Below are 71,154 nucleotides of genomic sequence, written 5' to 3' on the forward strand. Positions count from 1 at the left end.
CATTGTGGAAATATGGCTAGGTCAAATGGTCATTTCCATGTATTTCCTCGTTATCTCCAATGGTGGTAATGGCTGCAAAAGGCCTTTTGATCCTCGTCAAAACTTTCTTTTAGCTTTTGACCGTTATTTCTAATAAAACAATGTTTTCATTTTCTGTTTTACTTTTACACCAATTAGCCTTGAACAAAAACATACGGCTTTGAAACAGCGGCAAGAGCAAAGAAACAACAACGAAGAAGAAGAACGCGATTAATTGTCAAAATTCTATTTTCGTTTAAAGTCACTTGGTAAGTACCCCATTATAAAAAAATATACAAGAATAAGTACTTTTTTTCCCAATGATTTTGGTAAATTAGGTGATTGATGATTGAGTCAAGATAGTTGCAATTTATATATACACAAATCAGTTGGCCCTCTACCTTGCTCGTTCTTCTTCTTTACCTCAATTACTGTCTTTTTTAAAGAAAGAATTTTAAGTTGTCATTGTGTTCATGTGTTATACTTTTGTTGTATTTGGCATTGAAGGATAGAATAACCCGGTCAATTTACTTGTTGATTATTGGATTTGAATTATTGTGTTTTTAGTGTTCAAGGTGATTAACGCCATACTACTAATATTAGTTTGGTATGATATTTGACATGTACTCTCCCCTTTGATAGTGTTTCTGGTGCACAATTTGATACATCAGAGGTATTATTGGGTTGTGCTTCTTTATTCGAACTATTCTCGAATGCGACATGAATCGAAACTCAGAGTTATTACATTCATTTTGGATCGCATAAAAAATAAAATCTATACGTGTCTAAATAGTAATGCTAATTGAACAAATTAAAACATATAAGGCTATAGATGTTTACAGTATCATGTTACGACTTAGAGACTATATTGCATATATGAGACGTTTAATACATAATTCTAAATATGTAGTGTTAAATAATAAAAATTCTAGTTTGAAATGGAGTTTGGCTTATTGGGGTGCCTAATTATGCTTTATCTTGTTTAACGAAGTTTGCGACCAGAAGAAAATTTGGCTCGAGCTTTTTTGAATCGAGTTGAGTCGAGCCAAGCCAAAGCCTGACCGAGAATCTGTGGCTTGGCTCGAGCTTCATTAAACAAAATTGACTCGACTTGAGTTTTTTTAATTTTAAATTGTTGCAAGTAGTTGCCTATAAAAAGTAGGTAGCACACAGGCCAAAATGGCATTGGCTCGTGCTGGGTGATAGGCCGTCTGAGCAAATGGGCTAATTTAACACTCATATTCGAATCCCATTGTACTATGGACTCAAACTAGATTAGATTAAATCCGATTTGGTCTAGCCCATTTTTTATTTTATGATATTGAAATTTGTTGAAACTATTTTAGGCTATCTAAAACAGTAAACTAGTTGTCCAAATTATTAGATCTATAATCAACCATATGCAATAGGCAAAGAAACACAAGAACTACAGAAAATTCCAATTCTTCTACACAGATCAGGTATTAAAATTTCAAACTCTAACTTTATAGATTACTTGTAATTTATTATTTGGTTCTTTTGATCGTTGTTTAGTATATATTTGGTACGAATAAATGCAATCTGCAATTATTTTCTAATATATTTTTTGAAGCTTTTCATTTTGATTTATTTGCTTTTATCTGTTTATGCATTTGCCTTTTTATATATTCCACAACATTAGTGGAATTGAGATCTCAGAGGGAGAGCTCAGTGGTCAGAACTTGGATTTGTTCCCCAATGGTCATCAGTTCGAGTTCTTTCAGGGCCACTGAGGTGAGTACTGACTATAAATTTCATGGCCTCGTGGGATTAGTCGAGTTGCGAGCCTAGATAGCCATGGTTATCAAAAAACAAAATTAGTGGAATTGAGCAAATTTGTTTACTTGTTAATGATTTTGAAAAGTTCAACTAGATTACAAGTATGGTCATATTAAGTTGAGATCTATGTAGTTATTTATGATATTTTACCTTCATATGTGTGGCTTTGCACGCATATGATGGTAGCTAAATAGTTGAAAAAATAATAGCTTGCTTTTTAATGGTTTAAGGGGATTTGGATTGAAGTAATGGAGGTGGCTACAGAACAAAAGACAAGTGTTCCAGTGTTGCCATGGATGAGAAATTCAATTGATATTAGCCTCTACGAAGATTTTTCGCTTAATTTCCTCCCCTTTTTTGGACCCAAAGTAATATATGTTCAACGATGGTACTATGTGCAATCGGACAATGTATTTATTTTATTTTCCCTATATTTTTTTGTTTGTTGTCCAATTTCTCTTTCTCCCCTATCACCCTCCTTTCTTTTCTTATTTTAATTGTATTCATTTTTGAGTGATACTACTTGTACCTAATTTTGTGCACATAAGGGTGTCCATATACACATGAAATGGCCGGGTAGGGCCATCGAACATTTTATTCAAGTGGGCCTCACCTCATGTGAGGGTGGTGGACACCTTTATGTACACAAAATTATGTACAAGTAAATTTATCCTTCATTTTCAGGTTAGATGCAGCTTTATGTAACATGGGTATTACTTCACTCTTTCTTGTGCAAGTTGCAATCTGGCAGGAGACAATTGGAACTGGTTCTTTTGAATATGATCTTTGTATAAATTCACCTATGGGGAGTGGAAAAACTCTTGCTTATGCTTTACTAATTGTGCAAACGTTGTCAACTCGTACGATAAAATGTCTCCATGCTTTGGTAGTATTGTCCACTCATGACTTGCCTATGCAGGTTATATATTTATCTCTATAAATTCACTGCACATTTATGGCTTTTTATTTCAATCATTGTTCTGGAATATAATCGTTATATTTTCCAGACCATACTTTTGTCTGTACTTTCTTGTAAGTCTAACCTTTTTTATGGCAGACTTTCTCTTTATACTAAATCACATTAGCTTTGATGGTGTTTTTTTTAGGTCAAGAAAGTCTTTGCTTCCCTAGCTCCTGCAGTGGACTTGTCTGTGGGTTTGACTGTTGGTCAGTCTTCAATGATCGATGAAATTTTAGTGCTCATCAAGAAAGCTAAACCATAGGCCGATATCTGTTTTGACTCAAGAAGATTTCTTTTTGGGCTTGAGAAGTTTAGTGGACATACTGGTAGCAACACCAGAAAGGCTAATGGACAATATTTACAATATGACAAATCGAACTTGACAATCTTTGTTATCTTGTAAGCAGGAGATTGACTTTATGACGTGAACCCGTGTAGCATGAACACTATTGAACCCACAACTAGATTGATACGGATCCCAAGAATGCCAAAGAATCATCGATTTTGGATTAAACTCGCAAATAATGAATTAAGTAACTAAATGTATATTAAAATAACGACTTCTTAATTACACGGTATACGAATCTTATCCAAAGATTGTGAACACCATAAGAAATTGATTTCCTTGGTAAGTTCGATTTGTTCAAAGAACAAGAATTTTGGAAACAAACTTCCCTCACAATTAATTTCTTAATAATCAGCGTTTTGGAATACAAAGAATGAAATAAAATCCTATTTATATGAATCTTTAAAACCTAATTTTAAATGGCAACATGTCCAGCATATTGAAAGAAATATGGAAAGATTATAATTCTAAACCAATTAGGAAACTAGCGAAAAATTAAAAACTTGGTGTCCGAATTGGTCTATGCGACTGCTAGGCACAAATGGGTGCGATCGCATAGAAAAAGCTGCCTCCGCCCCTTGCTTCCCTGTAAGGTCCTGTGCAACTGCATGCCAGGAACCACTATGCGGTTTGATTGTGGCTCCAAGTTTGGCCTTGTGAATCAATTGGCTCCCATCCATTTCGGCCTTCGTCCCCAACACCAATCTTGATCTTTGGCATATTACCTTCAACATTGCATACTCTATGGCTCGAACCATTAATTGTGTGGCTTTGGCTTCTTCCAATCAATTATCAAATCTTCGATAATTGGTGGTGCATCCCGGGTTATATCATCCCCTTCCTCTTTGAAAGGATTTGTCCTTGAATATGGAACTTCAAGATCTCCATTGTATGTATTGCCTTTCAACCCTTGTAATGCCATGGAATGGACCATCTCCTCTTAGGTGTAGCTTTGATCTCCTTTGCAACCGGTCACGCCCTTTCATCGATTCTTCCAAGCCCAATCTCTAGGTTTGAATGTTTTATGTCTCTCCCATTTAATATCTTGGAACAAGCTTGGCTTCTTTTCCGGCCTTCCACCTACTAGCACATTATCCAACCCTTGCTTGGAATTTTGAGATGCCACAATGTCATGATAGTGTGTTTCTCCTTCAATGCTCATAAAATTCTCCAATGGCAAAGCATCAATCGAATATTCAAATGGCGATATCCCTTTTAGAAAGTCCTTAAGCAACAAGTTCGCACATTCCTACATCAAAGATATATTTAAACTAGGGAGGGACTTGTTACTCCTAACCAGCTCACTCTCAAGCTCACTTTACACTTTTCTCTCCGCTCAAAAAGCTCTCATTCTTTTCTCTCACGTGGCTCTACTCAATTTTTCTCACACTTAGCCACCTTTCCGTTTTCTCTTGAGCTCTCTTTTTGTCTATCTTTGCCTTTTCTCTCGTTCTCGCCCCTCAATCTTATTTGATCTTGAAGAATGAAACTTCTTTTATTTTTCAATGATTTTTACAAATCTAATACAACCTATTTATGTTACAAAGCATGGAATAAAAAAGAAAGACTACAATTTGTTAAATAAGGAAATAAATCATCTAACCAATAATCCTATAACAATCCTATCAATTACAATATTCTCTGTGTATTTCCATAACTCGTTTTCTACACTCCCCCTCAAGTTGAACCGCAGATGTTAATCATGTTCAACTTGCAACTGAAGGTATCAAAAACTTGTTTTGGTAGTCCTTTAGTGAAGATATCCGCAATTTCCTCTTTCGTAGGGACATATGTCATACAGATAATTCTATCTTCAACTTTCTCTTTGATAAAATGTCTGTCCACTTCTACATGTTTAGTTCTATCATGTGTTACTGGATTGAGATAAATATTGATGGCTGTTTTGTTATCACAATAGAGTTTGATTGGAAGTTCAACTTTGACGATTAGTTCTTCTAAGAGTTTCTTTATCCATAGTCCTTCACTTATTCCTTGTGTAATAGCTCTAAATTCAGCTTCAACATTACTTCTCGCCACTACATTCTGTTTCTTACTTCTCCAAGTTACCAAATTTTCCCAGACTACAGTAGCCAGTAGTAGATCTTCTGTCTTCCGTTGATCCAGCCCAATCTGCGTCTGTGAATATCTCTACTACCTATCTTTTATTTTTTTCGAAGAACAATCCTTTTTGGGGATTGCCTTTTAGATATCTCAATATTTTGTACACAGCCTCCAGGTGAGCTTCTTTGGGAGAGTGCATATGCTGACTTACCATGCTGTCTGCGAAGGTGATGTCAGGTCTAGTATGTGATAGGTAGATTAACTTCCCAACAAGTCTTTGGTATCTGTCTGTTTCCATTGAGTTACCGAAGTCTTTTGTTATTTTTCCAACCTCAATAGGTATGTTGCTTGGTTTGCATCCTAGCATCACAGTTTCAGTTAATAGATCGAGAATATATTTTCTTTGAGAAACACTAATACATTTCTTTGATCGTGCAATCTCCATTCCTAAGAAGTATTGCATCTGTCCTAGGTCCTTCACTTCGAATTCGGTGGCTAAGTATTTCTTTAGTCTTTCCATTTCTGCTGTGTTGCCCCTAGTTAAGATGATATCATCAACAATTAGAATTGTTTTTGCCCCATCTTTACACTGTCGGAAGAACATGGTATGATTTGATTGCCATTGCTGATATCCTTGATTTTTAATACTTTTGCAAATCTATCGAACCATGCTCTTGGTGATTGTTTGAGACCATATAGAGATTTCTTGAGTCTACACATTTGTTTTTCTTCATTTCCTTTGTTGAACCTTGGTGGTATTGTCATGAACACTTCTTCTAGCTCTCTATTCAGGAATGCATTCTTGATGTTCAGCTGTTGAAGTGACCAATCTAAATTAACGGCTAATGACAACAAAACTCTGACTGTATTTAGTTTTGCCGCTGGTGCAAATGTTTCTGTGTAGTCAATCCCATAAGTTTGAGTATATCCTTTGACGACCGACGAGCTTTGTAGCGCTCTATAGTCCCATCAGCTTTGTATTTCACATTAAACACCCATTTGCATCTCACAGTTTTCTTTCCTTTCGATAAGTTTACCATTTCCCGTGTTCCATTCTTATTTAAAGCTCTCATTTCCTCCATTATTGCCTCTCTCCATTTGGGTGATTCCAAGGCCTCTGATTTTTATTTTTTTGGGATTTCTGTTTCATCCAAGTTAGCTGTAAAAGCACGAAACCCTGTAGATAGAGTTTTATAAGACTTGAGTTTTGAAATAGGATGGAGAGTACATGACCGAGTTTGTTTCCTGAGAGCAATAGGTAAATCGTTTGGAGATTCATTGGAGGGGTTCTCATTAGGTCCTATCATCGGTTCTGACTCTCTTGGTGCCTGAGGTGTGAGATTTTCCTTGTACTTCAATTTAGGCTTCCTTGAGTAAACTAGCACCTTCTTATCATTTTGTTTTCCAACATCTCCCCTTAAGTTGCAGTTGCCTTCTGTATATGGCACATTAGAAGGTGAGGTATGTGTTGGTTCAGAAGGAAAAAAGGTTAAAGTTTAAGAATTTCCGATCCAAGAACCGATCTTCACTCTGATTCTCCCCCTTAAGGGAAGGTTTTTGGAAGTAGGGTGTTCTTTTGAAGAAGGTGATATCTAGGCTGACAAACACCTTTTTTGTGGATGGGTCACATCATTTGTAGCCCTTTTGAGTGTGTGAGTAGCTAATGAATACACATTTGATTGCACATGGTTTAAGTTTGTTTCGATGATGGGAGTGAATATGTACGAAGGTAGTGCTTCCAAACACTCTTAGAGGTAGGTTTGAACTGAGGCGAGAAGTAGGATAGTACTTTTGAAATTTTTGTATGGGTGAGTTGAAAGAGAGAGTACGACTAGGCATTCGATTGATGAGATATGAGGATGTTAGAATGGCATCTCCCTAGAATGTTTTTGGCATGTTTGTAGTAAACATTAAAGTATGAGCAACTTCAAGTAGGTGTCTATTTTTTCGTTCAGCAATCTCATTTTGTTGGGGAGTGTTGACACATGAACTTTGGTGGACTATTCCGTGTCTTTTCAAGTAGTCTTGCAAAGTGGTGTTGAAATATTATGTGCTATTGTCAGTACGTAAAATTTGAAGTTGTGTTTGAATCATAGAATGAAAATTTATGAATACTGTGCGAACATCAAAATTTTCTTTTAGTAGATAGACCCAACATGCTCGAGTGTGGTGGTCGATGAATGTGACAAACCATTTTGTGTGGGTAGGATTGGGATCACGAGAAGGTCCCCATAAGTCACTGTGAATTATGGCAAATGACTTAGATGGTTTATATGTGGAATTTGGAAAATTTGTTCGTTGATGCTTTGCAAATTCACAACTTTCACATTGAAGCTTAAATGATGTTTTATTCAAGAAAAGAGAAGGAAGTACATGCTTCAAGTATTATAGACTAGGATGACTCATTCTATAGTGCCATAACAGAATTTCCCTATCTCTAGAAACAGATGTGGAATTACAACTTGAAAATTGACCTAGCTTACTCATATAAGCTTCTTCGAAATAGTAAAGTCCTTCACACTCTTTAGCATTGTCAATCGTCTTCCCCGATGAAAGGCTCTGAGAGACACAATATGATGGAAAAAATTTAGCTGAGCAATAAGAATTTTTTGTAAGTTAACTAACAGATAATAAGTTACTTGACAAATTTAGGGCATGAAGGACTAATTCTAGTGTTAAAGATTCAGAGATTTTAATACTCAATTTTTCTGCAACAGATGGGAGTGAGCCGTCTGCAATTTTACTTTAATGTTTCCAGCACATGTAGAGTATAAAGAGAATAAGTGATATGAGTCTGTCATATGATCGGACGCACTCGAATCAATAACTATGGGGTTTTGTGTCGTGAAGTATTTAAGGCTTTCAAAAAATTACCTTTGTGAGCTAAATAATTAGATGAACCTTTTGAGGAAGATTAGCTGGATGTCTGAGTTAAATGTCCCGCTTGGAGTGGGATTAATGTCTGTCTCGGCTTGGTATCGTCGGCCCCTTGTGTTTTGCTTTGGTTTCCAGTCCACTGGTTTCCCGTGAATATCCCAACAAGTGTCTTCTTTGTGCCCCGATTTGCGACAATGTTTATACCACGGTCGTCCTCGCTGCTGTTTTTGGTTGGGTTGCCCGGCTATCCCCTTAGATGACAAGCCCAATGCTCCTTGTCCATTTTTAATTGCTGGTCCAAAATTTGTTTCACTTTCTGGCCCACTTTTTATTTCATTTCCAAGCCCAAAAAATGCTGGCCCAGTTCCTTTTAACCCTCCTGTTCCTGGGCTAAAATTAGCCGGCCCATTTTCTCTAAAGAATGGTGGCCCAAGATGTGATTTCAAGGCCGATACTTCATTATTCAGTCCAAAAAATTCCTTCAACATGACCTACCACCGTGATTCTTCTCGCCGGACCTCCGTTAACACCTCACAAGTGGAAGGTAGTGGTCGTCGACCTAGAACCCTACCCATGACATCGTCGAGTTCTCGATTTAGCCCAGCCAAGAACTCGAACATTCTTTCATTCTCGACCTTTTTCTTGTACCGTGCATTGTCATTTGAACACTCCCGTTCTTCCTCCAAGCTAAGGTCGAGTTCCTACCATGGGGGTGCCATCTCCATGTAGTATTCAGTAACATCCCTTGATTCTTCCTTAGTTTGCCACAAACGGGTTTTAATTTTGAAGAATTGTGATGTGTCCTCGGCGTCGGAGTATGTTTCCTTCACGGCATGCCACACGTCTTTGGTTGTTGGAAGGAACAGGTAAGTCTTCCCTATAGAATGCTTCATGGATTTACGAGCCAATCTATCACCATTGAATTCTCAGATATCCACTTCTGCAGACTCACAGCATCGATCGGTCTTTTTGTATCACCGGTAAGGTAACCCAATTTCCCTTTCCCGTGGATGACCAGTTTTATAGATTGGGCCCATTCTCGAAAATCTCTCTCGTTTAGTTTTTCTACTGTGAGTTGGAATGAGGAATTTTCGAGATTATTGGATCCAATAGAAGGGTTGGTCTCTGCTTCAGGACGAGAAGTTTCAGAGGTCATTGATTCTTGGCCGTTGACGGGAAATTCAGCAATTGGTGTACTAGGTTAGGATAACCTAGGTTCTGATACCATGAAGAATGAAACTTATTTTATTTTTCAATGATTATTACAAATCTAATACAACCTATTTATATTACGAAGCATGGAATAAAAAAGGAAGACTGCAATTTGTTAAATAAGGAAATAAATCGTCTAACCAATAATCGTATAAATCATCTAATCAATTACAACATTCTCTGTGTCTTTTCATAACCGGTTTTCTACAGATCTTCATACACTTGCTGTGGTGTCAAAGGTACAAGTATAATGGATTTTCCGTCCTTTTTAAAATTGTACCTATTTCTAAACTCATCATGCTTTACCCTTCGATCATATTGCCACGGCCTACCAACAAAATATGTCCCGCGTGCATTGGCACAACATCACACAACACCCCATCCTTATATCGCCTAATCGAAAGATTCACCAATACTCATTTAGTCATCTTAGCCTCTCCATGATCATCCAACCATCGTAGTTTATAAGGCTTAGGGCATTTAATTGTATTCAAGCCCAACTTCTCAATTATTGTGGTACTAGCAATATTAGTACAGCAACCCCCATCAATTATTAACACACATATCTTGTTCTCAAAGTGGCATCTGGTATGGAAGATGTTCTCTCGCTGCTGTTCTTCTTCATCCACCTTGACTTGTATGTTGAGTACACACATCACCACAAGCACTTCACCTTCCATTGCATGCTCTACTATTTCACCACCACTAACATCCTCTAGTTCGGGCATCCCATGTCCATCGCCGTCACTCACGATTTCTCCATTAGCACTCAAGATCAGTGCTCTCTTGTTAGGACACTAAGAAGCATGCTTGATATATATTATTTCATTTTATGCTACTCAATTGTTTTATTAACCAATTTTACTGCATAATCTCATTAAAATCTCTATATTACTATATACGAAATTTTCCTCTTTGGAACCATAAATTGAAAATTTCAAGAGGCAAAGAAAATGGTGATATTAACTCCATATGTTAAATATATGGAGATCCAAATTTAAACAGCAAATGATTATTACATAGCAATTAACATTACAATTGGGACACTCGTAATCATCAATTGTTGAAGAGAGATTGCAGTAAGGTCTTCGTTGTTATGCAATTCGAAATTTGATTCATCGGAATTATATTTTGTACCTCTCTTTTGTAAAGATTACATGTAATTGTATCAATTTCTAACATATTCTAACTAATACGACACAAAATAAGTCACTTTATTTCTGTTTTTGTAAACCAATTTATTGACAGTTTAGTATTGAATGCGGATTTTGTCAAGTTTAACGAGTTTCATTTTGTCCAGAATTCCTTTGCTATAAATTTTAATTATAAAAACTTATATTACCATTTGAAATTAAACTAACACGAGCATATGAATTCTATAATGTCTACAACTTTTTCATTCTGTTGCACCTGGAACTATGAATTGAATTTGTATGACCATCCGACTTATATAAATAAATGAAGCTTAATATATATGTAATATAGTTGACGTTACCCATCTCTGAATAACTTATGGTATTCATCAATTGAAAAATTTAGTATTTCACTACTTATTTACTATGGTGATGTGCTGTATTGGTTTACACATGATTAAAAATGTAGTCATGATTGTTGTTTTTTTCATAATTACCAACTCTTGTAACACCAATCCTTACGAATTCATATATGTGATTGTGTTTGTATTCCATTTATGATATACCTTCTACCCTTTGTCTTGTTGGATCTATATTTCTGTGTTTTATTCTATTTATGATATATCTTCTACCTTCTGTCTCGTTGTAGTAGTGGACTAGTGAATATCTTAATATCGTGCAAACCAAGAACATTTGGACTGCTCATACCAGTTAGACGAACGAAATAAAAATCTAGAACCGTTTAATTGAAGTATGGATGTCGATTTCTTGGCACGATTTCTTATAGAAAATAAGATTTTGATATGAATAAAGCTACAAATTTGATAAATTTCTTTTATCAATTCAAGATGATGGGTGATTTTAGGATTTTTTTTTTAGTAAATAGAAAGATTGATTGGGATTTTCTTTTGGCAAGTTAAAGCAAATAATTGGGGATGTATTTGATGGAGTGATTGAGGTCAATGAGTATACTAATTGATGAGAGGGGTATTTTTTTCGGTTATCATTTTTACTATAAAAATTGCAATATTTTTAATATAAATGTCCATTTATGGTGTACCTACTACCTTTTGTCTTGTTGGATCTTTATACCTATGTTTTATTCTATTTATAATACACCTTCTACGTTCTGTCTTATTGCAGTAATAGACTAGTGAATATCTTCATATCGTGCAAATCATGAACATTTGGATTGCTCAAACCAGTTGGATGCAAGTGTCTTCACCTCTATTATAGAATTCATGAGATACAACACAAAACGCAAGTTACGCAACCCTAATGTCATCCATCTCCCTCTCACTCTCTCTTACTCGTCACCTCTCATATTTTCTGGCCAAATTGCCATCATCGATCATCTGTTTTCAATTGCTGACGCTGGTCAATGATTGTCCACTGTCAAGGTCGCCGGAAAGTCCTCAACCTTCTTGGATATATTTTTAATTTTTTCTTTATGCATTTTCTTTCATGTTTTGATTCTTTATTTATCACCTCTTTCCTTTTTCAATTTTTGTATCTATTATTTTGGGCTTCACTGCTATTAAGGTAATTATCGATCTCAATTCTTCTTCTTCTTCTTCTTTTTTTTTGGCCTTTTCTGGTTGATGAAAACATCCGCTCTAATGACAATAAATAAAAATAAATAAATAAATAAAAATAAAATTGAGTCGAGATTTAATATCAATTTTGGGGTTGACTTGATTGTTCTTTAAGTTGGTGCTCATTTGGTTTCATTTTGTTTAATGTCATTGGGGTGGTTTTTGCTGATGGGGTCCAACAGGTCAAGAAAATTCCTAATCAAACTCTTGATCTATCCAATTTTCCATTTCAACTATGCATGAAATGCAGTATATTATTTTATTTGAATTCATTGGGGTACAATGTAAATGGGGCTTTATGAGGTGAAGTGTATTTCAAAATTAAAAGGGAATCGTGAGTGAGTGGATTTATAGGCCGATATGGTCTTCATTTGTTCACCTGTTGCATAAGCCCAGAAACATTACAACAGTCATTTTTATTCTTTATTCAAAATTAATGTCTTGTGAATAAATCCCCAGTCATTAACAGATGTCAAAAAGCACAAAGAAGTCATTAAGTTGGAACATTGGATTTACTTTTTTATAGAATTTTGGAGTTATATCTTATCTGACTGTGCTGTACTTCTCTTCCACTGCATTCTTTGATGCACTCTTTATTGATCTTGTGATGCTTTTATTTTGCTACATTCGACAGGTTGGGCTATCTGCTTTCGACCCAAATGCATCTCTTGAAGTATTGGACCATATAATTCTAAATCTTATCTATTACATGGTAAATTGCTTTTATCAAGTTTACAAACCTTTTCTTCCCTAGTTTTGTTTTCTCATATAGTTGATGCAAAAACAGCTAGTCGAGATTCTTCCTTCAGCACTAGTGCTGTACATCTTGCGCACGCTGCCTCCCAAAATAGTATCAGCTCAATGACTTGGGATGTATTGGATGGAGTGATTGAGGTCAATGAGTATATTAATCAATGTTTTTAGACTTGGACCAGACCGATCGGTTCAATCGGGAACCTGACCGATATTCAGTCCGATCACAACATAATAACAGGATGTATAAAAATCGGTATGAAACCCAAAAAACTGTCCAGTCCATACGACACAGTTTTTTCGGGTTTAACAAAATATTTAAAAAAAAATTTAATAGTATGAAAAAGATGATGCATTACTGTAATTTCTCGTGTAATATCAACAACACAATAGAAGATATAATGAAGTTCAGTTTATCATAGATGCTTGCATATTGGGTTCCAAAATCGATGAGTCTTTGGACCGTTGCTTAAAATTAGGGTTACATAAAAAAATCGCGAAATCGCAAACCGAACTGAAATCGTTAAGTTAAAACCGTTGGTTTGGGTTCACATGGACCTGTGATTTCTTTTTCCTCGAATCGAACTAAACCGTTTCAAAATGGTTTGGTTTAGATTTTTTATTTTCAAAAATTGCACAAAATTGAATTCAATTGTTTTTAAATTTTTTAATTAAAAATAAATTTTATTAATTTAAAAATTTTACAATTTTCACTTTTCAAAAAAATATCAATTTAGCAATACAAATTATAATTGACCTATTGAAATAATAATAGAAAGTAAATTAGGTTCATTATTATTGACTTATGATTTAATAGGTTCACAACAGGCGTCCTCATTCGATATTTAAACTAAACTAAAATTATTTCAAAATCATATGAAATGAAAAAAAAATCATATATTTTCAACAATCCAAATTATAATTCAAAAAAATTACGTCAACAAATAACGTTCAAAGTTTCAGAAACCTTAACATAAACTTTCATTTCCCTAATATTATACACTTGTCTGTTACTGTTGAGCGAATTGCCAATCGCTTTTGCCTGTTAGTCTACTAATCTCTATTTGAACAGCCTCTTTCTCCCTTCTCTTTCGGTAAGTTGTCGCTTTTACCTGTTAGTCTACTAATCCCTATTTGAACAACCTCTTTCTCCCTTCTCTTTTGGTAAGTTTTAGATTTTTATTTAAGTGATTTTTCCATTGTTCTTTTATTTATTTATTTATTTTGGATTTATTATACACTTCCGAGTTGCGGTTTGGATAGAAAAATAATTGTTTGTGTGCCTATATGATTAATGAAATTGTTTGTGATTTTGAAAGAAGGATAGACAGCGTATTAAATGTATAAAAATGTTAAAACTCCCTAACTAGTATTACTACCTTCTACTTTCATAAATTAGTTAGAGGATAAAATTCGTCAATTCCCAATAAGCCGAAACTCTATCAATCTTTGTATATCTAAACATATTCCGTTTAATCCTTGTTTAACATCTCACTAGCAAAATGAAAGGAATTTTAACCAAACTGTAATAACAAAGGTAACCAACCGCTATATGACAATATGAATGTCAAATAAGAAAAGGTAAATAAAAATGAAAAAAGATGTATTTGTTCTATCAACTTGTTTTAGCAACTAACTTTGAAAATAATTTATTCATAGGTTTCATGATAAATATGAATGTAATTTAACATTTAACATTATTAGTTCTCATTTAAACTTATATTTAACTTAAGTTAAATATATTACTATAATGTCGAAAAGTATTTCACGGATTAAAATCGAATCAAACCGCAAATTATGGTTTGGTTTGGTTTGAAAAAATTTCAAACCGCACAAAATGATTTGAGTTGAAAATATAATACAAATCGCCAAAATCGAACCACGTTCATCCCTACCTAAAATTTCCATCGAAAAAATACATAAACATATATTGAAGGTTAAGGAGATAGGACCGGTGAAGAAGAGTAGATTATAAGAACCACTAGTATACGTAAATATGTATTTTTACTGTAGAGAGAGAAGATGGTAATAAAAAGAGAAGATCGGCACCACAGATTCTGGAAAAGGATTATTATGTTCATCCTTAACCCCGAGATTGGATCCAGGGCCGAGTTGGCCCGACCTTAGCCCTGGATCAAATCCATGTCCCCTTCCCTGTATTTGTAGCAGAACCCTTCTGGAAAATTGTGTTGCACTTTCAATTTTCATTTTAGGGTTTGTTAATGATTAATGTGTGTTTTGGGCCTTTTGGCCCATTAATGTTAAATTACTCAAATATAAATGTTAAATAAATATATTTATTTATTATTTTAACTCTGAGTCGACTCCAACCGTTTTACCTTTTAACTTTTTCGGATCGATGATCGGGTCGATTTTCAAAATATTGATATTAATTGATGAGAGAGGTATTTTTTCAATTATCACTTTTACTATAAAAATTGCATTATTTTTAATATAAATGTGATTGTGTTTGTATTATGTATACCTTTTGTCTTGTTTGATCTATATTTCTATGTTTTATTCTATTTATGCTATTCTTCTATCTTCTGCCTTCTTCCAGTAATGGACTAGTGAATATCTCCATATCATGGAAATCAAGATAGAAAATAAGATTTTCTAGTAATGGACTAGTTGGATGCAAGTGTCTTCACCTCTATTACGAATTACATAATTGAGATAAAAATCTAGACCTCGTTTAATTGAAGTATGGATGTCAATTACTTGGCACAAATTCTTATAGAAAATAAGATTTTGATATGAATAAGGCTACAAATTTGATAGATTCCTTCTATCAATTGAAGATGATGGGTGGTTTTAGGATTCTTTTTAGTAAACAGAAAAACTGATTGGGATGTTTTTTTGGCAAGTTAAGTAGATGATTTGGGATGTATTTGATGGAGTGATTGAGGTCAATGAGTATATTAAATTATTAATTGATGAGAGAAGTAGTTTTCAGTTATCATTTTTACTATAAAAATTGCGATATTTTTAATATAAATAATATTTAATAGTACAATATGGATTTAAATAAAAAATAATGTATGTTGTGAAATTTCCACATCGAACGATCATAAAAAGGACCAAATAAAACACTCATCATGAAGTGGGCTGATAAGTTGAACCAAAAAATAAAAAACAAAAATGTTGAGAGGCCTTATTCTTCTCTATAATCAAAATAATTTAGAAGAGTTGATCCTTTAATCCTGGATGTTATTTTATTAGCAAAATCAAGTGTTTTCACCTCGTCAATCCGTAGTGTTGCAGGAAAAGGGGAAAAGATAAAAATAAAAAATCCATAACCTCTGTTGTCAAATTGGCAGTATTTTTACTGTTAAACCCAAACCCCTAGACACCACCCTCCAATTGCTGAAATTCGAATCCGACACCCCTTCCTCCGCTCCCGGTACCCTCGGTATCACCCGGCGATCCCCCATCTTCCCCACCGCCGCCTTCTACCCCGCCAACTCCTTTCGATCCCTGCCGAAGTAAGTCTCTCTCTTAAAGTTTTATAAGATGTCCAATAGTGTTTTTTTTTTTTTTTTGGGGTCTAAGATTCATGATGTGATTCTTTTCGAAAACTTCTCTTTCTTGATGATTATAGACGTATTTCTGATTTTAATTTATTCTTTCATGTGTTTACTATTTTCTTTTTGTTAATTTTTTAAAGTTTTCCAGGTTGTTAAATCGTAAATTGTACTTATCTGATCAGTTTATATGATGCACGGTTTAGCATATGTTATTTTAACTGAAGGATTTGTGTAGTAGAACATTTTCTGAACACGATTTCCAAATACTTGAAACTGACGAAGAATTAGAATTTTATTTCGTCCTCTTTGTAGTTGAGGGTTTGGTAATCGACCCAAAAATGTATGTAGATTATTCAAAAGCTTATATTGGTGAAAATAATTGATTTTTTCTAAATTCTTTGAGAATGATATGCTGAACACTGATGTAAGTGAAATAAGTGAATTCAATACAGAGAATTCTGTCGGGATCAGAATTGGTATTCAAATTTTTTTGTGTAAATTGATATCCGGATATGGTTCTTTAAATTTTTTACAGTGTGAGTTCTTTGGCCGAGCTTCACGCTTTGAAGTCAGTAGTAGTTTATAATGTAAGGACAATAGAATATGCTTCTTATGGAAATTATGCATGCTAGTATCTCACACGTGAACTTTTTTTTTCCCCTGGTACTTGTATGTGATTGGGGTAGATGGAAGAAACCATTTTTTGTCCAACAAATCAAGGTCAGAGTCTTATTACTCCAAGGATCATATTGGTGGCAACTCCCGTTTTTTCCAAACCAACTTGCCCGGCGCCCACCACCCAACCCTACCTAACATTGCCTCACCGGCGCCGGTTACAGCCCAGATCAGATGCCCAACCCCATCGGCCTTATGCCACAAAATTACGGCCACGCTCTCTCACACCCGGCAGATGCGTCCGAAAACCCTAGTGCCGTCGCTCGGATCCATGGAGGACAATGGCTCACTCGTCGGCAAGGAGTTGAAGGATCTTGGCAACAACATTTACAAAGGTAGAAGGCAAGAACAGAGCGAGTGGAGAAGACAAATTTGTTTCACATGTCCGACCATCTACAGGTCTCACGCACCTGTTTGGATGGCCTTGTAGGTCGTTTCGACATCAGGAGGGCAGGCACGTGGACCCACGCGTTGTCGACAAAAGAGGATGTCCAAGCGGTCACGCTACAATGAGGCCATTTTGACCGTTAGTTCCATCATCAGCTGGCTGGTTTGCACAAAATCATGGGAAACAATCTGATGCAGCGGGTCTTATGGTCTTTAGTTCACGCTTTGGAGTTGAGGCGAAGGCGTTCATAGTGTTTGTTAACGCATCAGGCATATTTAAGCTATTGGAATGGGGATCGAAGATATAGGATGCAACATGGGTGGATTAGGTGCCGTTTGGTGAATAAGTTTAGGAGGGCGAGTAATGACATGATCCGTCACGAATCACCCTATGGATTCGAAATGTGACGTACGTCGATGCTAGATACTTACCAGTTGCCAGATTCACCATCAAGGTTGTCTATGAGTTACTACAAAATATGCACCGAAATCAAACGTTTGTGAAAAATATGATGCAACAACATGCCCAAAATAATTATTTCGTGTTATACCAAAATTAATCTTATAACTCAACATGTAGCGTGACTATAATTCTGAAATCATCAGGCTCTTCTAGCTATCAAAAATCAATTGCTACCTGTAAGAAAAATTGTAGAAAAATATGAGTTGATAACTCAGTAGGTGGAAAATTTTGAAAATAAAAATACTTTCTCATTTATAAAAGTTTATCGAAAATCGAGTTGACATCATCTAATAATAATAATAATAATAGTAATAATAATAATAATAATAATAAAGATGTAAGACTTTCTCATATCACTATAAAATATCATCTCATAATTATCGGTTGATATTCGTACTATAATCTCATCACATCAAATATATTGAAAAATCCACAAAAAAATGTACCCTTTGACTGAAATCTGTAATATGGTCATACGCACATAGATTGCCCCTCGGGCTAAACACTTCCGACACGGGCCTCAAGCCCCTTTAGTGAATGGAAGCGGGTCTCAAAAGACTTCTCATAAGCAATTCTAGAATACGGCCAAGGCCCCTTAGTGAACTATATGTACGCAGTCAAGACCCCTCAGTGTAGTGTAGTATAGAATACGGTCAAGACCTTTCGGTGTATTAGAAGTACATAATTATGGGTACTTTTCTGGTCAATCTCAATATCACATATATCTCACGTACCAAAATCACAAATGTACCAGATACAATCTTTGAAATTCCACATGTATCATAGTAAATTTTTTTCATAATAATCATATAATCGAACACGTAATTAATTTATCACAGATAGAAATTTGATTAAATTGACGAACATTTTCAAGCTTTCACGTCTCTACTTGAAATAACGGTATAATTGCTCAAATTAAAACTTGGCAATTAAATTAATACAAATCCACCACTTAACTCTTCAACTTCTATATTTACTCTTGCATCTCCATTTCCCCAACTTTTCTTCTTTTTAATTATTATCAACTAATCACCATACATCATCAAATCCATTAAATCACTCACACTTCCACTATATAGACTTCAATATCTGTCATATAATTTCATTCAAACCTTTAAAATCTGAAAATCAAAGGTTTGACAAAAACACTGCTAAAATTCTAGAATATTGGAATGTGACACTAGTTTCTGTATATTGAAAACTGTCACTGAAACCATTGATAGAAATAGCACTTTCTGAGAATAATTGTAAAAATAGCACTTGTGTTATAGCTTGTACGAAAATTGAAAAAAATGAGTTCCAAATGCCAAAATCAAACCTAAAAATCCTTAGTTCACTCTAATATCTCTTAAACCAAGTGTTTATATATCTTAAGCACAATAAATTAATACCTCAAATATTTCAAGCTTCTTTTCACTAATCTTCCAATATATATATTATTCTTGTTGTTTAATACCTCAAAACATATATAAATGTATGTATGTATGTATATCTATATATATGTAATACATTATATATAAGATATATATATATGTGTGTGTGTGTGTGTGTATGTATTACATATATATAGATATATATATATGTGTGTGTGTGTGTATTACATATATATAGATATATAAATGCATGTATGTATGATCATTAATTTTTTCTAACCCCAAACTTGAGAAATTTTTCCATAAAACCCTAAAGTAATAATTCACCTCTCTAAATCAAAGGACAAATTAAAGAATTGGAGAACCAAGCTGGAAAATCTACTTCTTCCTTTTTCCCACTTTTTTCTTCCCTTCTCCTTTTCCACCAGTTTTTTCATTGTTTTTAGCATATGTTTTGGTCTCAGCGTGCTCTCTGCATTTTTGGCCTAAAATGAGAAAATTGGATATTTATCTCTTAAGTTAATGGATAACTATGGGATAATTGCAAGTCAAGTCCCCCAATCTTCGTACAATATCACATTGAGTCCCTTCATCTTCAAAAATAGAAACTAAATCCCTAGATTCCTTTATTACATCATTTCTAGCCCTTGAATACTTGTAATTACAATTTAAGTCCCATGAAAATCATTTATTCAACTTAAATCCTTTTGACTCGACCAATTTAATTACTTACTTCAATTTAATTACTTACTTTGACTAAATAATTTCTTGACTTTGACTATAATGAATGAGGTGTAACAAGATGGAGGAATTCGTCGCCAAGTTTAATAAGTCTTCCCGAGCTTTCTTGGCACAACGCTGTGTAAACAGTCATGACAGGTTTTTGATGATAGCACAGTATAGGGAGAGGCGGTGAAAGGGAGCTGTGATGGTTCCGGAAGGTGCGAATGGAGAGTGATAGGTATTGGTTTTATGTGTTCCAGCCATTTATTGACACCATTGTTGCCAGAGTTAAGGTTAAGTGTCGAACAGCTGAAGAAAGGAGCCGACTAGGGATGACTTATGCCAAAGTCATGGCAAATGTATGGGCATCGCAAAATGCTGATCATCAGGCATTGTTGCATAAGGAAAAGGCGAAAAATGAGAGAATTGATCCTAATGCCAAATTAATAGCCTGCATCCAGGTGTTGAAAGGGGAATTGGATAAATTGCTCAAGGTAGCGGAAAGTGGATCCGTAGTGGGTTCCAGGAAGACATTGCCACAAGTGTGGGGTGAGATTGGATGAGTCTCCAACCAATGGAAAACATGTAGCGAATTTGAATTCTAAGGAGCTATCATGGATATGGGTCCAAACTAAAGATAAGTAGGTGGCGGATAAACCTACTGGCGAGTCTCAAACGTGGATTGAAGTGGTGATTTCCTCTAGTGATGGAAATTGGGGTGAGATGGAGGGAACAGATAGGGATGAAATAGACCCAATGATCAAGGCACATCGAGAAATGGAGCCTTGGGCCTAAGTAAGGGAGTCGGGTATTATGAATATGGACTCAGAGATATTGGAAGCAAATGGTCAATTATTTTACAACCGCGGGTGCATTGGAGACGATTTCGCCTATAAAGGGATCAGGGACAAATCCAACACCTGGTGAGCACCCATGGCCGTGCGTGCTGGATCCGTCGGAATGTTCAGTTGCCGTCGTAATCGCCGAGTTGTAGCCTGCAGGCGCAGCTGCGTAGGGTTTGCAGAATGCAGAGCCAGAGACGAAGGGGGAAGAAAGAAGATGACTTCCATTTTTTTTTTCTTTGGGGCTTGGGTTGATGACTGGAATTGGGCGAGCCTCTTTTTGTTAAAAAAAAAAATTAGGCCCAATAGAGGATCCATCATCCATGGTATTAATTTCTCCCAACCTAAATCAACCAACAACCCAACTCCAAATCCCCAACATTTGAAAGTTGAAATCGGCAGGGCAAACTGAGCAAAGACCCAAAGATCGAAACCCTAGGTGCAAACCCTTCCTTCCATTTCCATTCGAAGCAGAAGTAGTCGCAGGGCCTCACGCCTACGATGTGCGAAGTGGGAACTGGGGAAGTGTGACTAACTTGTGTTTCAACACTGGTTGTAAGTATGCAGTTTTTTTGGAAACTCAAGCATCGGTCACGAATGTGAGTCCTTTTATTCTTTTATCTTGTTTTGAATGTTAGTCTTACTTGATGCGAAATATATCATGATTTTTGACATATGTATTCTGTATTGTTTTTATTTTTTGGGGAAAAAAGTCGTAACGACATAGTTACTTTGTAAAGTTGGTTTGCTTTTATAAGTTCACTAGCCGTTCACTTGTTTAAATGTACAATATCACATTTATTTGTTACTTTAATTGAAATATATGAAAGGAATCATTGTCTTTTTGAGCAAAATCCTTGTAAAAAATGCTAAATCAACAAAGAATATTTGAATTAAATGATGAATTAGAGTGGAGATCAAGTAGAGTGCCACAACATAGAGAAAAAAGGGAAATTGTTAGATTACAGGATGTGTCTAACAAGTGATTTTGGCCATTCATTTTGCGGGTAACAATGAGAAATGAAATGTTGTAATGAAAAACCAAAGCACCGGCTAATATGAGCTTAGATTACCAGTTCCTTGAAACTATTTTTCTTGTGATGGAGATCCCCTAGACCTGATTTTTGGTGGAGCATTCAGGGAAAGCTATGGGCTAAAAAGCATCTACCCATCTTTTGGGGCACCTCATCTTGCGTTTTTTCATTCCCATTAGGCTGAAGTGTTTGTTGTTTTCTTCGTATAGAAAAGCAAATTAGGAGTTATTACTGAGGTTTGAGAATTTTGATTTTTTAATCAATTCTAATTGAAAATTAAATGGGAGACAATTGACGGTCAATGGTCAAAGTCAACCTCCTCCCTAGCTAAACGTTGATGCTGGATTCGCCCCTGAAAGGGATTGTTGTCGGGTGGTGAGCAAGAGACCAGAATTGTTTTGGCAAAAAATTCAACTTCGGCAATTGAGGAACGAGGGATGACAAGCTTAGCAACTATGGTAGTGAACACTTACTATAGGAGTTGTTCTAAGTATTCGAAAGAAGGAGATCTAGGGAATGATAATGCTTTGGTGGCGTGGGTGGGTGGCGTCGAGAAGGAGGATACAGATAGTGAAGTGAAGGTGGAGGAAGAGGAGGGACACTATTATGATCCTATTTATGCTGAGGAGATAGCGAAAGTTAGTGCACTTAATGTTAGACGTACACCATCAAATTATGTTCTTCAAAAAATTTCGGATTTCAGTAAAAGATGGTAGGTGTATCCTATGATGGGTATGAAAATAGGCTCTTGCGATTATTCGAGGATCTGGAGGCTAGTAGGTGACATGGGATGGGTACGCCAGGAGATAAGAAGAAAGGGTGATCGTGAGCTTAAGCGGCTTGAATGTTCGTTTAATTATAATGTCAAGGGTGGCGAGTCAAGGAGAGACTTGATGGGGAGGGATGATGGAGCGTTAAGATGACTCCGAAAATAATTAATGGAACATGAGGGCGCTTAATGAAGCTGGAAAAGGGTTAAGTGTTCGTAATCTATTAAAGGGATGGAGGGTGACCTTTTATGTTTACAAGAAACAAAGTTGGAGGTTGTTTCGAGGGATGTGAGCAACCTATGGGGGGACAACATGTGGGGTATTAGTTTGTATGGTCATCGGGGCTTCAGGAGGAGTGCTAGTAGTGTGGGCACTAGAGTTTTTTATATGGAGGAGATTAATGAAAGGCTATCTTCTCTCTCACCTTCGTTTAGAAATATCGGGGATAGTTTCCGTTGGATGTTTATAGAAATCTATGGACCTAATGTAGATGAGTGTAGAGGTGGATTGTGGGATGAATTGGCTGGGATAATGGCTCCTGGAACCTCCCAACGTGTATTGGGGGAGATTTTAATGTGGTTGGTTTCCTACTGAGAGGTCTAGTGGGGGGTGATTAACAAGGGTTATGGAGGACTTTTCAGATTTTGTTAGGGAAAACATGGTGGACCTACTTCTGATTAGGGAGAATTTATTTTGTCATCTAATCGGGATCAACTTGTTTTGATGATCAAACAGCCTGCCAACAGAGCAAATTAGAGAATTGTTTTATTTTACATTATATACTTGATTTAGTGTTGCACTAATAATTTTCTGTTTATATACTATAGTGGAGAGGGAAGTGGCAACTAGGAATTAGATGTGCAAGAGTGGACCGGCCATTATTGACTTTGAAAACAAAGCCAATTGAAAGCAAAACCAACTCATGACAGGAAACAGTATCTTGTAATCTTCTTTCCTCGCACAAGAAATTATTCCTGGGCAGATGTACAGCTAGTTCATCGAATAAGTGAATTTCCGCAGCCCATTGCCTATAAGACGCACAAAGTTGGCGCGATGATGGATAAAAATTTGACTCTTACCCATTGGTTCATCATGCAAAAGCTGACTGTTGGCATGTTCAAATATTCTCGATCAATTAAATCGCAAGGTTTGCTTTTGAAAGTGATCAAACACATGTTTAGATGGGTTAATTTAACATACCTAACTAGATCCCATTGTACTGTGGATTCAAACTGGATTAGGCTAAGTCCGATTTGGTCTAGCCCTTTTTATTTTATTTTATGATATTGAAATTTGTGGGCTAAAACTATTTTAGCCCATCTAAAAATATTGGTTAGCCCATCTAAAACAGTAAACCAGTTTGCCTAAATTATTAGACACAGAATCAACCATATGCAATAGGCAAAGAAACGCAAGGACGACCGGAAATTCCAATTCTTCCACGTAGCTCAGTCACTAAATTCAAACCATAACTTTATAGATTACTTGCAATTTATTATTTGGTTCTTTTGATTGTTGTTTAGTTAATATTTGGTACTGATGAATGTAAATTGCAATTATTTTTTATATATTATTTTGAAGCTTTTCATTTTGATTTATTTGCTTTATCTGTTTATGCATTTGCCTTTTTATACATTCTACAAAATTAGCGGAATTGAGCAAATTTGTTTACTTTTTAATGAATTCGAAAAGTTCAACTAGATTACAAGTGTTGTCACATTAAGTTGAGATCTTTGTAGTTATTTATGATAGTTTACCTTTATATGTTTGGCTTTCCACGCAGATGCTGGTAGCTAAATAGTTGATGAAACAACAACCTGATTTTTAATGGTTTAAAGGGATTTGGATTGAAGTAATGGAGGTGGCTACAGAGCAAAAGAAGACAAGAGTGTCGGTGTTGCCATGGATGAGAAATCCAGTTGATAATAGCCTCTACGAAGAATGTTTGCTTAATTGCCTCCCTTTTCTGGACCCCAGGTAATATATGTTCAACGATGGTACTATGTGCAGCCAAACAATGTATTTATTTTATTTTTCGTATATTTTCTTGTTTGTTGAGTTGAGTGGAAATCTCTGGCAGTTGAGGAAAGGGGTTTGGATTAAATTATGGATTTATTAATACGATCACAACTTATTATACTGTGGTTAGATTAGTTGAATGTTTTGTTACTTAATTCTTCTGTGGTCCAATTTTTGTTTCTCCCACTATCGCCCTTCTTTCTTTCCTTATTTTAGTTGTATTCATTTTCAGGTTAGAGGCTGCTTTATGTAACATGGGTATCACTTCACTCTTTCCTGTGCAAGTTGCAGTCTGGCAAGAGACAATTGGACCTGGTTCTTTTGAACGTGATCTTTGTATAAATTCACCTACGGGGAGTGGGAAAACTCTTGCTTATGCTTTACCCATTGTGCATACGTTGTCAACTCGTGCGATAAAATGTCTTCGTGCTTTGGTGGTGTTGCCCACTCGCGACTTGGCTGTACAGGTTATATATTAATTTCTATAAATTCACTACACACTTGTGGCTTTTTATTTCAATTGTGGTTTTGGAATATAATATAATCATTATTTTCCAGATTATACTTCTGTGTTTTCTTGTAATTCTAATCTTTTTTATTGCAGACTTTCTCGTTAAATATTGAAGAGTACTCACATTAGCTTTGATGTTGTTCTTTTTAGGTCAAAGAAGTCTTTGCTTCCCTAGCTCCTGCAGTGGGTTTGTCTGTGGGTTTGGCCGTTGGTCAGTCTTCAATTGCAGATGAAATTGCAGATCTCGTCAAGAAACCTACACCAGAGGCCGGTATCTGTTTTGACTCAGAAGATTTCTTATTGGGCTTAAGTTCAGTGGACATACTGGTAGCAACACCAGGAAGGCTGATGGACCATATTTACAATACGAAGGGTTTTACGCTTGATCATCTTTGTTATCTTGTAAGCAAGAGATTGACTTTACTAGTGGAACTATATTCTTCATTTGCGCTTAAATTTTTGTTTCCATTTATCTATAAACTCAAATATTATTGAAGCCATGGACCCCTTTTTTAATCAAAAATTCTTTTAAATCTCTTTTGCATTAACAATTTGAATTTGTGATCAGTCATTTCTGTTGCCTGTATATAGTATTGACTTCTAACATTCTGTTTCCAAGTATTTGGCCATGCATTTCTAGATCTTTTAGCCTACTTGCAATGTTGTCATTGGAAGTATCTTCTGCTTGTCAATTATTTCTCTCTATTGGAGTTGTTTTAGTGGATAGAATGACTCTTCTTTTGCTTGGAAACTATTTACAAGCGTAATGTGGCCAGTAGTTTGTAATGAAAACTGAAAAAATCTATATTTGTTGAGGCTCCTGAACATTTACAACATGCAGGTGTTCACTCTCTGTTTGTGTATGCCCTCATTTGGGCAAAATGTTGGTTAGTAACCCATATGACTGACAATATAAATTTTCAGGTGGTTGACGAAACAGATCGGTTACTTAGGGAGGCTTATCAATCATGGCTTCCTACTGTCCTTCAATTGGCACAGGCTCATAATCATAGTCTGTATCCAGATGCAAGCAGCATTTTGTCTCCTACTTTTGGGCCTTTGAAGACAATCAGGAGATTGTGAGTTCTACTCTTGATTCTCACTTTGTTAAAAACATGCTGGTTTAATTTCATGAAAAGTTTGAAGACTTGATATGTTTGGTATAATATAGTTCAATACTCGAGATTGATCATTGGATGGTATCCTTATTGTTTTTCTTCTGGTGGTGTATTTTACACTTTAATTGTATATAATAACTCACTACAATCTAGTCTTACATCTTCATAAATGTATGACAAATGGTAGAAGAAAATAGAGGTGTGCACTAATTTGTAGGCATTAGAAGTCTTGATAAATATTTGTAACTTATTTGATTTCTGTCTGATGCATTCTCTTGCTTTTTGTTATTGCACTTGGTGTGACTTTTGGGGTGTCAATATGTTTCAATTCTCCTTTTCTTTTCTTTTTTTTACCCTTAGGATTTTGAAGCATTTTCTAGTTGGCACTAACATTATTAATTGGACCTATTTGGAATTGATGCAGTGGTGTGGAACGGGGGTTTAAGGCTAAGCCCTACCCGAGGCTTATGAAGATGGTTCTATCGGCCACATTAACCCAGGATCCAAGCAAGCTTGCGCAGCTTGATCTTCATCATCCTTTGTTCTTGACTACTGGACCAAGGCGTTACCAGCTCCCTGAACAACTAAAATCCCTCAAAGTGGTATGGACATCCAATTCTACTGGCAAAACACAAGTCTTTTACATGTGCAACCATTCTCTTTCTTATTTTATCACTCCATGTATATTTGCTTCAAATTTTGTGGTTATAGAACATGCTGAAAACAAGCACTCTTTTATTTCGTTACAACTTTTATTGTTTTGTTTTTGTCTTCCTTATCAAAAAGAAAGATAACCTCTATTTTATTTTATTTTTTAAGTTTAAAATATCTTGTGGGATTTATATATATGAAATTCAGTACATTCTGAAATTCAAGAGGTGAAAACTGAAGTGACTCAAAAACTTGATTCATAAATTTTGGTTTCAAGTATGTCACTTCTTAAATTATTATCTTTGGCTGCAGTTCTGACTGGTCAAGTAGTAACATTTGTCTTAATGTTTATGTGGATGAATTCCCTTCAATTGAGTGCAGATATGCGAACCAAAATTTAAACCACTTTATCTACTTGTCCTACTGGAAACTTTGCAAAGGGATAAGTGTATTGTTTTCACGTCATCTGTGGAGTCAGCTCATAGGCTGTGCACCTTACTAAATTTCTTTGGTGACTGGCAAATCAAGATCAGAGAATACTCACGTCTTCAACGTCAGACCATAAGAAGGTAGTCTAAATCCACTTACATTGTTTATTAAAATAAATTATTTTCTGTTCATTCTTAATGTTTTCCATAGATGGAACTCAAAGGGGAGATAGTGGGATAAAGGTGGGTTGGCATGAGCTAAATTTGATTCATCTCACTCTCTCTCCCTCCACACGCACACTTGCTTATGGTGGGTAAGTACAACTAGAATCAGCTCTGAAACAAATAATAGACCCCACCTCCGCCGAAAGTGATGCCATGATGGGGATAAAAGGAAATAATACTGATGTGGGGATGCACACTGACCGTGCTACTTGCTTTTTACTTCACATCTGTTAAGTCTGGAGAGAAATTTACTAAAAATAAGCATTATGTGCTACAGGTTCCATAAGCTGCATGTGAATATATCAAATAGACCTATCCTTGTGTCGGTGATATTGGTTCTAGTTGAGTCAGTTGACCCCTCCCCCCACCCCACCCCCCCAAAAAATAATAATAAAATAAAATAAATAATAATAAAAAATAAATAAATATTTGAGGCCATTGTACTATGGCTTTTGAGCTTGTATAGAAGTGAAAATTGCATCTATCTCTTCTCCTTGGAAAGGATTCTTTTGGGGAGGGAACATGAATTAAGCTCAAGGAATGCTTGTATATATCTTACTGGAAAGTGGCTTTTTGATTTTTTCTAGTTACATTAAATAACAATTCAAAATCGGTGTTTGTGTATCTCTTTCATCTTGGGTCAATGACAGCCAGCTCTGATCCGTTTAAGCGATGACGGGCTATATTGCATGTCAAAAAATTCCAGTTCAGTTGTGTGCGTATGAAGTTGCATCCCTATCAATGTACATTTTTCGTCTGTTTTAAATTGAAAGTTAATTGATGGGATTTGTGAAACTGTAAGATTTTTATTCTGCCCCCACAGTAGTATTTTCTTTGTTTGTTATGGGAGAGAAGAAGTGGGATTTATTGCCAAGCTGTGAACTTGTGCAATCGAGTGATAAATAGATATACAATAAGCATTTTCAGGTTTACTAGGTGAAATGTCATAATTTTTTTAAGGGAAAACTAGTCACCAAAATCTGTTCAGTTATGATTGCAATGTCCAGTTCTTGATCAATTCATGGTCATTATTTATACAGTTGTGCACGATTGCTTTCTAATTTGCCTAAAAATCTGTCTTGCAGCAAGACATTGAGGGCATTCCGATCCGGAGAAATACAGGTGCTAGTTTCCTCTGATGCAATGACTCGTGGAATGGATGTTGAAGGGGTGAAAAATGTAATTAATTATGATATGCCTGCATATATCAAAACATACATTCACCGAGCTGGTCGAACTGCCAGAGCTGGTCAAACTGGGCGTTGCTTCACATTGTTGCTCAAAGATGAGGTATTTCTTTTTCTTTCTTGCTTGTGGTTCTTCAGTTGCTTCTTCTTTCCCATCCTCTTCATCTTTTCTCTTTGCTGATTCTGCTTTTCTTATTCTTTGTATTCTCCTTTATTGACATGTTTTGCCACCGTGCATTCTGAAGCAATATTGAATATCATTTGGACGTTTCTCTAATTAACATAAATCAAATAAATATATGCAAACAATAATGGTTCTGAAATTTGATAATTTTTTCCTCATATCATATATTGCTCGTAACACTTGGAATTCACGAGCTTGAATTCATTTCAGGTTAAGCGATTCAAAAAGCTTTTGCAGAAGGCTGATAACAACTCATGTCCTGTTTATTCTATCCCATCTGAATCAATAGACTCTCTTCGTTCTCTGTATACTACAGGTAATTCGTGCATTATTTTATCGACTGACTTTTGGAAGTTGGTTATATCGTTTAACTCATCCTGTAGGTAATTCAAACTTGACGTAGTCTTGAAGATGTTACTTTTTTCGTGCAAAAGAAAAATGCATACATGTTGATACTGTACACGTAGTCCATTTTCTCTTATTTTCTAATTCCTATATCATTCTTTTGAACCAGCTTTGACGAAATTGAAAGACACTGTTGAATCAGAAAAGCATAGAAAACGCAAGGTTAGCACGAAACATTCTAAAAAGAAGGAAGAATGTGCTTGAAGGAACCAGTGTCATTTTCTTGGAATGATGTCTTGGAACCAAATTTCTCCATCTGTTAAGACAATCATCCACATCCATCCCTCTGGCCGGACTCCAATTTCATCAGCGCCCTAATCCATGATGGCCTAGCCCTCGCAACAATATACGAACAAATGGCAGATCACGGGCCACTGAAATAATCCAGTGTTGATGAAGAAGAAATTGCACGTGTTGATGAAGAAGAAATTGCACAAGACCAGAGTACCTTCTGACAACTTATTGCAGTGGTTTCATGTCTCAATGCTACTCATTTATGGAAGAATGAAATATTCACCCTCTTTTATTATCTCAATTCCACTCAATTGCGGAGTACCTTTAAAATATATTTATTGTTAAATAAAATTAAATTCAAAATTTAGCACCTGTTTGATGGCCATTATTTAAAAAAAAAAAAATTTAAATAGTGATTTTTTGGAGAATGAGTGGTTGGAAGGTTGGAAGAAATTTTGATTTTACGTATAAAATATTTTATTGTATAAATGTGAGTAAAAATGAGTATAAAAATTGAAGAGTTTTGTTTTAAAGGGAGATAAATAGAGGTTAAATTAAATCCAAATTTATAATGAGCTTCAAAGTTTAGTGGTCAAAGTTCATCTCTATCTTAGTTCAGTGGCTAAAAATTTAACCACTTCAAAGTTTAGTGAGTAAGCTTCAAAGTTTAGTGGTCAAAGTTCATCTATATCTTAGTTCAGTGGCTAAAAATTTGACCACTTCAAAGTTTAGTGAGTAATAGAAGACATTTTAAAAGTTTAGTGGTCAAAAATTCGACATCTCATAGTTTAACGGTGTGATGGGGCATAACATGTGCATTTCGTCAATACGTCATCTGTTTTGTTAAAAGTGTTGAGACGAAAGTTATGTCAGTGAGTAATGTAAAACTTTCAAAGTTTAATGATTGAAATTCGACATTTTAGTGAACAATTGAAGATATATATATAAGTTTAGTGACCAATGGAACAATTAACTCATGGCACAACTCCTCATCGTTTCGTGAAATTGAACAAGAAATGTTTAGCAATAGATAGAAATTGAAGAAAAATACAAAATAAATAAATAAACTTGTCCCATTAAAAACCTAGTAGTCCATTACACTATATATATGATAATCTTTGTTCGTGCAATGCACAAATCTCGTTAATTTAAAGCTAATGTTAGCGTGTTCATTGTAAATGAGTAATGATAGATATGGTGAACTTTATCTATTTTTTCTTTACTGACAGTAGCTGTCATAAATCAAATTAGAACACTTGAAATAACCAGTTAGAATAAAGCATTGTGATAGAAAATTTATCTATATGCATGTGAATGACTTCAAAAGCTGATGGAAGCAAGGATAAAATAAATGAAATAAGGAAATTTTTAATGTATTTTTTTTTTTGGGATTTTTTATGAATAATAATTAATGATCCAAACAGAAATGAAAACCGATCTTCCTTTGAGACAAAAGCAAGTTTTAGTATCGAATTTATCTAAGATCATCTACACCAGATGGATTTCCAATCTTTTCAAGGGAGCAATGCAGATATCAATTGTGTTCAAAAATTCTTGTTATACACTCCACAGTGTTGTAGGCAACATCTTCGCACATTCCATTTTCAGCGTACCATCTAAATAATGATTCCACAATACCATGTACAACATCGAGTAAAATGCTTATTGATCAGAAAATTGACATTCAGGGTTCATCATCAAGTGAATTATGACATTAAAAACCACTTCTCTCCCCAAAAATATCACTCTTGTACCCCGACTCCAAAGTAGTGACAAAAGTAAAAGGAGAACCAAGGGCAATTGACCATTTAAGGGCAGGGTATTAGATTTACCATCAACATCCTAAGCATGAAGGCAAAAAAAACCCATCAAATATCATATATCAAGAACCTCACATGTGCGCAAATGCCCATCATCTCTCTCACACCCACAACCACCACCTTCCACAAACTCGTAGATGCACAATGCCCCTCGGGGCATAATCCAGTGGTGTAAAGGACAGGAGTGAGGTTATCTCACGCCTTGCTAGCAGCGGCAGTGTAGGGGTTCAATTCCTGAGACATGGAATTATACTTCTTGAAGGCGCAGTGTACAGACAGCTCTTGTTCCTTGGCTTGATGGGGCATATTTCTCGATTTACCTCTCTCACAAAGCTCTAGAGGCGGGGTAGTGGGGGCCCTCAAGGTTGGGGTTCAACCTTTTTTTTTTTTAAACTCGTAGATGCACAAACCTAGTGGACAGAATTGATGCTAGCACCATTGATTTATTGTCCTTGCACATATAACCTTCTCATAGAGGTCCCATTCCCTTTGGACTTAGAGCTATTATGCTGATTTTGTTTTGGGAAGTCAAGGCCAACAGATTGCAAATGGCCAAAACGGAATCCATGGCAGAGTCCAAATATGCTATTTGGCATCATGTGGGAGAACACTTTCTCGTAATTATCAGCCTACAACGCATGATAAAATTAAGATTGAATTGTCCCATAAATTTAAGATAAATAAATATTGGAAAAATTGTAATCAGTATTGAAATGGAAAAAACTCGAAAGCTGATAAAATGACTGATAACAAAAAACAGAGCCACTCTCATCTGCTAGTCCTTGTAAAATATATTTTTACACCAAATAAAAAATTCAAAGCATTCATTTTTAAATATAGAGAGAGCAACGTGAAGAGGATAACAACAAAGCCCTCATGGCTAAATAAACAAGATAATTTGATACCTGAGGTACATCGAATATCAAGTGTAGCACCAAATCACTGCCAGAAACAGTGTCCCATATGTATCCCAAGCAACCAGCAGCACGAGCCTCAACAAATGAGCAAGAACCTTTCCTCAAACCAATTTGCATGAAGAATAATATGGGTACAAGCTTCATACGAGGAAAAACTCACATCATTTCTTGAGAAAATAACAAAAGTAGAAAGAAATAACAAATTACCTTAACCACGATATCAGATTTCACTTCAGCAAGAGAACCCCTTAAGTTCTAAACTTAAGCTGGTCCCTACATAAATACAAAGAGTTCCTATCATCTTGACAGATATTAGTAGAACATCTTGAAAAAGCGATTATAATTCATTCTTTCAAGAGCTTCATAATATAAAAAGAGGCAAAATGTGCAAGTTTATAATGGTTCATTCATTAATCTACAGTCAAGCATGAGTTATGATGAATATGTACAACCTCAGTATCCAGGAAATGAAGCATGCCTCAGCATATTTCAAGAGCTACCCTACATTTAATCGAGTGTACATGATGGTTAATAGAAATCTAGGCCTTTTCCTCTCTCAATCGTTTCAACCAATGAATAAAGTTAAAGTTCAAGAATCAGAAGTGTCAGAATTGTAAGGAAGCAGTATTTTTTTTTTTTTCCTTTTTAAAGAAAAAATAAGAATAAGAATTGAGTATAAAAATAAATAAATAAATAAATAAATAAATTTAAAACTACAGTTCTAATGGCAAAGACGTTCTTCAATCCTCCCATAACTTCGCCTGTGAGAAGGTCACTGGGGTCCCAAACATTGAAATGGGATTGCCTTAAGAACATAGCAAGCTATATTCTCCATTTTCTGGCTCCACTTATTCGAGCATTAGCAGATTCCTTGTTACAGATATCTGAGGCAATATTTGGACCGCCAAGATAAATAATATTCTCCATTTTTACTCCTACTGCCAAGTAATATAATATAGTTAAGGAAATAAAGAATGAATTACAGACAAGGTGACAATTTCTTTTAAATATAAGATGCTTTGCTTTGTTCTATTTGATTCTCGTTCTATGACGTAGAATTTGGGGAGACATGGGAAAGATATGAAGCATGAACATCAAGATGGGAAGGCAAACATCTGAGACTTTATCTCTGATAAGTGCGTTTTTACACACTTATTTGGCCACAAAACATGACTAATTGTTGATCAAAGCGTTTGAATTATGACTTAATTATATGTAATTATGTTTTGTAGAACTATATTGATGAACTTGGCGAAATTCAAGAAAAAAGAAACAAAAAAAAGGATCAAAAATGAAGGAAATCCAAGTATAACTACTAAATTGCAACATTTCAATAGTTGATTCGGACCACATTATGAAGATTAGAGATGTTGCGGGTTCAATTAGATGCAATTAAAAATCAAAGGGTTAAAGATGCACTAGAAATGACTTGAAAAAATTGAGAATTGATTTCGGGGGCTAAAATGCAACATTGGGGAGTTTTTTAAAACTGAGTGACTTCCCAACGTAAAAAAATTATTACAGCGAAGAAAACTTTGGCCTGGCGGATGCCCAGGCCAATCGCGGTGAAAAATTCTCAATTTCCTATTCTTACTGAAATTCTTGTGGTAACAAATCTTTGGAGGTATTTTACAACCCTAGGGCCGTCCCTAAGCATACACCACACATTATAACATATTCATAAGAATTTTTAGAGAAGAGAATAAGGCAGGAACAAGAAGATTGACATCAAGACGCAATGATTCAATTCAAGATTTAAAGTGGTGGTATCTTTTCTTTATGATTTAGTTTGTTTTCTTCTTCCCATCATGTTAGGCTAGATTTTTATGTACTAAGCGATCAATGAACCTTGTAATGTGATTTTTATTTTTATTCCTTATTCTATATTTTTGACATAAAAACACGTATTGAATATTTTGAATGGTTTATATGCATTTAATTTCTTCCACAATTAAGGGCCCGTAATTGTGTGAGTTTGGATGACTTGTTTCTTGCATTCGAGAGATGGGAAATAGGTTCGACACTGTATAAATCATCGTAGGGTCCGATAGGAATAGAGATATATCTCTATACTCTACTTAAATCTTTAAGTGCTCACAAAACTAGATGTATTCTTGTATATTTGCACCCTTCATAGAGATATATGATGGTGGTATATGAGAGTAGGTTTAACTTTGCTCGAGAGAGACTGTTTAATAGATTTAGGAGCATTGATTCTTCATAATTTCAACGTGTTGTCAAATTATAGAACTAGGGTTGAATTGAGCATTGCTTGGGGATTCGTGATCAATGTGCATCATACAATTACTGTACATTAAATTGCATTATCAACATTTAATAGTATTTTAGGTCTTTTAAACATCAATTTGCATTTCGTTCATTGCCTGCATAATTAGCTTAATGAAGTTATAGAATCACTTGTCAAAATTTAGTTTCGGTTAAAGCTTGGATAAATAACATTGAACTAAATCAATTTTTGTGGGACGATATTTGGACTCAATTTTCCACTGTATTACTTGTCACGAACCGTATACTTGCGAATACAAATCGAAAGAATATTTTCGTGAAGAATCTCCATGTCATTGAACTCTAATGATACAGTCCTAAAATAAAAAATAGCCTTGGTGTGAAAATATAGCAAAAAAGGCTTCATTCAAGTTATAAGATATAATATATATCAAAAATGCAAATTCCTACAGTAGATATGAGAGTATATTTCTTTGTGATTTTACATGTCAATATGCAGACAACCATCTCTTACTCATAAATGAAAGAACACTCAATCAACAAGACTGAGAACCGCCATTTTTAATGTTCTAATTGAAGAAGGTTGAGAATCCTTAATTCTTTAATAACACAATCTAGTTTTAGAGAAATGATGTGCACAGAGAGCAAATTTTCATTATTCAACTAAAAACATTATCCGAAGGGAATTTTTCATTGATCAATTGAAAACTTTATCAAAAGGCATTTTGAGCCAGACATTTCTGGACATTTATTGCTGAAGACCAAATTTAATATGTTGAACAAACATGGCATTGTAGGCAACAAATCATCTGCCAATTCATAAATTCCTATCTGGTTCACTTGGTCGCCAGCACGTCATTGTTAGTCTAGAAGGTTCAATAGTTAGTAGGGTAAAAATGTAATAAGTCAAGTAGCCACAGTCAAGGGGTTGCTTATAAATGTGAGAGTTGGGGGTTCGGGGATCATTCATTCACGTTTTGGTTGGGTCAAGGGAAAAGACCATGCCTCTCGAAAGCCTTGGAATTGTTCTTTCAATTTCTGTTTTCATTTTATCAATTCGACTAGAGTTGTAGGCCCCATTTGTTTTCCATTTTTGAAAGAATAAGAATAAAAAATATAGTCGTTACGACCCCACACAAGAGATAACAATTCAAATTTTGTGGGTTGATGTAATGGATAACGGTTATATTTTTTATTTTAATAAGGGAAGAATGGAAAACAAAGGGGGCTAGTCTCCTTTAACAATTCAATAAACAATATATTTCATCGCTGTTTCTCTTTTATAATCCTTCACCAACATGATCAGCCATCGGGAACCTATCAAAATGGTATCAGAGCAACCATTCTGGCCCTGGGGAATTACATCTGATGAAGAAATACAAGTAGAAGATTGAGTCGATAAATTGGAGTCGAAAATTGATGGAATTCAGTTGGAAATACAGAAAGATCTGAAAACAGTGAAATCTGAAATGAAGAAGGCGAGGGCTAATATGATGGAGAAATTGGATTTCACGATAAAAAAATTGGAAGGACAGGAATCGAAAAGAAAGGAGGAATTGGCCACTACTTCACCTAAAACCACACATACCTCTGAAATTCTACCCAATTCTGATGAAATTGGGGCAAGTACAGACAGCCAAAATCGAAGTAAAGAAACCACTATCAAAGGAAGCTGAAGATTATTTGAAAACTCATCAGTGCCATTATCGACGATATCAGATGCAGTGCTGGAGAAGAATTTCATCAATGAGAAGAAACTGTTGGTTATGACTGAAGGAAAAATGTGTAATACTAAAGGGTTAGGCCAAAGTGAGGAGTGGGCTCAAAGAGTTGAGGACTGCAATCAAGCTCTGAAGCAGGCCCAATATAATTCAGGCCCAAATAGAAGTAGAGGTAACATTCCAAGCCCAAATATAAATTTCAACCCTTATGCTTTTCCTAAATATCACTGCGGTCACCGTACGTCTACCCACGCCAATGGAAAAAGGTTCTCCAGTTAAAAGGTTGAAACTCAGTTGTCCATGAAATCTATGGTGAAGGCATTCCGAACGAGAGGATAGGGGGTGATATTAGAATCAAGGAGTTTGGATGTAGAAGTTGAAGAAATCGAGATTGAGGTTCCCAACTTCATTGTGCAGGTACTGCAACAAAATTATTCAATTTTCAAATGGCTGAATAAGTTGGCTGGGCTATAACCAAACCCACCCTTCCTTTTTGAAATTCCAATCAAAACTTATGAGGCAAGCGTGCTTACGGAAGGTAAAAAGGGCAGAGATGAGACTTGGGGCGGGGACAATCGTGACCGGTAGCTATTTGAAAGCTTGGTTGCTTCGTTAGAGATAATGCCAGATAGGTCAATTCAGAGTAATTTTGTTAATGGGTTGAAAACCAAGTTATGGGCCGAAGGTAGAAGATTAAAGCCTCAGGGTTTGGGCCAAATTGTGAAAATAAACCAAGAGGAAATTACATAAAACCAAGCATTTAAAAGTTCAAATTCAAAGTTTAGGGATAAAATTTATCTATGCAAATATCAGCTATTATATATAGTTAATTCAACCAATTCAATTAAAAACCCTAATCAATTCCCCAAATCAATCTCGTCACTTCCTTTCTCATTCATTTTTCTCTCTACTTGTCCACAACTCCAGCGCCACCGACCAGTTTCCGGCCACCGGACCCAACCACCAATAGACTCACCTCACCACCCTCTACAACCTCCACCCAACCATCGGCCACCAACTAGCCGAAATTTGCAGAAAATCGCGGCCAAATTTTTGAACTGTCGCATTATGTTTCAGCCGGATTCTCCCGTTCCGGCAACACCCATGGTCGCGGACCACTGCCGGCCAATAGCCCACATCCAGACGATCCGAAACATGGTCACAATTCATCCTATAAGCCACCCAATCGATCGGAATTGCAGATCCCTTATCCGGCTGCGTTTCGAGGGGCAACACAGGCCCCCCGAAACGCAGCCTTTTTCGTCCAATTTCGACGAGTTGTGAGTGTGCGTGGTGTGGGGTGTGTGCGTGCGTGCGGGTGGGTGGGTGTTCGCGACAGCGATGACGTGGTGTTGGCAGTGTGCACTGGCGTCATTTCTCCATGGCGCTGCAGATCTGGTTGGGTGCTATGGGTGGTTGTTGGTGGTAGTGGCGATAGTGGTGGTTGTTGGAAGTTGGAACAAGATGCTGGTGATGATGATGGTGACGGTGGACGATGGTGATGGTGCTGGTGCAGGTGGTGGTGTTGTGATTTTGGGGACGGTCACAAGGCAAGGGTGGTTGCAAGTGTGGGTGGTGGTGTATGGTGTCACGACGGGGTAGGGTGGGATAAACTGTGACCATAAAATTTGTGACTATTCCACTGTGACCTTAAAATTCGATAATATGTGACTAAAAAATAATTTGTGACCAACAAATTTGTAAATATGTGACCGATAAATAAATTGTGACCTATAATTTTTTTTATCTGTGACTTTGTGACCTCGACATAATATGTGACCAATTAATTTTATAATATGTGACCAATAAAATCATTTGTGACCTATAATTGTGTATCTGTGACCATTAATTGTGCAACTGTGATCTTATTATATTTAAATAATAAATATATTTAATTAATTAATCAATACCTGAATTCTGCATTTTTAAACTTGAGACTTGAGAATTGAATTGTGTCATACTGGACACCTGATTTTTGAACTTTCCCCATAAACCAAAGGATGAAAGACAAAAATAAGTCTATGAAGAAGACCCAACTCAATTTACAACCCATATAAGATTAAAACAAATACCTACAACCCAGATCTAAACACCCAATTCAATCCGATCCATACATCGAATCCAGCTACGATCGTTCCAAAATCAACAACAGTCGTAATGCTCTTACTGACGATGGTGACCATAGGAGAGAGGGAAAAGGTGGAGCGTCCAAGGATGATGAAACTTCAGGGGCAGATTGATCAACGCCTTATGATTGTGATAATTGACAAGGTAATGTCTATCATGATGGAACTTGACTTGATGATGGAAAAAAGGGACGAGTCGGGGCAGAAAATGGTCAGGCGGCTACACTACCTGAACCGAATGAAATTTGGGCAATTACACTTCAATCGGATTAAAGTGGGGTAATTACTGACAATCATAACCGCATAGAAGAACCACGTAAGGCAGAGGCACACGATTGTAGGCTAAAAATGCTAGTTTTGAAAGGAATTGCAGCTCCATTGCCGGCAATTTCCGAAGAGATGGAAGGCTATTGTATCACTGGGCTAAGATCAGTTAAAGACATGGGGCCAAAGCTTGGGGGTTGGGCTTCATTAGGGAGTTAGCCCAACACATGGAAGATAAGAATGAATTGGTGAAGCTGGCCCAAATGAGTTACAGCCCAAATAGAAATAAAAATAGGGAAAATTACGTACAAACGTGGAATTAAAGATTCATTTTCAAAGAGAATGGGATTAAGTTTAACTTTCAGTTCTCGGGTGTTAATTACACATTATTATTTTAATATTATATTAAACTAATATTACACCAATAATTTAACCCATCCAATCCCTAACCTTTACCCACACTGACACTACATCTTTTTCTCTCTATAGTTTCGTTTCTCCCCCCTCTCTCACTATAGACTCTTTCTCTCTCTACATGTCTCATTCTCCCTCCTCTCTCTCTCTCACTGTATACATTTTTTATATCTATCACCACTTCACTCCGGCAGCCACCCAACTTGACGGAGATGTGAGAGTCGCTACGACGACACACAATGCGCTGTGAGGCATTCGATGCTCCTCTGATGTTGGACCCGTTCGATGCACCTCTGGCATGACACTTCTACTGATCGTATCCACCGTGCGCAGCAAAGCAACGTCCAAGGGCTCAGTGGTGGTAGCTATACCCACTCAGCCATCTCACCCACAACCGTCACACTTACTCAACGTCCATGGGCTAAGTGGATCTGAAATTTCCTCCGATCCGCCACCGTAGAGGTTCATGCGGCGTTGCAATCTCCAGCAAAAGTTTCTTTAGTGATTTTGTGGTGATTTTCTGTGGTGATTTTGCTGCATTTTTTGTTATGGCTTTTGAGGTACTGGTTGTGGTAGTGTGCTGTGGTGGTGGCAACGGGTTTATGGATTCTTTTGGTGGTGTCATGTCGGTGGTGGTGTGGTGTAGCTGGAGATAGAGGAGATGGTGGTGGTGTACTGTGAGTGCTTTGTGCAGTGGTGTTGTGGCGATTTTTCGATTGTTATGGTGGTGGTAATTGTGGGAGACAGTGGTATAGATGTTGTGATGCTCATTGTGGTGTTGGGAGTGCGATGATTTTCTGATCTGTTGTTCTTTGGTGGTGATGGTGGATTGTGACTTGATATTGATCTGGTTACAGATAGTTACTCTGAATATAATTTTGATCGTAGTTAGTCACACCGAAGGCAAAATTGGTCACAATTATCACATGTATGCGATGTGTACAGATTTATTTGTGGTGACCCTATACGAGCAAGTATGTGTTTGTTGTAACTATTTGTGACCAATTTTGTATTGATTGTGACCAGTTGTGACTTGAGATTGGCATAATCATATATAGTCACACTCAATAAAAATTTGGTCACAATTAGTAACATATAATACAGGTATGGTCACAGATGTCACAGGTGCATATCTGATCACTTACAACGCACCATTACGACCACCACAGTTTTTTGGAGATTTTTCAACAGTGGGTGTGGAGAGAGATTTTTTTTCAAATTTTGGAGATTTTTCTATTGGCAAGCAGGAGGAGTACCTGGAATAGTTACCGGAGTAGACGCTGGAGTGGTCATTGGAGCAGTTTGCTAGAGTGGTCGTCGGAGCAGTTTGTCGGGTTAATCGTCGAAATAGTTGCTAGAGCGGCCACTGGAGTGATCGCTGGAGCCGTTGCCGGAGTGGTCGCCAGAGATGATAGCCATCTCTGGTGGAGGAAAGATGGTGTAATGGGGTGATAGGATGAGGTGGATGGCATGGATGGAAATAATTAATGGATGTTATACCATAATTTAATATTTAATAAATTTATTTACAACCTGATTTTTGAAATATTTGATTGAGTTTGTTATTTATGAAATGTAATCTTTAAAGCTATGAGTTATGTGGTCTTCCCATTAAAATAATTCTAGTAGCCCAAACTTTTTTTAATGGGCCATCCCTATACCCATATACTTACCCAAATATTTCAACCTACTCAATACAAATCATCCACCCAAAAACTAGCATTGTTATAGTGCTTCAACATCGGCAGTGCCAAGTGAATATCCTATGGTAGGTTCAACTAGTCATGGAGTTTCCTTGGATACGATACTTGTGATAATTGCTTGCTTGATTAAGTCCTCCCACTTCAAGGAGTTGAAATGTTCCCTTCTAGTGATGAAAATGATTGGAGTGCTTGCAAGACAAATGGTTTGGTTGCATGATAAATCGACTATAACATCAACAACTTCCACCTTGAGGACAAGGTGAATTTTTAGGACGACGGGTAATGATAGATTCCTATTTGGTTCACTCGGTTGCTGCCACGTCATTGTTAGGCTAGAAGGTTCAATAGTTGGTTAGTAGGGTAAAAAATGCAATAAGTCAAATAGCCACAGTCAAGGGATTGTTTATAAATGTGAGAGTTGGGGGTTAGGGGATGTTCATTCATGTTTTGGTTGGGTCAAGGGTGAGAGACTAGGCCTCTCGAAAGCCTTAGAATTGTTCTTTCAATTTCCATTTTTATTTCATCAATTCGACTAGAGTTGTAGTCTCTTTTAACAATTCAATAAACAATATATTTCATCGCTGCTTCTCTTCTATAATCCTTCACCAACATGATCATCCATCAGGAACCTATCACCAAGCTCCCATTGAGTTTGTCCTTTTTTAAATGAAGAAAGAAAAGAAGATATGTAACTATAAAATTTGGTTAATTTCATCCGAACGTATAATTATACATATAAATTGAAATTAGTTTCTTTGCTTTCTTTTTTTTCCACTTTCTTAGGTTCTCATATAATTCATAAACTCTAAGTATCTCTGATGAGTTTGTTTCACTCATGATTTTTGCAAAATTTTAGCTTGATTAAATGCTAGATCTTGTGAGTATAGAACGTTTTTGATGTGTTTGTTAGTGTTGTTTTGAAAATTAGGAGAGGTGATGCGAAAGGAGGTATTAAAGTGGATGAAGAGGCCAACAATACGGAATTGAGGCAGAAAGACGGCACTTAGGTGCTGCATTCATAGCGCCTAGGCGCTACGAAACTGGAAAAAAGATGAAATTTGGACTCGAGAGGCAACGCCTAGGCGCCGCAATCATAGCGACCAGGCACTGAAAACGTAGCGCCCAGGCGCTATCATCAGCGCTTAGGTGTTGCGACTGAGTATCTAGGACGTGTTTTTTTGGGCCGTTTTAAAATCCATAAAAACCCTACTTCTATATAAAACGGAGGGGCACCTATAAATACATCTTTCTCATACTTTTGAGGGGTTCTGACACATTGGAGACAAGACAACAAAAAGAGATATTCAAAAGAGAAATTCAAGAAGATAAACACCAAGCAATTGAATATTAGAAGCACTCATTGGAAGGGGAAGAAGATCTTGGTGTAAGAATTCTACTTTTTCTTCTACATCTTTATTACAAATTCGGTGATTCATTCTAAGACAATTTCCTATTTTTCTTCTTGCATTATGAGTAGCTAAATTCATTGTTAGGGAAAATAATATAACCATTTGGGATCCTTTACATTCTCTTATTAAGATTCTTAGTTTTTAATTTTTCCATGTGTTGATTTTGCTATGAGTTAAACGCATTAAATTATCTAATCAATAATTTGATGATTTTTGTGAATTCTTTACAAATAGAGATATGAGCTTAGGATTTAGACCATGTAGTAAAATCCTGTACATTGGTATAACAAGTAGAGATACCTATACCATTTATTGCGGTCATAATTGAATTCCTAGGACATAGAATTCATTTAACTAAGTTGAATTTGCATAGAGATATAAAATTTAATTAGTTGAATAGGCTCAATGAGAACTCGAGAGGGATAAATTGAATACAATAAGAGAATTCGATCGAGCACTACATTAGAATTGAGTTTTAATTTGAGATGCAAAGGTGATTAATTGGTGAAGTTATTCTGCCCTAACATCCACTCATTATTTGATTCTCCAACCAATCGTGTGAACATCCATTTATTTTCTAGAATTTAGATTAAAACTCAGATTTTACAACTTTTAATTTGTTTTAGTCAAATAGTAGTTAAAGAAAAAATTGAATTAAGTGCTAGAAAATAGTCTTTGTGGGATCGACAATCCAGACGCTTAGGTCCACTATTACTTGTTACGGGTCGTACACTTGCGAAACAAAATTTTACAACAAGTTTTTGGCGCCGTTGCCGGGAACTATGTCTTTTAGTCTTAATTTATTTTCTTTATTTTAACTGTTATTTGATTTTTTTTATTTTTCTTTTATTTACATAAAATTGTGTTCGTTGTATGCTCCGTGCTCAAGGCAACGATCTTGAACCGTTTGATTCGGAGATAGAACATACCTTCAGACGAAGACGCAAATAAAATAACTTTCAGATTTTGGGGTAAATAACTTTCAGATCAGGCTTGATTGGATTAACTTGATGAGCAACACCCTGCAATTCTACGGACGACCTCAAGAGAATCCAAACACGCATATCTCTAGATTTCTCAGAAACTGTCAGAATGCTCCGAGGGTCAATGAAGATGCTATTAAACTACAACTATTCCCATTTACATTGAGAGATGCTGCATTGGAGTGGTTAGATGCTGAGCCTCATGCTAGCATTAGTACATGAGAAGAACTAAAGAGGAAGTTCTGTAATAAATTTTTCCCACCGACGAGGGTAGCTAAAATCAAATAGAAAATTCAGACTTTTTAACAGAAAGAGGGAAAAATCTATCACGAAGCATGGAATAGGTTTAATGAGTTGATGAGGAAATGCCCAAACCATGGAATTACTATAGGTAATGAAGTGCAATACTTCTACACTGGATTTACACCACTGTCAAAATCCCAAGTCAATGCCTTAGCTGGAGGACCAATTATAGGAAAATTTGTGCAGCAAACCATGGAACTGTTTGAGTTGGTTTCCACTACATATTCAATGTTCTCATCAGAAAGAGTGGCGCCACTGAAGACAGGAAGAATGTACGGGTTAGATAGCACAGCAGCTATCAACGCCCAAATAGTAGCATTGAAAAAACAGGTGGTGTTATTGGTGAAATCACAAACGAAATGAGCACATACAGTGACAGCTAGTCCATTATGTGAGAACTGCGGGACAAATCATTTGACAGAAAACTGCACATCTATTGGCTATCCCGATGAACATGTCAATTTCATTCAGAATGAGTCTCGAGATTTTAATCCATTTGCTCAAACGTACAACCCAGGATGTAGACAACACCCAAACTTCAGATGGTCGGATAATCAGCAAGGGAACAATTCAAATAATGTCCAACAAGAGAAAAAACCAAGTTTGGGGGGAGATGTTCAACCAGTATATGCAGAAGACTAACAAGTGTTTCAGCAGATTGACACTAACTTTCAGAATCAACAAGCATCAATCAAGAAGTTGGAAACACAAATTGGTCAGATAACTCAACAGCTTGCAGAGCGCCCACAAGGGACATTGCCAGGCAACACAATGGTCAAGCCAAAAGAGCAAGTGCAAGCTATTACTACCAGGAGTGGGGGTGCAACTTCTAGAAATATATATGAAGAGACTAGAGCGAAAAGAAAAGGAAATAATGGATGAAGAGGCTGGGATAGAAGTAGAGTTTGAACAACCAACTGATAAGGAGAACGAGAGGAAAGAAACACCTGTAGTGAGAGTACCCAGCCCCGTGAAAGCTTATGTGCCACCAATTTCCTTCCCTCAAAGGTTACAAAGAAAGAAGTTGGTAATCAGTTTGCCAAGTTTGTAAAGGTTTTCAAGAAACTGCACATCAATATTCCTTTTGCAGACGCAATTACCCAAATGCCCAACTATGCAAAATTGTTGAAAGAGATCCTATCTAACAAAAGGAAGCTGGAAGAACATGAGACAGTATGCTTGAACGAGGAGTACAGTGCAATACTATTGAGAAAGCTACCTCCTAAACTAAAAGACCTAGGGAGTTTCACTATATCTTTTACAATTGGTTCTAATTTCTTTGAACATTCTTTATGTGATTTAGGTGCCAGTGTTAATTTGATGCCTCTCTCTGTCTACAGCTCTCTTGGATTAGGAGAAGCAAAACCTACAACAATCTCTTTGCAACTGGCCGACAGATCGATGAAACGACCAAGAGGAATTATTGAAGATGTGTTGGTCAAAGTTGACAAATTTATTTTTTCGACCGATTTCATTAATTTGGACATGGAAGAAGACTCAAATATTCCTCTGATCTTGGGAAGACCCTTCTTAGCTACTGGGAGAGCATTAATTGATGTTTATGATGGAAAAATGATTCTTCAAGTGGACAATGAGCAAGTCATATTCAACGTGTTCAAGGCAATGAAACACCCATTGACTTCCGATACTTGCTGCCAAGTTGATGTTCTTGAAGAACTTGTGGCGGATACATTTGATATAGAGCATCACACAAATCTTTGTGAGGCAGAGCTTACACAATTGGAAGCAACAAATGCAGGAAAAGCTGAATGTGTTGTCAACTTAGTCGAGCAACCCATAGGAAGAAGGCATTGGTAGTATGAATCTTTTAGTGACAACCCTTCTCCCTCGGTACCCTCAGTGGAAAAGGCACCCACTCTTGAATTAAAGCCCTTACCTTCCCATCTTCGTTATACATATTTGGGAGAATCTACAACACTGCCAGTAATCTTTGCAAATGTTATGACAAGGGAAGAGGAGAATAAATTGTTGGAAGTACTCAGGCAACACAAAATGGCAATTAGATGGACAATAGTTGACATAAGAGGGATCAGTCCAACTCTTTGCATGTACAAGATTTCAATGGAGGACGGGTCAAGGGCATCAGTGGAAGGACAACGCCGATTGAATCTAACCTTGAAAGAAGTCATGCGAAAAGAGGTGCTGAAATTACTGGATGCAGGAATAATTTATCCCATATCTAATAGTTCATGGGTGAGTCCTGTATATATTGTACCTAAAAAGGGTGGAATCACAGTGGAGAACAACGAGCTGATACCAACACGGTTAGTGACAGGGTGAAGAGTATGTATAGATTATAGGAAGCTAAATAATGCAATCAGAAAGGACCTTTTTCCATTACCATTCATTGATCATATGTTGGAAAGGTTGGCAGGACACTCTCATTATTGCTTTCTGGATGGATATTCAGGGTGCAATCAGATAGTAATTGCTCCAGAAGACCAAGAGAAGACAACCTTCACATGCCCTTATGGAACGTTTGCGTTTAGAAGAATGCCTTTTGATTTATGCAATGCACCGGCAACCTTTCAACAATGCATGATCGCCATCTTTTCTGACATGGTAGAAAAGTACATTGAGGTTTTTATGGACGATTTTTCTGTGTTTGACGATTGCTTGGATCGGTTGGCTCTTGTATTGCAAAGATGTGAGGAGAAAAACCTTGTGCTTAATTGGGAAAAATGTTATTTCATGATAAAGGAAGGAATAGTACAGGGACATCGAATTTTTGCACAGGGGATTGAAGTGGACAAAGCAAAAATAAAGGTGATTAAGAAATTGCAGCCACCTAATTCAGTAAAGGGGACATGCAAGGTTTTACAGAAAATTCATTCAAAACTTTGCAAAAATTACAAAACCGTTGTGTAACCTGCTGGAGAAAGATATACCAATTCAATTTTCTAATGTGTTTGAAAGCCTTTAACACTTTGAAAGGAAAATTGACATCGACACCTGTGATAGTGGCTCCAGATTGGGAACTGCCTTTTGAGCTCATGTGTGACGCCAATGACTTTGCAGTGGGGACAGTGCTTGGACAACGCAACGGAAAAGTATTTCATGTTATCTTCTATGCTAGCAAAACATTGACTGATGCTCAGATCAACTATGCAACAACTGAAAAGGAAATGCTCGCAATTATTTTTGTTTTTGACAAATTTCGTTCTTATTTGATTGGGTCCAAGGTAATAGTTTATACAGACCATGCCGCTCTGAAGTATTTGTTTGAGAAGAAGGACGCGAAACCAAGGCTAATTCGCTGGGTGCTGTTACTGCAAGAATTTGACATCAAGATTCGTGATAAAAAAGGAACAAAAAATTAGGTAGCGGATCACTTAACAAGGATAGATCAACTGCAGGATTCAGATGATGTGAATATTAATGAGGTCTTCCCAGATGAACAGTTATTGCAAGTAGAAAAAGTTCCATGGTATGCAGACATTATTAATTACTTAGCTAGTAGCTATATGGATCTGGATCTCACCTATCAGCAAAAGAAGAAGCTCAATCATGAAGCGAAATTCTATTACTGGGATGATCCAAATTTATATAGGAGAGGGGCGGATCAGATCATTAGGAGATGTGTGCCTGAGGATGAGATGAAATAGATCCTTTTGTGAGTACATGCTTCAACTTATGGAGGGCACTTTGTCCCCACTAAAACAGTAGCAAAGGTGCTCCAATGTGATTTCTTTTGGCCTACATTGTCCAAGGACTACCACAGTTTCTGTAGGTCATGCGATAAGTGTCAAAGAACAGGTAACATATCACCGCGTCACGAGATGTCACTTAACAACATTTTGGAAGTGGAAATATTTGATGTCTGGGGGGTTGATTTTATGGGTCCATTTCCATCATCTTACAACAATCAGTACATCCTAGAGGCGGTGGACTATGTTTCAAAATGGGTAGAAGCTAAAGCATTGCCTACAAATGACGCAAGGGTGGTGGTGGACTTCATAAAGAAACACATATTTAACCGCTATGAATCACCTAGGGCCATTATAAGTGATGGTGGAACGCACTTCCGCAATCGGTTATTCTAGGCAGTGTTACATAAGTATGGGGTACAACATCGAATTGCCACTCCTTATCACCCTCAGACAAGTGGACAGGTGGAAACGTCAAACAGACAATTGAAAAGAATTTTGGAGGTCACTGTGAATGCATCTCGCAAGGATTGGTCAAAAAAATTGGACGATGCTTTATGGGCATATCACACAGCTTACAAGACACCTATAGGAATGTCCCCATACCGACTAGTCTTTGGGAAAGCATGCCACCTACCAGTGGAGTTTGAGCACTGAGCTTACTGGGCATTGAAGCAGTTAAACATGGACCTCGAAAAGGCTGGAGAAACAAGAGTACTACAACTACATGAGTTGGAGGAATTCAAAAGAGAGGCATATGAGAATGCATCCATCTACAAGGAAAGGATAAAGCAGTGGCATGACAAGAACATCAGGCAACAAATTTTCCGAGTGGGGGATCAAGTGCTATTATACAATTCCTGGCTTAAGCTTTTTCCAGAAAAATTGAAGTCTAGATGGTCCGGTCCTTTTACGGTCTCTCAGGTGTTTCCCTACGGGACAATTGAATTACACCATCCAACTAAAGGAAATTTCAAAGTAAATGGCCAACGCATCAAGCATTATGTAGAAGATTTCCCCCACCGCTAAAGAGAGTCTCGATCTAGCGTTCCCAAATAATTGCAGCACTATATCCAGCTAATGACTTAAAAGAAGCGCTTCTTGGGAGGCAACCCAAGCTCTACCCTTTATTTACTTTGGTTTTTGCTTTGATTTTGTTGTTCCCTTAATAATCTATGCTATAATAGTAACACTTTCTTTTTTCTTTTTTTTTTGTAGAAGAATCCATAAAGGTTACATATTGAGGAATTTGAGTTCTACAATGAAAATGGATGAGTGTGATAAGGTGGAGTAGTTAAAAAAAAGGGCAGTAACGTAGCGCTCAGAGCGTTGCAAAACTGCCGAATGGCAGAAACGCAGTGCCTTCTCGGCGCCTAGGCGCTGCCACCTCCCCACATAAACATTTTTTTTTATTTTTTACTTATTTTCTATTTCATATAACCCCTAGCCCTCTCCCTACTCACAATACGTAATTTCCCCAACCCCTCTTCCCTCTCATCTTCTTTCCTAACACCCTTAAGTTTACCCCTTTTCATTTCCTCCTCAACCCTCCCAAGGTACCCTCTTCCCCTCTCTTTCCTTATTTAATTTAGTTTTGTTCTTTATTGAATTTATTTTATATTTTTTCCTCTTTTCACCTCACCCACATCACAATTCTTTCAATTACACATATTCTCGCCCCCTCAATCTCCCTTGTTGTTTTCCACATTTCATTGTTGCAAAGTGTGAATTCATCCATTCCTATTAGTTTCCACAGCACCATTCCAGGTATGGCTATTTTTTGCTTCCTATTTTTTTCTCTCTTACATGATAGTTGATGCTTATATGTGCATTTTTTTGATAATTATGTTAAGAGGAGGGCTTGCTTTGTTGTGGTGTCAAAAAATTCGTGTATGGTGCAGATAATGTGGCATGAATTACTTCTAAATTATGGGCAATTTTTGGCGGAAATTTGGTGCCTTCAAAGTGTTTGATGGATTGCCTAGGTGAACATAGTTGGGTACAAAAGAGCTATTGTGGCTATTGTGCTCATTGACTTATGTGGGAATTGCCATGTAGAGATCGTGAATTGAAATTGGGTTTAGAATACATCTATTGCACGTTTGACCATAGTCCGCCCTTATAGCTAGATTTTAAGCCCTGCCTTATCTTCATTTACTACTGTTTTTGCTAATGGTTTGCATGTTCTACACTTTCACAGGTCTAATGCCGCCTAAAAAGAGATCAAAAGCCGTAGCCTCCTCTTCTAGCTCATTTGATAGGAGCAAATTCATTAGTGCCGAGGCCGCTGAACGATATAATTGCCTGGTGGTACACAAGACATGTATCCCTGAACGTGATTTTGACAATTATATGACAGAGCAGATAGGTCGGCGGAACTGGGAAGTATTTGCTCGGCAACCACGACCGGCGCTAATTCTGGTTGTCAGGGAGTTCTACGCCAATGCGAAGGAGCATTGAGATTTTCAAGTGTTTGTGCGGGGTAAATGGATACCGTTTGATAGAACCTCCATCAACAGGTTTTATAATTTGCAAGCTATTGAAAATGAAGAGTACTCTAGACTTTGTGACGAGGGTGTTGATCCTCATGAGGTCATTCAAATCTTGGCCACAACTGGTACTACATGGAAATGTTCAGAGATTGATGTACTTAACTTCTCTGCTTCTGGTATGACTTCGGGTTGTAAGACTTGGCATCACTTCATTTCTGGCAACTTATTCCCAGTAGCAATTTAAGTGAAGTAACAAAAGAACGGGCTACCCTGAATTATGCCATTCAATGCCGCCTATCAATTGATGTTGGTAAAGTTATTTACAACATCTTACATACTTTGAAAGGGTCGACGACAGGTGGTCTAGGGCACCCATTGTTGATTTATGAGCTTTGTTTAGCGGGTGGTGTTGTCACGTGCCCGACTGAGGAGGTTGTGCGCCCCAAACCGGCAATCACACGAGCGTGTACTTGAAAGTTCTTAAGCCGCTCCGAATCCTCCAGTGCTCCACCCTTTCCTTGGAGCGACCAGCTGCCCAGATCACGCCGACCGACCCCAGCTATTGACCCCAATTTTGACCTTGCAGCTCAGCTTCATAACATGCAATTGCAAATGAATTTGACGCAAAATACATTGTGCGAGCAGTTCCATTATCAACATAAGTTCAATGCGGTCATATCTTCGATTTACTCCGATCGAACATTTCCTCAGCCGCCTCTCTAACCCGATCATGTTGCAAATCCATTTTCGAATACCCAGGACGATGATGTCAAGGACGACAATGTACGTCGTCCGTCCGGTAAGTCCCCTCCCCATTTTGTTTATATTTCACATTGAGGACAATGTTTCAGTTAAGTTTGGGGGGAGTGACATCATTTGCTTACGTTGTTGAGTTTCTCAAATCTTGCATGTGATTTGCTTGTTTTATGTGTTCATGTGTTTATTAAAAAAAAGAATTATTTATGCATTTTCATAATCAGCATGCTTGTGTGAGTTAGATCGTCTTGTTAGCTATGATGAATATATTTGAGACCATTATCAGTTTATGGATTGTGGATGAATCATATATTTTAATTGGACTTTCTACTTATCCATATAAAGCGGTATAACATTTATGCAAGAGTATTAAGTTGAGCGTCGTACAGGAACATGAGGGCTCATGCATATAGGCTAAAGAGATGACTTAGGTGTGTAATCCCATAACCCATGAATATCAATACCCCTTAATCGTGTACACTATAATTTGGGGCGTTCTAACCGGCGAAAGAAATAATTTACGATTGTGTTGATCCCGTGCATGTGAAAAAGATTGTGTTGAGTGTATTTAATTTTCTGGTATAAGATTGGTGATGACCGAATGCTAGAAATCTAACCCCTATAAATTTCATTTTTTTTATAAGAGAAATTGCACGTATTCAGCTGAGTCTCACACCTGCACCTTTTTTACTCTAGTTATTAAATCCGTAGGGGTCTCTTGAAACCTGGTACGCTTTGGTATACAAAAAATTGGGGAGTTACGACCTAACATTCACTACAGGGGTCAAGAAGTGGAAAAAAGGGTAAGGTTAAAAAAAAAAAAAAAGAAAGAAACTGATCTTGGGGGCCTAAATAACTAGTGGGTTTGAATCACTAAGTATAAACTAGATTGTTGAAACACTCATAAATTGGAAGAATCACTACATGAATAAGTTGTTGACATTGCCGGTTGAACTAACCCAAATTAGAGTGGTGTGAGGAAATCTTAAGCAAAACTGAACTTTATAATTATACCATAGTAAGAGAATAAAAGAACCAAGTTGGGGGGTGTGTGAATCTTACGAGTGAAGAAAGGAAATAATTGACCATTGAGGGTTGGGAAGTGAACCAACTTATGAATGTACGACACTACGCTTGACCCTCCATACACATACACACACCTGCTTCGCATTGTATGAGTGGAAGTTTGGTTCTTGCATTGTGATTTTAACACCATTCATAAATATAATATAATATTATCAATGTTGAGCCAAGAAGACAAGTCGTTTAACTGACTAGTTGTGTGTGTATCATCCTTGGATGATTTTATTGTTTGATGTGTTTGTTCACTCGAGGACTAACAAACGGTTAAATTTGAGGGTATTTGATAAGTTTGTTTCACTCATGACTTTTGCACAATTTTAGCTTGATTAAATGCTAGATCTTGTGAGTATAGAATGTTTTTGATCTGTTTGTTAGTGTTGTTTTGAAGATTAGGAGAGGCGATGCGAAAAGAGGTATTAAAGCGGATGAAGAGGCCAAAAACACGGAATTGAGGCAAAAAGACGGCACTTAGGCTCTGCATTCATAGCGCCTAGGCGCTACAAAACTGAAAAAAAAAAGATGAAATTTGGACCCGAGAGGCAGCGCGTAGGCGCCGCAATCATAGCGCCCAGGTGCTGTCACGTAGCGCTTAGGCGCTGCGACTAAGTAACTAGGGCGTACTTTTTTGGGCCGTTTTAAAATCCATAAAAAACCTACTTCTACATAAAACGAAGGGGCACCTATAAATACATATTTCTCATACTTTTGAGGGGTTCTTGACACATTGGAGACAAGACAACAAAAAGGGAGATTCAAAAGAGAAATTCAAGAAGATTAACACCAAGTAATTGAATATTAGAAGCATTCATTGGAAGGGGAAGGAGATCTTGGTGCAAGAATTCTACTTTTTCTTCTACATCTTTATTACAAATTCGGTGATGTATTCTAAGACAATTTCTTATTTTTCTTCTTGAATTATGAGTAGCTAAATTCATTGTTAGGGAGAATAATGTAACCAATTGGGATCCTTTACATTCTCTTATTAAGATTCTTAGTTTTAAATTTTTTCATGTGTTGATTTTGCTATGAGTTGAATGCATTAAAATATCTGATCAATAATTTGATGATTTTTGTGAATTCTTTACAAATAGAGATATGAGTTTAGAATTTAGATCATGTAGTAAAATCCAATACATTGGTATAACGAGTAGAGATACCTATACCATTTATTGCGGTCATAATTGAATTCCTAGGACATAGAACTCGTTTAACTAAGTTAAATTTGCATATAGATATAACATTAAATTAGTTTAATAGGCTCAATAAGAACTCGAAATGGGTAAATTGAATACAATAGGAAAATTCGACCGAGCACTACATTAGAATTGAGTTTTAATTTGAGATGCAAAGGTGATCAATTGGTGAAGTTATTCTGCCCTAACATCCATTCATCATTTGATTCTCCAACCAATCGTGTGAACATCCATTTATTTTCTAGAAGTTAGATTAAAACTCAGATTTTACAATTTTTAATTTGTTTTAGTCAAATAGTAGTTAAAGAAAAATTGAATTAAGTGTTAGAAAATAGTCATTGTGGGATCGACAATCCTGACTCTTAGGTCTACTATTACTTGTTACGGTCGTACACTTGCGAAACAAAATTTTACAACAATCTCATTAAGGCAGTTTGACACCAAAAGCAACCATACAATGTATAAGCTAACTTATCGACAATATAAGCTAAACTGGAAAAATAAGTCTTACCTGCTCGATTAATCATCTGCGTGGATGTAATGATACGAGGAACAGGGTTGAGTTCAGCTTCTATGTCCTTTGCCAATGATACGATGATTAGCATGGTGATTCTCTCTTTCCAAGACTTGCTAATCTCTTCAAAAACTTCATGTGATTCAGTCGAAGGCAATCCATTGATTACAATATCAGCATCCCAAACAACCTCCTACAAATTAGTCACAACCTTCAAAGGACATAATGGTGTATCAATCATGTTCGGGTAAAATCTATCTTTCAAAATTTCGTCTGAGTAAAGCATGTGATGACCCAATCGTGCCTCGATATGCTTCAAATATGCACGTCGCATTATCAACCTTCTCAATATATCTTCTCAAGAATTGGTCAATTCAAATAAATGTTTTGATTGGGCTCTATGAACAGCTCGTCCCAGTCTTCTTCATATTCTAGTCTGAACCTGATCTTGAAATTAATCATAGCTATCTTGAAACAAAGCTGAAAACACACTTTCCCATGCACCAGCTCTACAACAACAATCTTCAGCAGATCACCACCGGCCTTGCCTAATAATCAACGAAATTCATCGAGTATTCTGAACCATTGTATTGCCCCATTCAAGTATGACTCATTGTTCATTACCTTAATACTTCCCACTATCATTTTCCAAGTAAAATAAAAAACAAAACAAACAATACCCTTCAAATAAATTCCAAGAATATGAAACTTTGCTAAAGGATCAATTTCCTTTTCACGTAAAAAAATTTCCCAAAAAAGCAAGCTCTTGTAACAGCTCGGCCTGCCCCTCCTCTCTCTCCACCACACCCTCTCTCCCCTTATGAGGATATGCAATGAAGGTGAACCAAAAGATAAGAGAAACACATCTGTGAATGGCTAAAGACATAGGATATGAGAGTGATAGATCTTGAGTTCCAGAAAAGATGAAGGAACAAATGCAGTTTTCTTGCTTCACGAGCAATCCAGGTGTACCCATGCCCATTCTCCTTCAATTTCTTTATAATGTCACATGTAATTTTATTTACTACCATCAAATTAAAAAAACTAAAAGATACCCACAGAATTTAACACACGATCACGTATGCCATTCTGTGAGAAAGTTGAAATAAAGACTCCAAAATAAAAGTTAGGTATCAAATTAATAACACGAAATGAAGACAAGCAATCAAGAAAACATACAACACAAGATTCAGAGACATCAGAAAAAGAATCGAGATGAATGCAACAGTATCGCTAAGTAGCTAATCTGATGGAAGCTACTTGCAAATGATTCATCAATTGCTTAAACCTTTCTTAGCAGCTTTTTCATATGGATTTTGTGTCCAAGAGTCATATTTGTGTAAAAACTACTATTTTATGCATCGACGCAGACTTTCCACTTAATATTGCCAATTTTAGCAAATCCTCCCACAAGAATATTGTATGTTTCCAAACGCATTTCAATTCCTTCCTCCACTATCTTTCTTACACATGACAATGCTTCTTCCATGTCTCTTCCTACCGCATACGTATGAAGAAGCCTGCAGCAGTGCAAAGTGGATTATTGTGAGATGATTAATTAATAATTCAAAATGGAAATCAGATCAACTTCTTATGTGCAACTAAGAGCGACAGTAAGAGACGGCTAGTTTTCTCCCCATTACTACATTTTAGGCCAAATGATGTGATCCGAGCTATATGCCAAATTCTCAATTATTTAACGATTGTTGGAGGGCAGTTAATACCTAGGATTAAGCTTAGTTTGAGGAGAATTCGAGCCAATATAACCATGCAAACACTTGTTAGAGCTTTGGAGTTCAAGAAAGTGGAACTAGCAAGCTTAAGAACTAAGTCACGTGTCGGCATGGGTGGCGAAATGAGGTGGACAAACGTGATTGCAAGCAATGGAAGAACTGAGCCAAGCCGAGACTTCAAAGGAGTTGATAAAGCTTTATATGTTCGAACAACGGAGTTCAACATCTTAAAGATAACAGCTTAATTACCAAGCCGTTCCATGATTGGCGAAAGAGACTAAGTGCAAAATCGAGATTGATCAAAGCCAATAAAATCATGCAATCAAGCGTCGAGGTTACGGGGCTGCAAAGGATGATGTTTGCAAGCTTAAAGTCGAGTTACATGTTGGTCATGAAGGTGAAATCATGTTTGGCGCATTGGATTCAAAGTTTTGGACGATATATGAAAAAATAAGCAACGTAGATTAAAATGGGCATAACTTTTAGCTTAGGTGTCAGATTTTTCCCCATGAGTACAATCCAGAATTGTCACGAAATCTTGCACAAGAATAAAGAAGTTTCAAAAGTTAAACTATGTGACCACGCTTAAAAGCCATGCAACCGCATAGAGATGACCGAGATCAAAGTTTCCAATTTTGCGCGAGAGTTTATTTTTGGTGTTAGTTTCAGTTTTAATTAGGTTTCTATGTTTTTCATATTTTTAGGAGAATTGTTTCCTTTTTCGGTAAGTCTTTTATTTCCATTAGAATTTTTAGCTTTTTAGTAACTTTCATAACTTTCCATATTTCATAGCCTAGGTTCACCATAAATAGGAGCTTATTTCTTCATTGTAAAAACAACTTTTCATTATGAATTGAATAAAAAATATTTTCTCTCAAAGCTCTTGCTTCAAATTTTCTTGTTATTCATTGAACAACTTTTCAAACTTATCCTGTATTAATATTCTTGTGGCGTTCAACTATCGGGTGTTAATCTTTGATAGCATAATCAAGGGGTCCTTCAAGCACCGTTCTTGTTGGACTTTTTGGTTCACTTTTCTTGTATTCAAATCCAAATCCAAATCCGGGTGAGACTCTTAAAGCGTGTGATTAAGAGGTCGTTAGTTTAATTTACTTTCAGTTGCTTAGTTCACGAATTACGGGTTAAATACAAAACCTTGATATATTTGGCATTCTTGGGATTTGTGTCAATCTCCTGTGGGTTCGGTAGTTTTCGTGCTACCCAGGTTCGCAACACCAAACCTTGCTCAAAAATTCTCATAAAGAATTGGAATGACTTCCAAGCATACATTGCATCACTTCATTTTTTTTTCCTTTTCCACCCCGTGGGTCACTATGTCAACATCAAAGGATTATAATTCCTGTTAAAATATCATTCTGAAGTACAACATTCAAATTAAAGAAGAGGAACTCTATTTTCTAGTGATTTTATCACACTTGAGACATATAATTATGCTTGTGGCAGGGTCCGAATTGCATATAAGGTTTTAAATTTCAGTAAATTTTCTAAACCCAATTTGAGGACACAAATTCATGAACTCAACACATCAGATGAGAATAATATCCAATGTAATGTATTAACTAATGAATTTTTCAATAGATTAAATATTCATAAGTTTCAGCAAGAATGTTCCAATTATTTTTGCTTATGTTCATCAAGAAACCAAAAACGAATCCCAAATATTATTGTCAAAAAAGGAAAATTACTTGGGCAGGATAGACCTGGCCTCTAGTGACATACTAAATGACGGAATATCCTCCTCTTAAAAGAGAGGATGGCAAAATTCAGCACAACTACAGTGAACACAACCAAAATCCCCAAAAATTCACGATTAGAAAAAGTACATTCATCGATAACAACCTCCGAAAACCAAAATAGGTACAAGAACATCCAGACAGCGAGTAGGGCCAGTGATACAAGTAGTGAAAAGAGGGTGGAAGAGGAAAAATTGATGTTTTGAAGTTCAACAGGTGTCTATTAATCAGGAGCTTCTCTTGGGTGGAAAGAAAAATGATAAGGGAAAGTAAATAAGGCAATGTCACCAAAATGTGGTGTTTGATTGCTATATTTTCTAGGAAATTTGATTTCCACATTTTCCTCCACACATGTGCCTTTGCCTTGAAATTGCCTTTGCCTTGAAATGGTGGAAAAATTTGGTGGGAATTCGGTTTTCTTGCTTTTCATTTTTTTTTTTTTTCGATTTTTTTTTTTTAGCAATGGAAACAAAATCTGTCAACAATTATGAAAAAAATTATTCATTTAGTTGACAATTTTCATGAAAAAGGGACAAAACGAACACCAAAAGATACAAAATTTCAACATTTTTCACGTGGAAAATTATACTAGTCAAACACAATAATTTCAATTTTCAGGAAAATAATTTCTAGGCAATTCAATTCCCTGAAATTCGTTTTCAATTCAACTCAATTCCATCTTTGCAATTAAACGAACCCAAAAGTAGAATGAAAAGGTAAAGGTAAGGAGTGTTTTATGAGAATCGAAGATATTTTTTATGATCAGTACGAATCTAGTTAAGGTGTGAACCAAATGCTACAAAAATGAACAGTGAATTGATATCCTCTCTATTAAGAGAGGAGGGATATATATAGTGTTTTCTCCTCTTCAATCCATATTGTTGCAGAGGGAAAAAAAAAATACATATTCACTGTTCTCACAATATTCATAAATGAATATTGCTGAGATTTGTATTTAAAACATTATGGGTTCTGAACTATCATATTTAAAAGAAAAAAGGTACCTTTTTTTTAACTTAAGTTTTATACCAATCTTAATTAAGACTAATCCAAAACTTTTCTAAGAATAGAATATGAACTTTGTCTTTTCTTAAAATCAGTAGGTGTCGACTATATTCAACTAAAAATCATTCTGTTGACGAATGAGTAATACTTCATAAACTAATTTAGATCAATCCTTCAACTCTTCAAAAGGAAAAAAAAAACGAAAATACCAAGAAAATATCCAAAATATTATTTTTATCTATTCTTATGGACAATATTTTTGACAATCAACAGTATGGGCATAAGAAACAAACTGTGTTGAAAACAAATAGACAATAGAGAGGTGGAGGTTAGATCACTTGACTGGTTCTTGCTAGTGATGAATCATCAAAGTTATTGGGGAAAAATAATAAGAAGAAAAAGAAAGTCAACCTTTCCAAAGTTGATTATTTGGCTGGATGAGAATTTCTTTGACTTCCAATAAATAAAATAAATATATAATCTATCATCGAAAATAATGTTATGTAGCAAGGGAAATTTAAGTAGTATTGAAGATGATCTATCAATTGATGACACTTAAATGCACCTAGGCAAGTACAATAATTTACTTGTATACTTTTGCTTTTATCCTTTTTGAGAAAAAATTCAATATTTACAGCATCTGGACAAGAAGAAAGATCATCTTATTTTTGTTATAAGAGCGAGAAAGCTTATCCATCCCCTATCTCATTTTCCATGATACCCCTTACTTCTTTCTGTTCAAAAACTAGCAAACTCATCACTCTTAATCCTCATGAAAAGTCGACTTGCCCAAAGCAAGGAGATGGTTCGGATTGTTTCTTATTTATTTTTATTCATCAATCGCTAATTAAAGACCTAAAAGGTAAAAATATGACCCTGAACATTATGCCCCCATTTGGCTTCCATTTTTTAAAATGAAAATAGGTGGAATAGTGTTCTTTTGAAAAATGAGTAGTTGAAAAAGAAAAAAAAAAAGTTTTCACATGTAATATTATTTTATGGAAAATTGTGTGGTTGAAAATATGATAAGGAAAAATAAAATGTAATGTAATGAGTGCCAAACAGGGGCTATATGTGGCCGCCATTTTCTGGTTCAATTTGGTTATTTCAACTTAAAAATATGAATTAGAGTCTATTTGATTGCGAAAATGGAATTTGGGTAGAAAGAAAATCAATTTCAGGGAATTGAATTACCTAGAAATTATTTTCTTGAAAATTGTAAATTATTGTATTTGATTAGTATAATTTTTCACATAAAAATTGTTGAAATAAAAGTATTTTTTTTTGTGTTTGTTTGATTTTGTTTTACATGAAAATCGTCAATTAAACGGATAGAATTTATTGGTATTGGGGATGAAATTTATTTCCATTGCCCAAAAAAACCCCCAAGAAAATTATCTATCTTTTGGTGTTCGTTTGGCTTTAATTTATATGAAAATTATCAATTAAAGGGAAATATTTTTTACAATAATTTTTAGAATTTGCTTTCATTGCCAACAATGAAAAAAATGCTACAGTGACTGATATTGGTGATAATTCGAATTCAAGGAAAATGTGGAATTTAGTTGAGGTGGCAAAAAAGTTGGAAAATGAATTTTAGGAGGAAAAATGCTATCAAACGATACAAAAGTAGTTGGAATTGATTTTCCATTTTCTAGGAAAAATTTTTACCTATCAAACATACCCTTATTGTTTTGTTGTTTAAACTTAAAAAAAATCAATTTCATACCTATTATTACGTAATTAGGTTAATAAATATATTTAGAAGAACAAAAGTTGTTGCACGTGTTTGACCGACTATTGATATATAGCTATCGATCAAATATTAGATTTTGACTTTGATTGACTATGCCACGATATTAAGTAGGACAATCGTGCTGCAGAACTCGGGATTAAATCTTGAGTTCCAATTAAGGGCCAAGGCACCTCGGCCCCGAGTTTCAAAATCCCAGGTTGAGCAGCATTATTCTTATGTAGGATTTTTTAAGGTTTTTTTACTTCCCCCTTTGTGTTTGTCGGCCTCGAGTGTAAACTTGTGCCTTTTGACAGTACTGGGTCTAACTTTTCTGTAAAAGAGGTCCGACTTGCTTTTAATCTCTGTGTTGGTTTAATGACTAGTGTTCCCAAATCTTTATTCTTGTACTTTGACATGAAGAGTTTAAAGACCATGATAGTCTATCTAAGATCACGTGCCGCAGCCGATTCTATCAAATTCACAGCCGACACTTTAATGATAAAGGTGGACACCATTTAAGGGTATAATCATTGTCCTGGTTAATTTTCAATTATACTGAAATAATGTGGCTTTGTATTTAATTGTGTGCAGGATAAGCCCATGGTGGCATATGAGGATGAAAATAGTAGGATTGGCACATATGGTATGTTCTTTAACTAACTGTGATGAATGCTTGGCTTGTGGAAGTTAAAGCTATTGGTTAATGGATTTATTCATCACAATAGGAAATTAATTTTCCTTTGAAGATTAAAACCATCTTAATAAGGATTTTTGGTAACCTTGAGATCATTGGATTATTAAATTCTCACACATAGATAGGAAAGATGATAACCTTTGAAGGAGTTTTTAATGGCCTAGCCAAATACTTCCTCCCTAAGATCTTCTCTCTTACTCTCTTTTAGGTATATTCCCGTCTCATCTCAATGATTAATGGATTTCATTATCGTAAGTATATTATTTCTAATTATTTCGGCCTGATTCCTAAAGTAACGAGATCAATCTTCTATTTAATACTTCACTCATTGGTACCTCAAAGAACTTGAACAAGAAATCAAAGTTACATTACTCGCTCAGGATTTAGGTGACTTGTTTAATAATCTACTAAAGTCTCATTTCAAATGGTCACAAATGATTCATCTACGTAGTCCCGTCCAATGTGTATCTAAACACATTATTGTTCTTATTACAAGATCTAGACAAGCTTTAATAAGAATAATACAATCTTATCAACATAAAGTGTCCAACTTTATGTACTGATTGTGAACGACACAATTTTGATCACATCATAAGTTCTGTCTTACTATACCCGAACCATCGAGTATACAATTTGTAATCATGGAACCTTAGATAATCGCTTCAAATTGTAACCGCAAATAAATGAACATCAATTCATAATGTGATTTTACAAAACACTACTCGAAGAAAGAGCACCAAACTAATAATTTCCCACTTACCCTTTTTAGAGTATATTGATATATCAAGAATACTCATACTCTTAAGATGCCCATCAAAAGCCTCAGCTGGTAAGTTCTTGATGAACGAGTTCGCAAGATTATCTACTAATGCAATCTTACTAACCGTCACATCTCATCGATGAACAATCTCTCTAATAAGGCGATATTTTTTCTGAATGTGCTTGCCATGCTGATGACTCATTGGTTCTTTAGCATTGGCAATCGCTCCACTATTATCGCAATAAAGTGTTATGAGTCCCATTGCCAAAAGTACCACGCTAAGGTCCAAAAGAAATTTCTTGAACCATACAACTTCTTTAGCCACTTCACACGCCGCTACATATTCTGCCTCCATGGTGGAATCAGCAATGCAAGATTGCTTGATACTCCTTCATATCATAGCTCCACCTCTCAGTGTAGATATTGATCTTGATGTAAACTTTCTAGAGTCACGATCGAATTGAAAATTGAGATAAGTATATCCAATAAGATTCAGATCATGTCCTGAATAACCAAACATATAATCTCTGGTTCTCCGAAGATGCTTGAGTATATGCTTCACCGTTACCCCATGTTCTAGTCCTAAATTGGACGATATCAAACCCACGGCATAATAAATATTTGGTCTAGTGCAAAGCATAGCATACATGAGATTTCCTATAGTCGAGGCATAAGGAACCTTTCTCATATAATCTATCTCTGTTGCAGTCTTAGGACAATGCTCCTTAGCTAGATAAATTTCATGTCTAAAAGGAAATTTCCCTTTTTGGAATTCTGCATTGCAAATCTAAACAATATTTTGTCAATATATGAAGCTTGGGATAATGCAATCCTTCTATTTTTCCTATCTCGTAAGATACAGATTCTCAAAACATAACTGGTTTATCCCAAGTCCTTCATATCAAACTGCTGTGACAACCATTTCTTTACAGATGACAACGTCCCTACATCATTTAATGTTATCTACATAAAGAATCAGAAAAACTACTTTCTTTCCTTGTATTCGCTTATAGACACAGAATTCATCCAGATCTTGGTCAAAACCACAGTTCTTAATAGTTTGATCAAATCTTACATTCCAAGATGTAGACGCTTGCTTGCGTCCATAAATGAACCTCTGTAACTTGCAAACTTTCCTTTCATGGCCTTCTTTCACGAATCCTTCAAGTTGCATCATGTAGATGGTCTCTTCAAGACATCTATTTAAAAATGCTATCTTGGTGTCAATTGCCAAACCTCATAATCATAATAAGTGGCAATGGATAAAATGATTTGAATAGATTTAAGCAATCGTTGAGAAGGTTTCGTCATAGTCGATACCTTCTCTTTGAGTAAAACCCTTTGCCACTAGCTTTGCTTTAAATGTTTCAACCTTTCCATCTATACCTCTTTTCCTTTTATAGACCAACTTGCACCCTATAGACTTTACCCGATTAGGTACATCTACATTATCCCAAACCTTATTGGAATACACAGATTCCATCTCTGAGTTCATGGAAAATTTCTATGATTCGAAGTCTACATCCTCCATTGCTTCCTTAAACGAAGTGGGATCTTCTGCTTGCTCAGTAGAGATTGTCTGTTAGTACTCTCCATAGAGCAAGTATCTAGAAGGCAGACTTATAACCCTTCCATTACGAGGTTGAAGGTGTTTGATTGTCTAGTCTAACCAAAGGTCCTTCCTCTCCTCCCACTACTTTTTCCTGTCCTTGGTTAGGACCAATGTCCTCATTATCCCCATTGTGAGGGTTATGTGGAGGTACAACAATGGGTGCCTCGTTCTCCACTACCTCTTGTTCTATTTGTCTATGAGGCCCTTCGGGCATCCTCATCAGCAACCATTGGTTCAATAGGAGGTTCCAAGTTATCACTATTTGATTCTATACAAAAATCTAGAACTGGATTGCTTGAACCATGTTCTAACACATCTTCCAATAGAATTTTAGTAGTAGACTTGTTTTCTTCTATATACTTATCATCTAAGAAGGTTACATTGTACTAACAAATACCTTCTTATCAAGGGGATTATTAAAGTAGTAACCTCTCATTCCTTTTGGATATCCTACAAAGAAATAAGCATCTGATCTTGATTACATCTTATTCGTCTTTCCATTTAGCACATGTGTTGGACATCTCTATATTCGAATGTGGTGTAAATTAGGCTTGCGCCCATTCCACAATTCAAGAGGCGTCTTGGGAGCTAACTTGAATGGCACCAAATTCAAGATATAAATGGCAGTTTGTAGTGCATATCCCCAAAAGGAAATAGGCAACGAGGAATAGCTCATCATTGATCTTATCGTATCGAAAAGAGTTCGATTTTTTCCTTTCCGAGACACCATTCTATTGGAGAGTTCTTAGTGCACCCAGTTGGGATAATATCCTATTATCCAATAAGTAGACCTTAAATTCTTGGGATAGACACTTGCTACCTCAATCAGATCAAATGGTCTTGATACTCTTACCTAATTGTTTCTCAACCTCCGTCCGAAACTCCTTGAATTTCTCCAAAGCTTCAAATTTGTGAGACATAAGGTATATGTATCCAAATCTAGACTAATCATCGATAAAGGTGATAAAGTACTCATATCCTCCTCTAGCCTGGGTACTAATGGGTCCACAAACATTGGAATGTACGAATTTCAAAACTTCTTTAGCTCTTAGTCCTTTAGCCTTAAAATGTCTTGGTTATCTTTCCTTCTATACAAGATTCACAAGTTGGTATGGATTCTACCTCGAACTCATTTAAAGGACCATCATTTACCAATCTTTGAATTCTATTTAGATTGATATGATCCAATCCAAAATGCCATAAGAGAGTTTCATTAGTACTAGACGATTTATTTCTTTTCTTAGCAGTAGTAGTGTTATGTATAGAGCCAATCATAGAATTTAAGACACAAAGACAGTTAACCTATGACCCGAACATATAACAAAATTATTCAACCTAATAACCACTGTAGAATGGATAAAAAGTATCGAATAACCAACATGATATAAAAGTACAACAAAAACCAAGTTCCGTGTAAGTTCGAAAACATAATAATAGCCATCTAAGATCAAATGTCAACGATTCTCAAAACATAAAGTAAAAGTACCAAAAGTTTTGGTAGACACTACTACTCCTGTGCCAATTCTAAAAGTGTACTCCCCTTTACTGAGGTGCTTGATTTTCTAGAACCCCGGAAAGAATTGTAAACATGATTAGTGACTCCAGAATCTACAATCAAGGTATTAGTAGAATCAACCACTAAGCATGATTCAATGAATATGACATTGGCTTTACCTTGTTTCTCCTTAGCTAGGTGATTCGAGAAATTCTTCTTTCAATGACCCTTTTGTCCACAAATAAAACACTTTCCCTATGGTTTCCTATCGAAGTTTATTTTCTTTCCCTTTGACTTGCTATCTGGCTTTTTGTTTGGCCTCTTCTTTTTCTTTCCTCCTTTGCCAACAGAAGGCATACGATTAGGAGTCCAGTCGCTACAGTCAAAGCACTTCCACTTCTGGTCTTTAGAACAGTTTCAACATTTTAGAGTTCTTTCATCAATTCCATCAGAGACATGTCCATTTTGTGTAGATTATAGTCAACTATAAATTGTGAGAACATCTCAGGGAGGGTCTCAAGGACCATGTTAATCTGTGTCACGGAATCAATGTTAGCTCCTAAAACCTTCGAAGCGTTGAAGTGACCAATCATGCTTAACATATGGTCCCTCACAGATGTGCTCGATTTAATGCACGTGTTCATAATTGCCGTAATGGAGGCTTACGTAGCTTGTCGACTTTGATGTCCAAACATCTCTTGAAGACTTTCCATTATGTCAAAAGTAGTTTGCATATTCTAATATTTCTATTGTAATAGATTTGACATGGATGTCAAGATGTAGCAATCAACCATTTCATCAGAATGACACCACTTTTCATATGCCGCCTTTTGAGATTCCGTGGAGTCATCGTTAGGAGTTTCGGGACAAACTTTTGTCAGCACAAATTTGTATTTTTCAGCGGTATTGACAATATTAAGATTCATTTTTTAGTCAACGTAGTTTTCTCCCACGGGTTGATTTTTGTTAAGTATCACTGATAATGGATTAAGCAACACTCTTTTGTAAAATTAACGATTTGCGTATTAACAAAATGAGCAATAATCTTTGTATGATGCATGTATATGAGTATGCAAATATAGGCCCAAAACTATAGTTTTTAATCAAAGACTTTAAGCCTTAAAACTTTTGTGGAAAATTGAGTAATTGCAGGAAATCAGGAATTATTTTAGAATAATCGCTATAGTATATTTAATTATTTCCATAATTAGGTAGAACTATTAGTTTTCCTTATTTAAGAGATTATTTTCCTTATTTCTTTCCCGTCATTTGTATATAAATACAAGATTCAATGATGAATAAAATTAATTCACACAGAAATTCGTGTGATTCATCATATTCTTCATGGTATCAGAGCTCCAGGTTGATTATCCTAGCAACCCATGATAGAAATTAATAGGGATTCCACCACCACGGAATTTTTTCAGAGTGAAACGGAGGCCATGTTTCCTATGGGTTCCAACAATACTGAAAACTCTTCCTTTCAACTCACTGTCGAAAAATTGAATGGAAAAAAGTTTCGGGAGTAGGCCCAGTCTATAAATTAATAGTCGAAGGCAAGGGAAAAATCGATTACCTCATCGGTGAGACCAAGAAACCAACAGATGCAGCGCTTATTCAACAATGGAAATCGGAGAATTCTTTAATAACCGCCTGGCTAGTGAATTCCATGATACCGTCCATAGGTAAAACTTACATATTCCTACCAACAGCTAAAGAAGTTTGGGAGGCAGTAAATGAGACATTTCGATGGAGAAAACGCTGCACAAAGTTTTGAAATAAAGACTTGATTGTGGCAAACCAAGCAATGCGAGAGAGAGGCCACGGATTATTTCCTTGAAATGACTAACCTATGGTAAGAACTTGATCTTAGTCTTGAGGGAGAGTGGAAATGCACCGGTAAGAGTGTTTGGTACAAGAAACGGGTCAAGAACGAAAGGTTTTTTCGAATTTCTCGCAGGCCTCAATCACGAGTTGGATGATGTCAGGGGTAGAATCTTGGGTCGGCGACCATTACCTACCACACGAGAAGTGTTTGCAGAGATTAGAAGGGAAGAGAATCGCCGAAAAGCCATGTTGAAGGCTGGAGACGAAGACACGGAAGTGGAAACAACTATTATTTCAAAAAAGAATGGACTAATTGGGCTAAGACGGTATGAAAATTTCAATGGACCAGCTAGTATAAATGGGCCAAACGGTCGGTTCAAAACAAAAAAAGGTGGATGGGTTGAGAAGTTGCATAATGGGCCAGGTCAGTCTTCAAGAGTAATTGGGCCTAAAATAATTGGGTCGTCTTCAAATGGACCAAAACAAATAAAGGGACGTCCATGGTGTGATCACTATCGTAAACCAGGGCACAAGGAAGATACGTGTTGAATCTACACGTGAAGCCCAACGACTGGAACAAAATTCAAAAAATCGAGGATATCAAGCATCAATTGATCCTACTGAAAGTCTCAATGAAAATATTTCTACTACAGGAGGTATATTTAATTCAAAACCTAGAACAGTTGTATCAAATCTTCTCTAGTCTCCAAAATTCAAGTCGTCATTCTATCCACAACCTATCAAGTTCACTTGCTCGCAAAGGTAATTATCTAAGAGCTTTGACTACCTCATCAAAGTACAAAGTTTCATAGATTATTGATTCAGGTGCGTCCAATCACATGACGGACTCCTACCACCTCTTCTCTACATATACACCATGTGCAGGTAATATTAAAGTAAAAATTGCAGATGTGTCACTTTCAACTGTTGCAAGAAAATGGAGTATCCAAATATCTAAATCTATTATACTAAACTCAGTACTACATGTTCCCAAATTATCTTGTAACCTATTATCTGTTAGCCAGTTAACGAAACATCTAATTGTTCTGCTGAATTTTTCCCATCTTATTATGTCTTTCAGGAACTATCATCGAGGAAGACGATTGACAGTGCTAGAGAGTATGCGGGTCTCTATTACTTTGAAGAAGCAGTTGTGAGTAAGCTAAGTCAAATTGCAACTCGTGATTTTGCATATACCTCTTGGGATAGTGAAGTTTTATTATGGCAATATCGAATGGGTCATCCCAATATACATTACCTAAAACGTGTACTTCCATCTATATTTTCGAATAAACCTTCCTTTCGACTTCAATGTGAGATCTGTGAACTAGCAAAGCATCAACGAAGTGTATTTCCAAATTCTGTATGCAAGCCATCTCAACCATTCACTATAATTCATGGCAATTTATGGGGACCTTCATGAATACCCAATTGCACTCAATGGTCCAAACACAATTTCAAACTAATATCCAAATCCTCCGCACAAATAATAGCACCGAATACTTTAATTCGATATTCCAAGACTACCTACAAAAACATGGGATAGTCGATCAAAGCTCATGTGTCGACACTCCCCAACAAAACGAGATAGCTGAACGAAAAAATAGACACCTCCTTGAAGTTGCCCATGTATTGATGTTCACTACAAATATGCCAAAATTCTATTAAGGAGATGTTGTTCTAACATCTACTTACCTTATCAACCGAATGCCTAGTCGCACACTTCATTTTGAATCACCCCTCCAAATATTTCAAAAACTTTTCCCTACCGCACATCTAAACTCTAACCTGCCTCTAAGAGTCTCGATTGCACAGCATTTGTCCATGTGCACGCTCACAATTGAAATAAACTAGAAACTCGTCGACCAAATGTGTATTCATTGGGTACTCTTCTATCCATAAAGGCTACAAATGCTATGATCCAACCACAAAAATGTTATTTGTAAGTTGTGATGTGACATTCTTTGAAAAAACACATTACTTTCAAAAATCCTCTCTCCAGAGGGAGAAATTGAGTGAAGATCGGTTTATAGATTTTGATTTCTCTCCTCCTACTTCAACAAAACAAGAATCCACCACATCATCAAACTCTGATATGCCATATATAGAACAAAACTTGAATTCAGTGGGAGATGCAGAAGAACAAAGAGATATTGGTTTACTCAATGAAGTCAAAATCAAAGAAGAACCCCATACTAGACGCACCAAGAGAGCTGAAATCAATGATAGCTCTAGATTCTAATGAGTCTAAATACCCTGATATCAACCTGTCCATTGCACTCAGAAAACAACCTCGATCATATACTCTTCATCATATCTCACAATTCATATCCTATAATGCTTTGTCTACAAAATTTCGTACGTTTACAGCTAACCTTAACAGTACAGAAATTCCTAGAAAAATTTAGGAAGCTTTGAAAATTTCTAATTGGAGAAAAGCAATGATGGAAGAAATCCAAGCTTTGCAAAAAAAATGAAACTTGGGAAGTGGTGGATCTACCGAGCGGAAAAATACCTGTAGGATGCAAATGCGTGCTCATTGTGAAATATAAAGCAGACGGGACAATAGAAAGATATAAAACTCGTCTTGTGGCAAAGGAATACACACAAACATATGGCATAGATTATACAGAAACATTTGCACCAGTAGCCAAGCTAAATACAACACGGGTTCTCCTATCTTTAGCAGCCAACTTGGACTAACCTCTTCAACAATTTGACATAAAAAAATGCATTTCTAAATGGAGAATTAGACGAAGAAGTTTTCATGACACTACCACTAGGCTTCTCCTTACAAGAAGAAAATCAAGTTTGTAAACTCAAAAAGTCCCTATATGGCATTAAACAGTCACCAAGGGTGTGGTTTGATCGATTTGTTAAGGTACTAAAAGGGTAGGGATATCAACAAGGACAGTCTGATCACACTATATTTTTTAACAGTCGAAAAGTAGGAGGAAAACAATTTTAATTGGATACGTCGATGATATAATCCTAACCAGAGATAACATAGTGGAAAGGGAAAGACTGAAGAAACAAATGATAGTTGAATTTGAGGTAAAAGACTTGGGACAGATGCGATATTTTCTAGTAATGGAAGTTGCGAAATCGAAAAGGGTATCAATGTTTCACAACGAAACTACATTCATGATCTCCTATCAGAAATGGGTATGCTTAGGTGTAAACCAAGCGACACACCAATTGATACAGGAAGAAAGGCGAAAAACATTGGAGAATCAATTGAATAAGAAATATATTAGCGACTAGTTGGGAAATTAATCTATTTGTCTCATACTAGGCCAGATATTGCCTTCGCACTAAGTGTGGTAAGTCAACATATGCACTCACCAAAGGAAACACATATGGAAGCAGTGTATAAAATACTTAAGTATCTGAAAAGTTCTTTAGGGAAGGGACTATTCTTTAAGAAAAATGAGAGTAATAGAGTAGAGGTATTTATTGATGCTGATTGGGCTAGTTTTGCAGAAGATAGGAGATCAACAACTGGTTACTGTAACTATGTATGGGGTAACTTAGTGACTTAGAGAAGCAAGAAACAACATGTTGTAGCAAGGAGCGATGCAGAAGCTGAATTTAGAATAGTGGCCCAATGAATCTGCGAAGGACTGTGGTTAAAGAAACTTTTGGAAGAATTACAAGTTAGTGTAAAACTTCCAATCAAACTATACTGTGACAACAAGGCAGCAATCAACATCTCACTAAATCCAGCATAATATGATCGAACAAAGTATGTAGAAGTGGACATACACTTTATTGAAGAAAAAGTCGAAAATGGAATGATTTGCATGACTTATGTCCCTACAAAGGAGCAAATAACAGATATCTTCACCAAATGACTACCTCGACAGATTTTTGACGATTTCGTCCGCAAATTGGATATGATTAATAGCTACCATCCAACTTGAGGGGGAGTGTGAAAAATCGAGTAATTGTAGGGGATTAGGAATTATTTTAGAATAATTGTGGTACCATATTTAATTATTTCCATAATTAGGTAGAATTATTAGTTTTCCTTGTTTAAGAGATTATTTTCCTTATTTCCTTCCACTCGTTTGTAAATATTCAATGATGAATAAAATTAATTCACACAGAAATTCGTGTGATTCATCATATTCTTCAACTTTTAACACGCTCTCTATAGGAGGTCAATATAGTTGTTGGCAAGGTTGGGACACTCCCACTCATTTTATTGAGCAAGACATCTCATGCTACAAGAAAATGAGGATTGATTATTATTTGGCCTATGAATAATTTTGTTGAAACCTTCTATAGGAAGTCCTCCCAAAATTATTCATATATAAGTGTAATAACCTCGGACAATAACTTTAAAATATCTAAAATATACAAGATGTCAGCTATAGGATGATAACCCCATTATTTCATTTTAAAAATTCTATCATTAAATCAAATTTCAGTTAATCTAAAATAACGTAGTCTTCCTATAGGGAGATCGATATAATTCGATACAAAACATACATATTTTAATAACAAATTGGATGACGAAGTAGGTCGTAGGTTTATACATGTCTATAAACTCTCTCCCACTTATTATTTTGAAAAGTTGGGTATTCACTAAATAATTAATCTGTCAAATACAAACAATTATAATGGCAATAATTATTAAAAATATTTTTCAACCACTCCTAATTAATTTTAAAGTGATGAAAAAAATATTTTAATGCAAATGCATATGATTTTAGTACACCGGGTAGTGTCCCATTTAATCCACATAACATGTGGTAATAATTAAACATTCATTCGTCCGTAAAGCAGTAAAAGCAATAATTAAATGAATAATAATCACTTATGGCACATCCTAAGAATTTAAATTAAAACATTGATAGAAGTATTACATTGGACCACATTCCGACTCAATTCGTCAATCTTCTTGTAGTACATCCCATGTAATGTCCAAATTAGGTCAATTTAATTTTTAGGCTTAATTTTTAAAACCAACAAGGCCAAAAGAAAATCCCAAAAACATAAAATTAACCTAATTTCTAAACCTTAGCAAGAAAATACACACAACACCATTTTCACACACTTATCCGGTGACAGCGCCATCATCGACTACCCCAAAAGAGGTCGTCATCGACGGCAAGATGGTACCCAGCAGCTGCTGCTTCTTGCATTAGCAGCTTCAATTGCTGGAAGCAGTAGACCAACTGCTACTTCAGCTTGCTGTGCGAGGTAGTAGCAGCTTGGCAGGCGAGCCAGAGTCTGGCCACGATGGCTGCATTGCTCCGGTCACGTTGACCATCGATGTCGCTCGCCGCCCAGCCTAGGTGTTTTCTTGGTTTTCTTGCGATTTTTTTGTCCTTCTCTTTACAAATCTTCTCAGCAACAAAGACTCTTCTCTCCTTAAAATACAAGTGTAAAAATGAGGGGGGGGGGGGGCC

The 71,154-nt window shown here is 36.2% G+C and overlaps 4 protein-coding genes, 1 long non-coding RNA gene and 1 pseudogene across 8 annotated transcripts in view; 4 read left to right on the forward strand and 2 right to left on the reverse strand.

Annotated features, from left to right (window-relative positions):
- Positions 1 to 1,613: 1,613 nt before the first annotated feature.
- On the forward strand, positions 1,614 to 3,205 carry LOC111390414 (DEAD-box ATP-dependent RNA helicase 1-like). The gene is made up of 2 exons (XM_023015449.1): positions 1,614 to 2,734; positions 2,922 to 3,205. Exons 1-2 carry the CDS (start codon positions 2,522 to 2,524, stop codon positions 3,036 to 3,038), a joined length of 330 nt encoding a protein of 109 aa, XP_022871217.1. The 5' UTR covers positions 1,614 to 2,521; the 3' UTR covers positions 3,039 to 3,205.
- An 8,698-nt stretch (positions 3,206 to 11,903) lies between these two features.
- LOC111390420 lies at positions 11,904 to 13,169 on the forward strand. The gene is made up of 3 exons (XR_002701916.1): positions 11,904 to 11,947; positions 12,635 to 12,712; positions 12,788 to 13,169. It is a non-coding gene; the product is annotated as an uncharacterized LOC111390420 (long non-coding RNA).
- Positions 13,170 to 16,059: 2,890 nt separating this feature from the next.
- On the forward strand, positions 16,060 to 29,820 carry LOC111390386 (DEAD-box ATP-dependent RNA helicase 1-like). Of its 4 annotated transcripts, none has more exons than XM_023015423.1 (10): positions 16,060 to 16,261; positions 24,386 to 24,524; positions 24,799 to 25,033; positions 25,228 to 25,479; positions 26,002 to 26,156; positions 26,620 to 26,797; positions 27,228 to 27,415; positions 28,585 to 28,789; positions 29,081 to 29,186; positions 29,385 to 29,820. In XM_023015423.1, the coding sequence occupies exons 2-10, from the start codon at positions 24,403 to 24,405 to the stop codon at positions 29,477 to 29,479; spliced, it is 1,536 nt and encodes a 511-aa protein (XP_022871191.1). In that variant the 5' UTR covers positions 16,060 to 16,261; positions 24,386 to 24,402; the 3' UTR covers positions 29,480 to 29,820. The 4 variants fall into 4 exon arrangements, with proteins under 4 accessions (XP_022871191.1, XP_022871189.1, XP_022871192.1 ...); XM_023015421.1 differs by having other exon boundaries at positions 16,060 to 16,238; positions 24,331 to 24,524; XM_023015424.1 differs by having other exon boundaries at positions 16,060 to 16,238.
- Positions 29,821 to 31,716: 1,896 nt separating this feature from the next.
- LOC111390421 (ketol-acid reductoisomerase, chloroplastic-like) lies at positions 31,717 to 32,867 on the reverse strand. The gene is made up of 2 exons (XM_023015459.1): positions 32,235 to 32,867; positions 31,717 to 31,958 (listed from the first exon to the last, which is right to left on the reverse strand). The coding sequence occupies exons 1-2, from the start codon at positions 32,388 to 32,390 to the stop codon at positions 31,773 to 31,775; spliced, it is 342 nt and encodes a 113-aa protein (XP_022871227.1). The 5' UTR covers positions 32,391 to 32,867; the 3' UTR covers positions 31,717 to 31,772.
- On the reverse strand, positions 32,508 to 53,767 carry LOC111390393 (annotated as a pseudogene).
- Positions 53,768 to 68,571: 14,804 nt separating this feature from the next.
- LOC111390394 overlaps positions 68,572 to 71,154 on the forward strand; it is a 4,848-nt gene continuing 2,265 nt past the window's right edge. Inside the window, exons 1-4 of the mRNA XM_023015431.1 lie at positions 68,572 to 68,618; positions 68,737 to 68,902; positions 68,995 to 69,255; positions 70,767 to 70,945. Coding sequence (XP_022871199.1) covers positions 68,572 to 68,618; positions 68,737 to 68,902; positions 68,995 to 69,255; positions 70,767 to 70,945 — 653 coding nt within the window. The remainder of the gene's footprint in view (positions 68,619 to 68,736; positions 68,903 to 68,994; positions 69,256 to 70,766; positions 70,946 to 71,154) is intronic.

Source organism: Olea europaea, unplaced genomic scaffold, assembly GCF_002742605.1.
Source record: "Olea europaea var. sylvestris unplaced genomic scaffold, O_europaea_v1 scaffold680, whole genome shotgun sequence".
Taxonomy (NCBI): domain Eukaryota; kingdom Viridiplantae; phylum Streptophyta; class Magnoliopsida; order Lamiales; family Oleaceae; genus Olea; species Olea europaea.

Excerpts from the sequence above, each read along its gene's own strand:
- LOC111390414 (XM_023015449.1), top strand. The coding sequence starts at position 2,522 with ATGGGTATTACTTCACTCTTTCTTGTGCAAGTTGCAATCTGGCAGGAG. Across the intron at positions 2,735-2,921 it reads CTCATGACTTGCCTATGCAG|GTCAAGAAAGTCTTTGCTTC; the intron begins GTTATATATTTA and ends TGTTTTTTTTAG.
- LOC111390386 (XM_023015423.1), top strand. The coding sequence starts at position 24,403 with ATGGAGGTGGCTACAGAGCAAAAGAAGACAAGAGTGTCGGTGTTGCCA. Across the intron at positions 25,480-26,001 it reads TTGATCATCTTTGTTATCTT|GTGGTTGACGAAACAGATCG; the intron begins GTAAGCAAGAGA and ends ATAAATTTTCAG. Across the intron at positions 28,790-29,080 it reads CATTGTTGCTCAAAGATGAG|GTTAAGCGATTCAAAAAGCT; the intron begins GTATTTCTTTTT and ends AATTCATTTCAG.
- LOC111390421 (XM_023015459.1), bottom strand. The coding sequence starts at position 32,390 with ATGAAGCTTGTACCCATATTATTCTTCATGCAAATTGGTTTGAGGAAA. Across the intron at positions 31,959-32,234 it reads TGATATTCGATGTACCTCAG|GCTGATAATTACGAGAAAGT; the intron begins GTATCAAATTAT and ends CATGCGTTGTAG.